General features: G+C 30.6%; 2 protein-coding genes and 1 long non-coding RNA gene across 3 annotated transcripts in view; all 3 read right to left on the bottom strand.

The window, feature by feature from the left end:
- Positions 1-3,322: 3,322 nt before the first annotated feature.
- On the bottom strand, positions 3,323-37,715 carry LOC127714022 (golgin subfamily A member 6-like protein 22). The gene is made up of 26 exons (XM_052219971.1): positions 37,300-37,715; positions 34,968-35,069; positions 31,110-31,211; positions 30,023-30,130; positions 29,055-29,156; positions 26,455-26,562; positions 25,730-25,798; positions 24,683-24,790; positions 23,714-23,815; positions 22,627-22,734; positions 21,658-21,759; positions 20,571-20,678; positions 19,606-19,707; positions 18,556-18,663; positions 17,831-17,899; positions 16,784-16,891; positions 15,815-15,916; positions 14,727-14,834; positions 13,761-13,862; positions 12,711-12,818; positions 11,986-12,054; positions 9,090-9,140; positions 7,921-8,106; positions 6,023-6,061; positions 4,470-4,487; positions 3,323-3,353 (listed from the first exon to the last, which is right to left on the bottom strand). Exons 1-26 carry the CDS (start codon positions 37,488-37,490, stop codon positions 3,323-3,325), a joined length of 2,511 nt encoding a protein of 836 aa, XP_052075931.1. The 5' UTR covers positions 37,491-37,715.
- Positions 37,716-54,133: 16,418 nt separating this feature from the next.
- LOC127715389 (uncharacterized) lies at positions 54,134-58,008 on the bottom strand. Its single transcript, XR_007988375.1, has 2 exons — positions 57,698-58,008; positions 54,134-56,304 (listed from the first exon to the last, which is right to left on the bottom strand). It is a non-coding gene; the product is annotated as an uncharacterized LOC127715389 (long non-coding RNA).
- Positions 58,009-59,582: 1,574 nt separating this feature from the next.
- Positions 59,583-60,948, bottom strand: part of LOC127714021 (uncharacterized) — a 7,158-nt gene continuing 5,792 nt past the window's right edge. The window contains exons 8-9 of the mRNA XM_052219970.1: positions 60,739-60,756; positions 59,583-59,613 (exon numbers count right to left, since the gene is read on the bottom strand). Coding sequence (XP_052075930.1) covers positions 59,583-59,613; positions 60,739-60,756 — 49 coding nt within the window. The remainder of the gene's footprint in view (positions 59,614-60,738; positions 60,757-60,948) is intronic.

Here is a 60,948-nt window from a genome sequence, read left to right as displayed (position 1 = left end):
ACATCAAAGAGTATACGTGAGAATTGTTTCAATAGATTTAAATTAAGAGTCAATTGGATACCAAAACGTCCTAAATACATTTAGTTTCATATTCTTCAACACATTGATTTTAATCGTTTATGTAAAACTCTGTAATAGAAACGTCCGGACCTTCGAATCTAGTTTCATAGTAAACGTTACGTACGTACTGGACATACAACCCTAGAGTATATTGCATTTTAGGTGTCGATGGAAAATTCAGAGGTTTTTAAATTGAGATAGTTCTAGTAAAAGGTATAAAATAGTATTTCAAGTATATTGCAATCCATGAAATGTAACAGCTGATCATTGTTCACGTTCGGATTAACAATTCACAAGTTAGGATTTAATGTCCTTTACTTTCAGCAATGATTTTTTTCCACTTAAAGTTGCTAATATTTGTCATCGTCTTCTATCATTCTATGATTGTACACCACTGTATCTGAATGATCTGTTAAATCTATAGAATAAAAATTGAATAAAAAAAGATTATATATTTCATATATATTTCTCAAATTTTATGCTTTCATTTCGGTATGGATTTAAAACTTTAGGATTGAATTTATTTCAATTCTTAGTACTAAAAAGTCATCAACGATACGAAGATGATACAATAAATTTCCAATTTCGTTGGTAGTGAATATAACATTTCGAATAAAAAGTGAAAATCAAAACGAAATACAAATCGATGTATCAAAAAAGAAAGAAGTATTTCGATTCTATATTAAGAAATTATAAAACTTTTTTTGTTTCAAATTCGCTCAAATGATGAATTATTACACACAAATCAAATTAAACAGCATCCAATATTACACATCTTTGGATTTAAGCAAGTATTTACATCATCTCTTTTTCACAATAACTTTATAACAACATGTTATTGTATTATCTGCCTCTAATGAAACTATTTATCATATTTGAAAGTATTTAAGGTAAACTGTAACCTTTCTATATTTATGGCGACATCAAACGAGTTTATTTTTAAAAGTCCATTCGTGTTAGTGTCAGCTGCATTGCGAACTCACAAAAACAATTTGAACCTGCTGTAGGTATATATGTTTGCACTCAATATGTGGTAAATAACACTCCTTTTGCTTCCATATCTCAATTATTAACGGACACATACTTAGTTTAACGCTCGATTTAGTTAATTGATGGTTAATTAAGATTATCTTCTTTGAAGTTCTTAACTCAGTATTTATAACCTGCTTATGGCTATTTTAACATGTTAAACGTCATGTTGACCTCAACCAAACGTATATTTCTTATCCGGTGTGTGGTGTGGTAGTGAATGTTTAACAGCTGTGTAGTCTCAAAGTGTTAACGCTTGTTTGTCTACTTACCCACACCGACAATGACTAGTGAAAAAAGAAGTAATGTTAAATACAACAACAAAAAATAATTGAAAATTTGACATTTGTATATATTTAAATAGAGGATAGTGGCATAAGACTGTCTAGAAACTGACTTTCGAAAGCCCGTATCTGATTTAAAGTTACGATTCTTTCTCTTCTTCAATAGTATTCTGGTATCAATACTGGTTCACTCCAGTTAAGAGCAACAATAAAAAATAAAATTAAAAATAATGCGTCACTTTAGTTAATAAATATTTCGAGCTTTGTAATTTGTTTTATAGAGTGAATGATGGAAGGCAAATACCAACAATTATTTGTATTTTATATAAACTAAATATATAAATCAACAGGGACTAAAAACTGCAAATCGTTGACTCTTGGGTGATAAGTAACTCCTATTTAATTTGAGAGTAAAATCCGTGATTACCTAAATGAGTTCCCGGAAAGGGCTATATGCCAATGACACAGCAATTCAATGGCACAACAAATGATTTTTGATAGAAATAATTGATTAAAAATAAATTTCGAAAGGAATGATTGTGTAAACAATATCAGCTTAAAACAATAATAAATTGAATTAACGACATATTTAAACTGTTGTCTGAAAAAGACAAATAATACCAAAAAAAAAGTATATAGATAAGAAGATTTGGTATGAGTTATATGTTAACTCAAAGTGATAAATCCTGACACAATTTTTGAAGTGAGCTGATCTATATCGGAAGCTCATTGATTGTGCTTTCCTTTAAAATTGTCGTTTACATAGTTCTAATTTATTCAAAATAATATGTTTTGATAGCCAATGATATCCGTGCGGGAAAAAATATATTTTGGGTGTACAGAAGTCATTAGATAGTTCTCGAGACTAAAAGTTTGAAAACATGAAAAAGTGAAAACGCTTGAGATCATAAATTTAACATGGGTGTCAAAAACTAAATTTTATTGTTGATATCTAATGCCTATCATTGAAATACTTGAGACTGATATTCTAAAAGAATCTATCGCAACCTCAGTGACAAAGATGGCCTTAAATAAATTCAGATCACAGTTTTAAAATTTGTGGTAAAGTGCTCAGCAACTTTGTTTCTCATTTTGCCTTCCAAGTGTTCTGATTCGAACCCATACTGGTGAATCTTTTGATAACAAAAGGCACGTCTGTAAAATTAAAGTATAGACCGTTTAATCTTTACCGAGTTTCTACATCTTACTAGATACTTTACGTGAACATTATCAACAGAAGAGGACATCTTCTTGTATGTTTACAAAATCATATTTTTTTTTACAGACTTCCAATACACTCAAAATGTATTTTAAACGATTAATGAATGTCGAATCGTTGCATATGAATACTTGTTACGTTTTTTATCTATACATACAATCGTTACTTTGGTATGCTACGTGAAATCAAACTTACTCGACGATTTCCCTGAAAAATATATATGAATTAGAAATGCATTGTTGTTCTTTTTAATAACAAATATATCTTAAATGTTAAGCGATTGTGATTATGTTATTGTTGCTGCTTAAAGCAAAAGAAACGACAATTGGATCTGCTATCTTGATTTGAAATACGAAATTGCTGAATTTTAGGTTGAAATGATTTTCGAATCTTTTATGATTTATCGAGTTCAACCACTCTATATCTACTACATGTGGAATACAACACCGTACCTAAATCATTTACAAAACAATTGATTCTTTGTTTACAGTGTAAGAACAGTTTTACAGCATGATCAAAATAATTACATTCGATAAAAATGTAAATTAAATTGACAAAAACGTTTGATTTTGACACAATACAACTCACATTATATTGGTATTGACACTTTTTTGTCATGTTCGTAGCGATTAGTATCATAGTTGTGTAAATTATCGACAGTAGCTACATTTCCGTTAATCACTATTATATTATAGAGAAAAAAGTCATCTTTTCCGCTTATATTTGACACTTACGGAAGAGGTGCTTGTCCTTGTGGAAAGCTGAAATTGCAAAAGAAAGTTTTTTAAACAATGTCTTTACAAATCATTTTGTTCGTGAACTTATATTTTAATAATTAAAAATACATTTATTAACTTTATTATATGTTACGATCTTTATTAAGTATTTTCATTCAACGTCTGGAAGCAAAGTAAGCAATCTATCTAGTCGAAACAGATTCCGAAATGTTATGTATATGTCCATCTCTAATTTGGTTATTTATTAGATGCAACCATTGCTCTCATTTCCTCAGAGTATATTTAATAGTCTCCGACATTGCTTACTTGCATTTGCATTTGTAAACAGGCGTGTACCTTAATTTCATGAACTTTTTTTGTTTACTTCTTATTTTTTTTTTTTTTGTTAAGACCAATTTTTTAGAGTACTTATTAAATACGACATTAATTAAATGTGAAAAAAGACTTTTGAAAGATTTTGAAGCAATTGCAAAATCCATTTACTCCCTTCCATTTAAATTACTTGCTATCATTCGTCCTTTAATCAAGGTCATATATTTAACATTCCGTGTCAATATATTGTAATCAATGAAACCGTTGCATCCCGCAAATCATGTCCCACAATTGGCATCCGTCATGTTATTCATGTCAGTACAAACCCGGTAGTAAGTCTAATTAATTAAGATGAGCAATAAATCATGTTAATTCGGAAAATTTTCTAAACAGATACCCCCAAGGAACAAGCTGTTCACCAACAGCTAAACTGATCCAAACGAAAATGACACTTTATGAATTGGTGCGACCGAAACTCTTAACATTTGTGCATTAACATTCATCAGAAAGGTTAAACACAGTATTATGAAAAGCAAGGATGTGTTACTTCTTCAATGTCATTTTTAGCCTTTCATTCAAATCCGCTACACATATATAGTTGTAGTAAATTTCGGTAATATTCGAATACAGCTGTTTCAGTTAAAGTATGTTTTATAAAACATATATATTTCCATTATATATAGTAGCATTTATTGACAAATGCATTACATAAGATACTTATCTGTCTAAAAAAAAGGATTAACTAACTGCTTAAAGATATCGAGGAATTTATTTTTAAATAAAATACCTATATGCTTGCTTCATTACAGAAATATTAATTACACTCACCTTCTTTTTTCAATATAGCTGAGGAAAACAAAATTACGCAAAATAAGTATTTTCATGGAAATTGAATGCACATAATAACAACGCATCAATGATTTTCATTTAAATACAAAAAAAAGTATTGATTACTGGACTTGTAATATACTCGAAATGACCTCCAGCATTTGCATCGTCCTTTGGGATTTAACTTATCACAGAAAGATGGCTTATACTTTGTTAGGCCATTCGTGAGTATCTTCTCTCTAAGAGTCACTTATGGCGCTCAAATAAATACAATCAGTTTAATTGAGGTCTGGAGCTGGCATGTCAGTAACTGCTAGTAGTCCTTTGATAATTTGAGTATCATTGTCATTTTGCTTAGTTTCTTTTGTTACCTATTCTGACATCGGACTCGGACTTCTTTTAAACTGGGTTTTACTGTGTGTATTGCTGTGTGTTTCTTTATTCTACATTGGCTAGAGGTATAGGGGAGGGTTGAGATCTCACAAAACATGTTTAATCCCGCCGTATTTTTGCGCCTGTCCCAAGTCAGGAACCTCTGGCCTTTGTTAGTCCTGTATGTTTTTTAAATTTTAGTTCATTTACATGATTTGGAGTTTAGTAAGACGTCCATTTTTACAGAACTAGTACACATTTTTGTTTAGGGGCCAGCTGAGGCCCACCTCCGGGTGCGGGATTTATTCGCTGCGTTGAAGAACCATTGGTGTTATCTGCTCTTTGGTCGGGTTGTTGTCTCTTTGACATATTTCCCATTTCCATTTTCAATTTTATAGTTAATAGGCAAATAAAAAACAAATAATTCATCATTTATACACAGTGTTTGTTTTTAGAAAAACATACAAAACCATAGTATACATGTTATAGTCAGGAACATTTTTAACATACTTCTACTTTGCGACGTAGTATTTGTCATCAATGCAAAGTCGTGTTTAGAATTAGATCAACACTATTTTTCGAACAAATTCACATGGTAATTACTTGAATTACTTCTGAAAACATTAAACACAAATTTGGGAATAAGTACAAAAGAAAACGTGTAACTAAAATACAGAACACTAAGGCAAATTCAAAAAGGCAATTCAGAAAAGAAATCTACGAAAACCAAAAAAACAAAACAATGTAGTTAATCAAGAGAAAAACAATTGCCTTATGATTTTAAGAAGGTTTTCCAGAAGGAAATGGTGGGTTAAACCTAGGTTTATAGCTATATTAACCTGCCCACTTGTATAACAGTGGTTTATAGATCCAAAGGTTTAGTTCAGTATCATTCATATTACTAAAAAACGTCCTTATTCATATACATTTTATATTTGTAAATATTATACATGTTATAATTGGTAATATCCAATTATTAAAGATACGTGCTATATTTTTTTTCTTCTACCTGTCAAGCAGCAGAAAAATATTCATGATATTTGTTCAGGCAACCATTGATTTAAACAATCTCATTTAAACCAGATCGTACACTTTGCTCTGTTAGATTTATTTGTGGATGTTGGAATAACGAAACAACACATTGCTATGATTTTAGTATGATTGTGGTTTGTAGAGCCTACCTGGAGCAAGACGTGCATAAGTAGCTGCATTCAATCGGCCTGAAATCAAAATAAACATATTGAAATGGAATTTAGATACAATATTTATAGTTATTTTAAATCATTGTTCATTATAATATCTGGTCATGGAGTTACGTAGACAAATGTGAAATAAATTCATAGTTACCAAGAACTATTAAAGCCAACGTAATAATTTGGGTCGAATGTCCACTCAAGCCAATTGTTATTCATCATCGTTTAGTTCAACATTTTCAAAGAGAACACGAAATATGCAGATAAATTATGATTTTGGCTGTATTTACTCACTGCCTTCGTTTGGTTTAAATCTTAATGAAAAGACGAATCTATTTTTCTGGTAAGACATGATAGATTGTTAACTTGTTATTTTTCTTGAAAAAATCATTAATATTCATGGGATATCAATTTTCGTGGATTTGGGGAGTACAGGCAAAGCACGAATTTAAATGATCAAAAGTACAATCTCACTATAGTATTGAATGACAAAACCTCGAAATCAAATATCAAAGAAAACTTCATTTTGTCTTCAATCCAAGAAAATTGTATCGAAGGAAGTCAATGACTCCTGATGAGGAACGGAAGAGGACAAACGTCACAAATACGTTGTTTCATTGTTGAAAATAGCATGATACATCATCGATGTCAAACTCGAAGGTCAAAGAAATAACGCTACACGTGTGCGAAAAAAAATTTTACAAGATAAAAAATACAAATTTGAATCATATTTCAAACGATTTTATGCAGATTAGGAACATTAACAAAACATTTAATTATTACATACAAGTTTTCCTGAAATAATTTTTGAACTAAATAAGATAATCGAACTTCGCGTTCTGACATTAATCTTTGTACACCTATAAAATTTAGCCGGTAGATTTGTAGCAAAAAAGACTCCTCTTTATTATCGAATTGCGTTAGATGCTAAAATAATTAGCAGTCTATATCAAAATCAATGTGAGGAATAAATAGGGTCGTACAAAAATGAAATGATTTCTTTTAATAATGTCAACTTTTTGAAATAATTACAAAAAAACACATTTATATAGAAACAAAGAAGATGTGGTATCATTGCCAATGAGACAAACCTCCACAAGAGACCAAATGACACATGGAAAGATTGGGCTTCAAACGAAAAACGGATTAATTTTGCCTTTATAAAGCACTGATTTATTAACAGATAAATAGCCCAAAAAAATCCTTAAAAATACTTCGAAAAACTCATTCTGGTTAGTTCAATAATATTTTTGTTATGATGTGCATATAATGGAAACTTCTAATTCCTGCTCAAAACTAATTACACACTATACAATGCATCTCACAAAAATATGCGTGAACACAGGAGCTCCAGAAGGGTAAGCAGTTTCCGGTTCATACATGGCATTCTTGTTTTCATTGCAAGTAAAAACAGGACAAATCTCATTAACGTTATTATAAACATACCCAATAGGTAAATCAAAGCATTAGTGAACAGGAATTAGGTGTCATAGGAAATTGAAAAGCAAACACACACGTGTATATATGATAATTGATAAGATTCGGACTGAATATGAGGTTTTTATGTTTATAAGTACCTGATAAGTGTGAAGATAACATTTGTTGGAGGACAGACAAACGGACGAACGATCGGACAGTTAAATGGAAGAACTTATTGAAAAACAATTAAACTGATTGACAAAGCATATATGCAGTATTGTCCCCGCTTTATATGCGGGAGTAAAATTTGGTAATCAGTCGCAATTGGTCACGAACGATGGAAACAGGCCTTGATTGAGGTTACACTAATTTGTACAATTCCGTTGTCATCCGTAAAGGTTGGCACTATTTTCCATGGATGTAAACAAAATCATGATTGCGTCCATACATATTATGTCGATACTTACTTCCGATAACCTTCAATCTCCTTCTCATACGTTTCTATCTTCTTGTTGGCTGTTAGAATTTTGTTCTCATAATTTTTTGTCTTCCTCTCTAACGTTTCTTTCATCATGTCGACTTTTTTCATTTTTTGCTGATTATCGTCAATCTCTCTTATTTTGTTCTCTAGCGATTGTTCAACTATGGAAATGCTTTGATAGATATGGTTTAAAATGTTTAATTCGTTGTTGATTTTTTATATTTATGAAGAGCAATGATAAATATTAAATAGTAAATGTGTATTTTGTTGAAGTATATATAGGAGTTAGCTAACTACGGCAATAGATTTTAAGAAAGATAAGATATATCATTTTACGGAATTAAATAGGTTTATTTATTTTTGTCCTAATTTCCTAAGCCCCGATACAGCTTACTTTCAAATCATCGTCATCTATAGTTTACATTTTGTTCAATAAAAAATGCTTTTATTTTTATTGAGATATTACGTTTGTTTTGTATTAATTTTTGGGGGAGAGGGGGTGAGAACCTTCACTATGAATTATGTTTTGACACATATAAATTGCATTATCTAGTATGTGTATTTATCTTATCCACGAGGAATAAAACAATGTTTACATCAGCTTTGTAATATAATATCAATATAAACAACATAACTAAACGAAATCGATAAAAACATGAAAGTTAAATGTAGTTGCTTATCAATCTTCACAACCATTCCACATAAAATTTCTCATTTTAGTCAGACTGGATATGTGCTTTTCATCACTTAAAAAGCTAGCCAAATTTTTCGGGTGTTTCGAATATTTTTTTTTATTTGGAAATTTTATTTGATTTGCGACAGCGTTTATACCTGTTCTATATAAATAGTGTGATCCTTTGCGTTAAGCGTTATTGTATAATCTTTACAAAAGACAAAGTGGTGAAAGGAACTGTTTTGAAGTAAACAAAAATCATAAGAACAGTGTTGATTTTATCAATTGGATATTTAGTTGTCTGTGTTGCGTTTCTTGACTGATGTTTGTCTTTTCTTCATTTTTGTTACTTTTTTTACCATGGCGCTGTGTCAGTTTGTCTTTGACTTATCAGTTTGAATATCTTCTGCATCTCGTGACCCAAGACATATATTTTTTTTTTCACGTCACTTAATATGTTACTATAATATTTATCTAAATACCGATGGTTTTGCAAGTCCAGTTTAAAATCACGTTTCTTACAGGAAACAACTCTGAAAAATAAACATTTAAGTTACGAATTACAATCACATAGCTTGAGCTTTTTTCAAAATTAAAATTATATTTGAAAGCATTTCTTTCAATATTTGATTCAAAACAATTTGAATGGTAAGGCTGCTAGTAGACTGCAAGTTATTCAGATACTTGAAATTTGATCAAGATTTTTTCTTTGAATCATCGGCTGTGTATCTACCATTTTAAATAGTCACAGTTCCAAAGTTAAAGTTGACATTGAATTGATTCGGATACTAAACTTTGCGGAAAATTGAGAACACCGCCTCGAATGTTATAAAAGTCGTGTGACAGACTCCGAAAACGTTATCTACAGGGTTTTATGGGAATTGTCTAATGCTCCTATTTCTGTTTTATTTTTAATTTGCAGAGGTTTTTGGAACTATAATCTTATTTTCCGGCATTAATAAAACCATGATGTTCAAGTTAGCTATCACCAATTGAGGTTAATTTCAGATGTCTTTTAATTGGTCATATTCATAACACACAAAGCCAAACGTTCATAGAGGACAAAATTACCCGTAAGTTATACCCGTTTCTGATGAACTTTACTTTGTTTTATGATTGGTGCCTTTTGGCGTTCCAGATCAAGGTAAATATAAAAACATGTCTTTCAAAGCTGGTTCATCTATAATTTCAACAAAGAATAATCCAAGTACGTTATAAATAGGTTGTTACCGAAACACTGACTACTGAGCTGATCAAACCATTAGAAAAGAGTAGATCACCGGCAGTGATATCGACGTAGTGGGAGTAAATGAAGATAATACGTTTTGCGTGGTTACGGTGGAAGGATCTACTCTTAGTGTGAACATATTTAAAAACCTGAATATGTGATAGCCTCATTACAAAAGTCAGAAAGTCTGAAAAGACCAATTTTTGTCTAAATTTGCATGATTTTTACTCGACATTCTCCAAAAGTATGACTTGTGTCTTAATTTTTCTTGACAATTTCTGATTTATATTAAATTTGTATAAAATTTACTCGACAAATTCTCAACATTCTAAATATTGTCTTAAAATTTCTTGACAAATTCTTGACATTTGAATGCTGACTTGAAATTTTTCGACATGTTCTTGACATTCTTTTTTTTTTCGCAGTATGGCTTGACTTTTTCTGAACATTTTGAATTGTATCTTAAATTTACTTGACAACTCTGAGTTTTACAAATCATGACCAATATACATGGTACATCATTATCTTTTTTTCCCTTGATAGAATATACTGTTATTTCAAGTTACACCTATTACAACAAAAACAAAAGTTGGGCATGTAAATATTTTTATAATAAAAAATTTGGGTATATTAATATTTTTAAAAATACGATTATGGGTATGAATAAAAATATGTCAAATATTAACAGATACAAATGTGATTATGTTGATATAAATCAATGTAAATGTGGGTTGGTAAATAATTACAAATGTTGATCTATCTCATAAATAATTGCTAAATGATTTTAACCAAGTATACTATAGACATATTTCATTTTTCATGCATAATATTCAATGTTAATATAGTAAAAAATAACAATTATTGTACCAAAATGTGGCTTTTTATAATTAGCAATGTATTATTGTATCCTAATTCTTCTAAGTTAAGTTTAGCGATAATAAAAATGAGTATAAAACAGCAAAAGAACGTGTTTGAAGTGTCAGTAATGTGTCTTTACACAATTCAGGCGAAATTTATACTGTTGAGATATCTGTAAGACCGTCAAGAATGTGTCGAGAAATATTTAGACAGATTTAAGACAGTCAAGAATGTGTCGTTGTATAATTATTTGTGTTTGTTTAGAAATGTTGAATGATTATGTTTTAACACTATAAAGAGACTTAATTTTAGTATTCTGACAGCCAATACCTAAAAGATTTGAACACTGCAGATGAAATAAATTTCTTGATACGCCTGGGTACATCCCATTGATGGTCAGCTGTGAACTTTCGCAAAATAGTTAACTATTTTTTCAGTGTTAAATTCCTAATTACATGTACCAGAATGTGTCAGTTTCAGCTAGGAAAAGAAAGTGTCGAGAAACTTTTAGACCATGTTAATACTGTCAAGACATGTGTCGAGAAAAATCAAGAACTTGATTAGACAAATTCAGACTTTGTCAAGAATTTTTAAAAATATTTAAGACAAAGAAAGAATGTCGAGAAAAAAATTCATGCAAATTCAGACAAAAATTTGTCTTTTCAGACTTTTTGACTTTTGTAGTGCCTGACAAGACATATATTTTCTTTTACGTCTCAGTCACTAATTTCTTTCGATAATATAAAACAAATGCTGTCTTCTATACTCATGCTAGTTATTTCATTCTCAACTTATACACAAATTGAAAGAATAAGCTGTGGTTATTTTTGTGTATCAAAATTTAAACAACACCTGGCATGGAAATGATATCTCTCAGTTGATATCATATAGAACATGAATAAGAACTGACGATTTATGTCATGAGAAGCTTGAGATAGGGTTATTAGTTCCAAGGAAAACAATTGAACCAAAGGTTGCCAGTTGTATGGTGAGTTAATCTGTGTTGAAACATGATGGACTCGATCATAAGTTGTTTGAACGTTATATAATATAAGTGACACAGATGACGACCGATATGTAAACACGTTACATTGTGGGTATTTTGAACGTTGCGAATAAGGTAATAAAATAGAATACAAAGATGATGGCAGATCGATATATGATGTATGTTTTAATGAAGTATGGTGTATTGTGTATATTGTGTATATTGAAATGATGTATGTGAGTGGGAAGTTAACACAATGCAAGGTATTTAACTTAAGACAGGGTTGGTTTAGCAAAATAATCATTACCGAGTGTTGTCAAGTTCTTGGGTCAGTCTACGCACTACTTGTTGATGCTTTTCTGTTGTACCTAAAAGCCTGACAAGAAATATGTAAGATATAATATCGATGAGAAAGTTTACAATACAATTTATCAAGTGTTATTTTCATTTGCAGTTAGTCTCACTATAGATTATCGACTGCAATAGTATCTGCATATGAACTTTTTTTTTTAGTAAATATCGCTCATCTTTGTTAAGTTTGTAAGAAAAAATGATTAAATAATGTTTTTACTTGCCATTTTAAATTGGAGAAGGGATTGTAAAACAGTATGCTTGCGATTATTCGACTGCTGAAAAGCATGACATGCACAATAAAAGGAGACACATTGATAAGACAGCAAAACATAAAAGGTGAATACTTTATGAGTTTCATGTAAAAAGTCTAAAAAAAATATATGATGCTTTCTCTTAATAACTTTAATAACGTCTTCATGTGTGTTTGTATTGATCTGTGACATAACCAAATATAAATCACTTAAGACATCAGAACATAAAAGGTAAAAAAGTTATGAAATGCATTTAAAAAATCTGAAAAAAGTATCCCACTTCTTTTTATAACTTTAATTGTTCACTCATTTGTGTTCGTATTTATTTATGTCATGTCGAGGACGAGATTTGTCTCATAATTTGATTGATATACTATAAAGCATTGGTTGCAAAAATCTATGCAAAATAGACAAATTATATGTGTACCTGTTTTCGAGTTCATTTACTTTTTCTTCAAGCCGTTGTATTTTCTGTTCCAGGTCTTTCTTTTGTGTTTTCAGTTCTGATTCATGTGCATTATCCTTTGTTCTGTAACTGAAAATAATTTGATTACGTAATAACGATAAATAATATCTTTTTTTAATCATTGTATAATTATTTGTGTTTGTTTAGAAATGTTGAATGATTATGTTTTAACACTATAAAGAGACTTAATTTTAGTATTCTGACAGCCAATACCTAAAAGATTTGAACACTGCAGATGAAATAACTTTCTTGATACGCCTGGGTACATCCCATTGACGGTCAGCTGTGAACTTTCGCAAAATAGTAAACTATTTTTTCAGTGTTAAATTCCTAATTACATGTACCAGAATGTGTCAGTTTCAGCTAGGAAAATATACAAAACATGATTGCTCCTTTATTTCAATTTGTAAACCACTGTTACCTTGATTCTTTAACAACTGTAACAAAATATCGCAGCTTCTCTTAAATAAATGCAGTTTGTGTTATTAATAAGATTGTCGTTTTGTCAAATTATTACAGAATACTGCGTGCCAATATTCAGCAAAATATTTTTGAAACGGACGAAACCAGCATCATAAATCTCGTTCACTTTCAATTCGTCAATCTTTTCTCGCATCAACAATGTACATGATTGAGTTGTTGAAGTTGTAGGAAATCAATGCATTCTTTTTCATTTGTAATTAAGAAAACAGTTGCTCACTTAAACGTAATGAAACTAAACATGTTTTTGACCTGCCAGTGCATCATATGGTAATCTTTAGCTTAGCTGATATAAAGTTAGATCAAATTCAAATGAATGCAAAAGCGAAATTTGTCAATTGTTCACTGTGAAAATAAGTTACGTATCCGCAGATTTCTTGTCCTTGGTGTCTTAAAAGATAATCTACTTTACTTGGTGATGGTGCTCCTTATACGCTCAATGAATGCGAAACTGCTTTAACTGGCCAATATATGGTTAGCGTTGAAATATAATTGGGTAATCAAGCCTGTTTGAAGTAAATACATATTTACATAGTGTTCAGTTCGCTCAAGTGTTGTTGAAGAGCATCATATTCCTCAGTTAATTTATCTATTTTTCTCTGTTTCTCTACCGCTTCTTCTTGATTCGTTAACCTAGAAATACAATGCAGTATACCACATATTACTTTAAATGAAGCGTTTTTTAATATCATTTTGAAATTTGTCGTTTCTTGTCAAATAGTTCAAAGCAGTATCAATTATGACGTTAGAGAAATAATTTTGTTAACATATTCTAAAAATATCACATACAAACTACGATTACATAGGAGAAATCGAACTGATTGGTTGGTCCCCTTTTTATTTGTCGAACTTTTCTTTATTTTTGCAGTTAAAATGCTTGTAGTTTGAGTTCATCGGTGATGATTAATTACGTGTTGTTTGATTAACGTTTAGGGTCAAATAATCAATATTTATTTAGGACGATACCCCAGTGATGAGTTTTGTCACAGATTTAATTGATTTCTTAAGATTATCTGATATAAGATATTGTTGTTTAAGGAACATAAATTGTCAAATGTATACTCACCAATTTAACCAAAATTATCATATTCAATTAATGTCATTCTAATGCCTTTATTCAAATTACAAAAAGTGCATAGGAATCAGTTAACAATGCAAAGACTTTTTATAATGTATCAACATTTCGTACGTTTTTTAGACTAGGAGCCATCTAATCATTAATCGATATCACCTCCGGAGACTTCCTACGGTAATATAACTCGATTTAAACATGAATATGAGTATAAACAGACAACCAAACACGTGCAATCGTATAATGATAATTTTATCCAGGTCTATTTGATTTCATGTTATAGATTAAATATCAATGTTAATTATCGTTTTTCAAAAATATATTTCGAGTGCCTGATCACTCAACCAAATGGTTTACTCCTAAAATAAAATATTATAGAACATTGATTGAGTGATCTATATAAAATAGCCAAATTATATTTGTACCTGTTTTCGAGTTCGTATACTTTTTCTTCAAGCCCATGTATTTTTTGTTCCTGGTCTTCCTTTTGTGCTTTCAGTTCTGATTCGTGCGCATTATCCTTTGTTCTGTAACTGAATATGATTTGATTACTTAATGACGATAACCTATATTTTTATTTAATCTTTACATAATTGTTTGTGTTTGTTTAGGAATGCTGAATGGTTAAATCTTTATACTATAAAGAGCTAGAGTTTTGATATTCTGACAGTCAAATACCTACAAGTTTTGACCACTGCAGATGAGATAACTTTTTGTGATACGCCTGGTTACATTCCATTGATGGTCAGCTTCGAATTTTTCGCAGAACGATATATTTTAATTTTTTTTACTTACAGAGTGTTACAATCCTAATTACATGTACCAGAATGTGTCAGTTTCAGCTAGGAAAATATACAAGACATGATTGCTCTTTTGATTGAACTGGCAAACCACTGTTACCTTAATTCTTAAACTATTGTAACTTAAACATAGCAGGTTCACTTAATTAACTTCAGTGAGTATTACTATTGAGATCGACGTTTTACAAAATTATAACAGACTACTGCATGCAAACATTCAACAAAATAAATTTTAAAACGGAAGAAAACAGAATCATAAATTTCGTTCACTTTGAACTTGTCGTTCTTTTTTCGAATCTATGTTTATGTTGGACTTGTTGGAGTTGTAGGAAATACGTGCATTCTTTTTCATTTGAAATTAACAAAAGCAGTAAAGACACATTTGCTCAATTAAACGTAATAAAACAAAACATGTTCTTGACCTGCCAGTGCGCCATATGATCATTTTTACGTTAGCTGATGATCAGTTAGATGGAATGCAAATGAATGCAAATTAAAGAAAAAGCCAAATCTGTTGAATGTTAACAGTGAAAATAAGTTTAGTATCCGCAGATTTGCTTGTCTGTGGTGTCTTAACAATTAATCTACCTAATTTGGTGATGGTGCTCCTGATAAGCACAATAAAATGCGAAAATGCTTAAACTGGCCAATTTATGGTTAGAGTTGATACATAATTGGGTAATCAAGCCTGTTTGAACCGAATACATATTTACATAGTGTTCAGTTCGCTCAAGTGTTGTTGAAGAGCATCATATTCTTCGGTTAATTTATCTATTCTTCTCTGTTTCTCTACCGCTTCTTCTTGATTCGTTAACCTAGAAATACAATGCAGTATACCACATATTACTTTAAATGAAGCGTTTTTTAATATCATTTTGAAATTTGTCGTTTCTTATCAAATAGTTCAAAGCAGTATCAATTATGACGTTAGAGAAATAATTTTATTAACAGATTCTAAAAATATTTTATACAAACTACGGTTACATAGGAGAAATCGAACTGATTGGTTGGTCCCCTTTTTTATTTGTCGAACTTTTCTTTATTTTTTTACAGTTAAAATGCTTGTAGTTAGAGTTCATCGGTGATGATTAATTACGTGTTGTTTGATTAACGTTTAGGGTCAAATAATCAATATTTATTTAGGACGATACCCCAGTGATGAGTTTTGTCACAGATTTAATTGATTTCTTAAGATTATCTGATATAAGATATTGTTGTTTAAGGAACATAAATTGTCAAATGTAAACTCACCAATTTAACCAAAATTATCATATTCAATTAATGTCATTCTAATGCCTTTATTCAAATTACAAAAAGTGCATAGGAATCAGTTAACAATGCAAAGACTTTTTATAATGTATCAACATTTCGTACGTTTTTTAGACTAGGAGCCATCTAATCATTAATCGATATCACCTCCGGAGACTTCCTACGGTAATATAACTCGATTTAAACATGAATATGAGTATAAACAGACAACCAAACACGTGCAATCGTATAATGATAATTTTATCCAGGTCTATTTGATTTCATGTTATAGATTAAATATCAATGTTAATTATCGTTTTTCAAAAATATATTTCGAGTGCCTGATCACTCAACCAAATGGTTTACTCCTAAAATAAAATATTATAGAACATTGATTGAGTGATCTATATAAAATAGCCAAATTATATTTGTACCTGTTTTCGAGTTCGTATACTTTTTCTTCAAGCCCACGTATTTTTTGTTCCTGGTCTTCCTTTTGTGCTTTCAGTTCTGATTCGTGCGCATTATCCTTTGTTCTGTAACTGAATATGATTTGATTACTTAATGACGATAACCTATATTTTTATTCAATCTTTACATAATTGTTTGTGTTTGTTTAGGAATGCTGAATGGTTAAATCTTTATACTATAAAGAGCTAGTTTTGATATTCTGACAGTCAAATACCTACAAGTTTTGACCACTGCAGATGAGATAACTTTTTGTGATACGCCTGGTTATATTCCATTGATGGTCAGCTTCGAATTTTCGCAGAACGGTATATTTTTATTTTTTTTACTTACAGAGTGTTACAATCCTAATTACATGCAAATTCAGACAAAAATTTGTCTTTTCAGACTTTTTGACTTTTGTAGTGCCTGACAAGACATATATTTTCTTTTACGTCTCAGTCACTAATTTCTTTCGATAATATAAAAAAAATGCTGTCTTCTATACTCATGCTAGTTATTTCATTCTCAACTTATACACAAATTGAAAGAATAAGCTGTGGTTATTTTTGTGTATCAAAATTTAAACAACACCTGGCATGGAAATGATATCTCTCAGTTGATATCATATAGAACATGAATAAGAACTGACGATTTATGTCATGAGAAGCTTGAGATAGGGTTATTAGTTCCAAGGAAAACAATTGAACCAAAGGTTGCCAGTTGTATGGTGAGTTAATCTGTGTTGAAACATGATGGACTCGATCATAAGTTGTTTGAACGTTATATTATATAAGTGACACAGATGACGACCGATATGTAAACACGTTACATTGTGGGTATTTTGAACGTTGCGAATAAGGTAATAAAATAGAATACAAAGATGATGGCAGATCGATATATGATGTATGTTTTAATGACGTATGGTGTATTGTGTATATTGTGTATATTGAAATGATGTATGTGAGTGGGAAGTTAACACAATGCAAGGTATTTAACTTAAGACAGGGTTGGTTTAGCAAAATAATCATTACCGAGTGTTGTCAAGTTCTTTGGTCAGTCTACGCACTACTTGTTGATGCTTTTCTGTTGTACCTAAAAGCCTGACAAGAAATATGTAAGATATAATATCGATGAGAAAGTTTACAATACAATTCATCAAGTGTTATTTTCATTTGCAGTTAGTCTCACTATAGATTATCGACTGCATTAGTATCTGCATATGAACTTATTTTTTTAGTAAATAACGCTCATCTTTGTTAAGTTTGTAAGAAAAAATGATTAGATAATGTTTTTACTTGCCATTTTAAATTGGAGAAGGGATTGTAAAACAGTATGCTTGCGATTATTCGACTGCTGAAAAGCATGACATGCACAATAAAAGGAGACACATTGATAAGACAGCAAAACATAAAAGGTGAATACTTTATGAGATTCATGTAAAAAGTCTAAAAAAAATATATGATGCTTTCTCTTAATAACTTTAATAACGTCTTCATGTGTGTTTGTATTGATCTGTGACATAACCAAATATAAATCACTTAAGACATCAGAACATAAAAGGTAAAAAAGTTATGTAATGCATTTAAAAAATCTGAAAAAAGTATCCCACTTCTTTTTATAACTTTAATTGTTCACTCATTTGTGTTTGTATTTATTTATGTCATGTCGAGGACGAGATTTGTCTCATAATTTGATTGATATACTATAAAGCATTGGTTGCAAAAATCTATGCAAAATAGACAAATTATATGTGTACCTGTTTTCGAGTTCATTTACTTTTTCTTCAAGCCGTTGTATTTTCTGTTCCAGGTCTTTCTTTTGTGTTTTCAGTTCTGATTCATGTGCATTATCCTTTGTTCTGTAACTGAAAATAATTTGATTACGTAATGACGATAAATAATATCTTTTTTTAATCGTTGTATAATTATTTGTGTTTGTTTAGAAATGTTGAATGATTATGTTTTAACACTATAAAGAGACTTAATTTTAGTATTCTGACAGCCAATACCTAAAAGATTTGAACACTGCAGATGAAATAACTTTCTTGATACGCCTGGGTACATCCCATTGACGGTCAGCTGTGAACTTTCGCAAAATAGTAAACTATTTTTTCAGTGTTAAATTCCTAATTACATGTACCAGAATGTGTCAGTTTCAGCTAGGAAAATATACAAAACATGATTGCTCCTTTATTTCAATTTGTAAACCACTGTTACCTTGATTCTTTAACAACTGTAACAAAATATCGCAGCTTCTCTTAAATAAATGCAGTTTGTGTTATTAATAAGATTGTCGTTTTGTCAAATTATTACAGAATACTGCGTGCCAATATTCAGCAAAATATTTTTGAAACGGACGAAACCAGCATCATAAATCTCGTTCACTTTCAATTCGTCAATCTTTTCTCGCATCAACAATGTACATGATTGAGTTGTTGAAGTTGTAGGAAATCAATGCATTCTTTTTCATTTGTAATTAAGAAAACAGTTGCTCACTTAAACGTAATGAAACTAAACATGTTTTTGACCTGCCAGTGCATCATATGGTAATCTTTAGCTTAGCTGATATAAAGTTAGATCAAATTCAAATGAATGCAAAAGCGAAATTTGTCAATTGTTCACTGTGAAAATAAGTTACGTATCCGCAGATTTCTTGTCCTTGGTGTCTTAAAAGATAATCTACTTTACTTGGTGATGGTGCTCCTTATACGCTCAATGAATGCGAAACTGCTTTAACTGACCAATATATGGTTAGCGTTGAAATATAATTGGGTAATCAAGCCTGTTTGAAGTAAATACATATTTACATAGTGTTCAGTTCGCTCAAGTGTTGTTGAAGAGCATCATATTCCTCAGTTAATTTATCTATTTTTCTCTGTTTCTCTACCGCTTCTTCTTGATTCGTTAACCTAGAAATACAATGCAGTATACCACATATTACTTTAAATGAAGCGTTTTTTAATATCATTTTGAAATTTGTCGTTTCTTGTCAAATAGTTCAAAGCAGTATCAATTATGACGTTAGAGAAATAATTTTGTTAACATATTCTAAAAATATCACATACAAACTACGATTACATAGGAGAAATCGAACTGATTGGTTGGTCCCCTTTTTATTTGTCGAACTTTTCTTTATTTTTGCAGTTAAAATGCTTGTAGTTTGAGTTCATCGGTGATGATTAATTACGTGTTGTTTGATTAACGTTTAGGGTCAAATAATCAATATTTATTTAGGACGATACCCCAGTGATGAGTTTTGTCACAGATTTAATTGATTTCTTAAGATTATCTGATATAAGATATTGTTGTTTAAGGAACATAAATTGTCAAATGTATACTCACCAATTTAACCAAAATTATCATATTCAATTAATGTCATTCTAATGCCTTTATTCAAATTACAAAAAGTGCATAGGAATCAGTTAACAATGCAAAGACTTTTTATAATGTATCAACATTTCGTACGTTTTTTAGACTAGGAGCCATCTAATCATTAATCGATATCACCTCCGGAGACTTCCTACGGTAATATAACTCGATTTAAACATGAATATGAGTATAAACGAAAACCAAACACGTGCAATCGTATAATGATAATTTTATCCAGGTCTATTTGATTTCATGTTATAGATTAAATATCAATGTTAATTATCGTTTTTCAAAAATATATTTCGAGTGCCTGATCACTCAACCAAATGGTTTACTCCTAAAATAAAATATTATAGAACATTGATTGAGTGATCTATATAAAATAGCCAAATTATATTTGTACCTGTTTTCGAGTTCGTATACTTTTTCTTCAAGCCCACGTATTTTTTGTTCCTGGTCTTCCTTTTGTGCTTTCAGTTCTGATTCGTGCGCATTATCCTTTGTTCTGTAACTGAATATGATTTGATTACTTAATGACGATAACCTATATTTTTATTTAATCTTTACATAATTGTTTGTGTTTGTTTAGGAATGCTGAATGGTTAAATCTTTATACTATAAAGAGCTAGAGTTTTGATATTCTGACAGTCAAATACCTACAAGTTTTGACCACTGCAGATGAGATAACTTTTTGTGATACGCCTGGTTACATTCCATTGATGGTCAGCTTCGAATTTTCGCAGAACGATATATTTTTATTTTTTTTACTTACAGAGTGTTACAATCCTAATTACATGTACCAGAATGTGTCAGTTTCAGCTAGGAAAATATACAAGACATGATTGCTCTTTTGATTGAACTGGCAAACCACTGTTACCTTAATTCTTAAACTATTGTAACTTAAACATAGCAGGTTCACTTAATTAACTTCAGTGAGTATTACTATTGAGATCGACGTTTTACAAAATTATAACAGACTACTGCATGCAAACATTCAACAAAATAAATTTTAAAACGGAAGAAAACAGAATCATAAATTTCGTTCACTTTGAACTTGTCGTTCTTTTTTCGAATCTATGTTTATGTTGGACTTGTTGGAGTTGTAGGAAATACGTGCATTCTTTTTCATTTGAAATTAACAAAAGCAGTAAAGACACATTTGCTCAATTAAACGTAATAAAACAAAACATGTTCTTGACCTGCCAGTGCGCCATATGATCATTTTTACGTTAGCTGATGATCAGTTAGATGGAATGCAAATGAATGCAAATTAAAGAAAAAGCCAAATCTGTCGAATGTTTACAGTGAAAATAAGTTTAGTATCCGCAGATTTGCTTGTCTGTGGTGTCTTAACAATTAATCTACCTAATTTGGTGATGGTGCTCCTGATAAGCACAATAAAATGCGAAAATGCTTAAACTGGCCAATTTATGGTTAGAGTTGATACATAATTGGGTAATCAAGCCTGTTTGAACCGAATACATATTTACATAGTGTTCAGTTCGCTCAAGTGTTGTTGAAGAGCATCATATTCTTCGGTTAATTTATCTATTCTTCTCTGTTTCTCTACCGCTTCTTCTTGATTCGTTAACCTAGAAATACAATGCAGTATACCACATATTACTTTAAATGAAGCGTTTTTTAATATCATTTTGAAATTTGTCGTTTCTTATCAAATAGTTCAAAGCAGTATCAATTATGACGTTAGAGAAATAATTTTATTAACAGATTCTAAAAATATTTTATACAAACTACGGTTACATAGGAGAAATCGAACTGATTGGTTGGTCCCCTTTTTTTTTTGTCGAACTTTTCTTTATTTTTTTACAGTTAAAATGCTTGTAGTTTGAGTTCATCGGTGATGATTAATTACGTGTTGTTTGATTAACGTTTAGGGTCAAATAATCAATATTTATTTAGGACGATACCCCAGTGATGAGTTTTGTCACAGATTTAATTGATTTCTTAAGATTATCTGATATAAGATATTGTTGTTTAAGGAACATAAATTGTCAAATGTATACTCACCAATTTAACCAAAATTATCATATTCAATTAATGTCATTCTAATGCCTTTATTCAAATTACAAAAAGTGCATAGGAATCAGTTAACAATGCAAAGACTTTTTATAATGTATCAACATTTCGTACGTTTTTTAGACTAGGAGCCATCTAATCATTAATCGATATCACCTCCGGAGACTTCCTACGGTAATATAACTCGATTTAAACATGAATATGAGTATAAACAGACAACCAAACACGTGCAATCGTATAATGATAATTTTATCCAGGTCTATTTGATTTCATGTTATAGATTAAATATCAATGTTAATTATCGTTTTTCAAAAATATATTTCGAGTGCCTGATCACTCAACCAAATGGTTTACTCCTAAAATAAAATATTATAGAACATTGATTGAGTGATCTATATAAAATAGCCAAATTATATTTGTACCTGTTTTCGAGTTCGTATACTTTTTCTTCAAGCCCATGTATTTTTTGTTCCTGGTCTTCCTTTTGTGCTTTCAGTTCTGATTCGTGCGCATTATCCTTTGTTCTGTAACTGAATATGATTTGATTACTTAATGACGATAACCTATATTTTTATTTAATCTTTACATAATTGTTTGTGTTTGTTTAGGAATGCTGAATGGTTAAATCTTTATACTATAAAGAGCTAGAGTTTTGATATTCTGACAGTCAAATACCTACAAGTTTTGACCACTGCAGATGAGATAACTTTTTGTGATACGCCTGGTTACATTCCATTGATGGTCAGCTTCGAATTTTCGCAGAACGATATATTTTTATTTTTTTTACTTACAGAGTGTTACAATCCTAATTACATGTACCAGAATGTGTCAGTTTCAGCTAGGAAAATATACAAGACATGATTGCTCTTTTGATTGAACTGGCAAACCACTGTTACCTTAATTCTTAAACTATTGTAACTTAAACATAGCAGGTTCACTTAATTAACTTCAGTGAGTATTACTATTGAGATCGACGTTTTACAAAATTATAACAGACTACTGCATGCAAACATTCAACAAAATAAATTTTAAAACGGAAGAAAACAGAATCATAAATTTCGTTCACTTTGAACTTGTCGTTCTTTTTTCGAATCTATGTTTATGTTGGACTTGTTGGAGTTGTAGGAAATACGTGCATTCTTTTTCATTTGAAATTAACAAAAGCAGTAAAGACACATTTGCTCAATTAAACGTAATAAAACAAAACATGTTCTTGACCTGCCAGTGCGCCATATGATCATTTTTACGTTAGCTGATGATCAGTTAGATGGAATGCAAATGAATGCAAATTAAAGAAAAAGCCAAATCTGTCGAATGTTTACAGTGAAAATAAGTTTAGTATCCGCAGATTTGCTTGTCTGTGGTGTCTTAACAATTAATCTACCTAATTTGGTGATGGTGCTCCTGATAAGCACAATAAAATGCGAAAATGCTTAAACTGGCCAATTTATGGTTAGAGTTGATACATAATTGGGTAATCAAGCCTGTTTGAACCGAATACATATTTACATAGTGTTCAGTTCGCTCAAGTGTTGTTGAAGAGCATCATATTCTTCGGTTAATTTATCTATTCTTCTCTGTTTCTCTACCGCTTCTTCTTGATTCGTTAACCTAGAAATACAATGCAGTATACCACATATTACTTTAAATGAAGCGTTTTTTAATATCATTTTGAAATTTGTCGTTTCTTATCAAATAGTTCAAAGCAGTATCAATTATGACGTTAGAGAAATAATTTTATTAACAGATTCTAAAAATATTTTATACAAACTACGGTTACATAGGAGAAATCGAACTGATTGGTTGGTCCCCTTTTTTATTTGTCGAACTTTTCTTTATTTTTTTACAGTTAAAATGCTTGTAGTTTGAGTTCATCGGTGATGATTAATTACGTGTTGTTTGATTAACGTTTAGGGTCAAATAATCAATATTTATTTAGGACGATACCCCAGTGATGAGTTTTGTCACAGATTTAATTGATTTCTTAAGATTATCTGATATAAGATATTGTTGTTTAAGGAACATAAATTGTCAAATGTATACTCACCAATTTAACCAAAATTATCATATTCAATTAATGTCATTCTAATGCCTTTATTCAAATTACAAAAAGTGCATAGGAATCAGTTAACAATGCAAAGACTTTTTATAATGTATCAACATTTCGTACGTTTTTTAGACTAGGAGCCATCTAATCATTAATCGATATCACCTCCGGAGACTTCCTACGGTAATATAACTCGATTTAAACATGAATATGAGTATAAACAGACAACCAAACACGTGCAATCGTATAATGATAATTTTATCCAGGTCTATTTGATTTCATGTTATAGATTAAATATCAATGTTAATTATCGTTTTTCAAAAATATATTTCGAGTGCCTGATCACTCAACCAAATGGTTTACTCCTAAAATAAAATATTATAAAACATTGATTGAGTGATCTATATAAAATAGCCAAATTATATTTGTACCTGTTTTCGAGTTCGTATACTTTTTCTTCAAGCCCACGTATTTTTTGTTCCTGGTCTTCCTTTTGTGCTTTCAGTTCTGATTCGTGCGCATTATCCTTTGTTCTGTAACTGAATATGATTTGATTACTTAATGACGATAACCTATATTTTTATTCAATCTTTACATAATTGTTTGTGTTTGTTTAGGAATGCTGAATGGTTAAATCTTTATACTATAAAGAGCTAGTTTTGATATTCTGACAGTCAAATACCTACAAGTTTTGACCACTGCAGATGAGATAACTTTTTGTGATACGCCTGGTTATATTCCATTGATGGTCAGCTTCGAATTTTCGCAGAACGGTATATTTTTATTTTTTTTACTTACAGAGTGTTACAATCCTAATTACATGCAAATTCAGACAAAAATTTGTCTTTTCAGACTTTTTGACTTTTGTAGTGCCTGACAGGACATATATTTTCTTTTACGTCTCAGTCACTAATTTCTTTCGATAATATAAAAAAAATGCTGTCTTCTATACTCATGCTAGTTATTTCATTCTCAACTTATACACAAATTGAAAGAATAAGCTGTGGTTATTTTTGTGTATCAAAATTTAAACAACACCTGGCATGGAAATGATATCTCTCAGTTGATATCATATAGAACATGAATAAGAACTGACGATTTATGTCATGAGAAGCTTGAGATAGGGTTATTAGTTCCAAGGAAAACAATTGAACCAAAGGTTGCCAGTTGTATGGTGAGTTAATCTGTGTTGAAACATGATGGACTCGATCATAAGTTGTTTGAACGTTATATAATATAAGTGACACAGATGACGACCGATATGTAAACACGTTACATTGTGGGTATTTTGAACGTTGCGAATAAGGTAATAAAATAGAATACAAAGATGATGGCAGATCGATATATGATGTATGTTTTAATGACGTATGGTGTATTGTGAATATTGTGTATATTGAAATGATGTATGTGAGTGGGAAGTTAACACAATGCAAGGTATTTAACTTAAGACAGGGTTGGTTTAGCAAAATAATCATTACCGAGTGTTGTCAAGTTCTTTGGTCAGTCTACGCACTACTTGTTGATGCTTTTCTGTTGTACCTAAAAGCCTGACAAGAAATATGTAAGATATAATATCGATGAGAAAGTTTACAATACAATTCATCAAGTGTTATTTTCATTTGCAGTTAGTCTCACTATAGATTATCGACTGCATTAGTATCTGCATATGAACTTATTTTTTTAGTAAATAACGCTCATCTGTGTTAAGTTTGTAAGAAAAAATGATTAGATAATGTTTTTACTTGCCATTTTAAATTGGAGAAGGGATTGTAAAACAGTATGCTTGCGATTATTCGACTGCTGAAAAGCATGACATGCACAATAAATGGAGACACATTGATAAGACAGCAAAACATAAAAGGTGAATACTTTATGAGATTCATGTAAAAAGTCTAAAAAAAATATATGATGCTTTCTCTTAATAACTTTAATAACGTCTTCATGTGTGTTTGTATTGATCTGTGACATAACCAAATATAAATCACTTAAGACATCAGAACATAAAAGGTAAAAAAGTTATGTAATGCATTTAAAAAATCTGAAAAAAGTATCCCACTTCTTTTTATAACTTTAATTGTTCACTCATTTGTGTTTGTATTTATTTATGTCATGTCGAGGACGAGATTTGTCTCATAATTTGATTGATATACTATAAAGCATTGGTTGCAAAAATCTATGCAAAATAGACAAATTATATGTGTACCTGTTTTCGAGTTCATTTACTTTTTCTTCAAGCCGTTGTATTTTCTGTTCCAGGTCTTTCTTTTGTGTTTTCAGTTCTGATTCATGTGCATTATCCTTTGTTCTGTAACTGAAAATAATTTGATTACGTAATGACGATAAATAATATCTTTTTTTAATCGTTGTATAATTATTTGTGTTTGTTTAGAAATGTTGAATGATTATGTTTTAACACTATAAAGAGACTTAATTTTAGTATTCTGACAGCCAATACCTAAAAGATTTGAACACTGCAGATGAAATAACTTTCTTGATACGCCTGGGTACATCCCATTGATGGTCAGCTGTGAACTTTCGCAAAATAGTAAACTATTTTTTCAGTGTTAAATTCCTAATTACATGTACCAGAATGTGTCAGTTTCAGCTAGGAAAATATACAAAACATGATTGCTCCTTTATTTCAATTTGTAAACCACTGTTACCTTGATTCTTTAACAACTGTAACAAAATATCGCAGCTTCTCTTAAATAAATGCAGTTTGTGTTATTAACAAGATTGTCGTTTTGCCAAATTATTACAGAATTCTGCGTGCCAATATTCAGCAAAATATTTTTGAAACGGACGAAACCAGCATCATAAATCTCGTTCACTTTCAATTTGTCAATCTTTTCTCGCATCAACAATGTACATGTTTGAGTTGTTGAAGTTGTAGGAAATCAATGCATTCTTTTTCATTTGTAATTAAGAAAACAGTTGCTCACTTAAACGTAATGAAACAAAACATGTTTTTGACCTGCCAGTGCATCATATGGTAATCTTTAGCTTAGCTGATATAAAGTTAGATCAAATTCAAATGAATGCAAAAGCGAAATTTGTCAATTGTTCACTGTGAAAATAAGTTACGTATCCGCAGATTTCTTGTCCTTGGTGTCTTAAAAGTTAACCCATTTCTCTGACGTCATTCTATTGTTCTTACAGTGGATTATTTTTCAAGAATCCACTGACTACTTCGTTAACTTAAGATAACTTATTTTATAACTTTAAACTTTTAACTTACGATTTTTTATCCTCTCAAAAACGAGTGGCATATGAAGGGTTCGAACTCGCGCGTATTTTCTTCATAATCAGTAGAGTCTTCAGTCTATGCATCATACCACTATACCACGAGTGCTCACATAAATCAAGATTTAAATAACACTCTTAAAGCGCACAACTGTCAATACATGTCAATAAACTGTATTTCTATCTCAGAGATAATTCGCTTTTGTTATCTAACAAAATATATATACTATGTCTGGATTTGTTCATGTTCTTTTCAAATTTATTTATATCACGTCAACATTGAACGGACTCTAATTTGAGTAAAGTGTGATATATAAGCTACGACCGTAAAACTACTTCTTTGACTGTAAAACCAGAAACAAAATCATCGCCTTTACATGAAAATGAAGTATATAATACCTCTAAGATTAAAACTATTTTTATCGAGAAAAAAATTACAATGAAAAAATTTCATTCCGGATACACGGTTCGAACTTTGCACTGTTAATATCACCGTTATGACATTCATTACCAACGAGTAGACGATCACAGCTATGAACAGCTTGATGGTAAGTTTATGAAATCAAGATAATTATTCATTGTACATCCGTAGCAAGAGCAATATGATGGGGATTCAGAATGCGTACCTCAGATAAAACTAGTTTATTTACCGGTGAACGATATATGCCAAATGAAATTATAACGTTAAAATAATCGTAACTTAATGAAACGGGAACAGTTTAAACAGATTTGAATATAATTGTTCAATTTAAATCGTAAGCACAATCGTAATTTTAATACTTTAGGAAAGCAACATGAATTTGAGCATTATGAAATGGCAGATTTATGGCATCTACCTTATCAATATTTTTTTGATTAAGAACGGCTTAACGGTGTTTAGTCTTCAATTAACCAAAATATGTTGCTAAATATTATATATATAAATTTTGAAGGTTCTAAATTTTGGTAATTAAAATTTTTTAACTTTTCAAAACAAGATAAATAAATTCTGTATATTAATATATGTCTTTTTGAATAAATTAAATATACCAAAATCTATTCAATATAAATAATTTGTAATGATTAAACATTAAATGAAATATGTATATACAAAACTAAAATCTGGTGTTAAAAAGGGGAGCTAACACCCCATTTAAGTTATCTTAAACTTATTTTAACTTGTCAAATGTCTAATTATAGATGCGAACCGTGTGGATATAATCATTTCCAGCTATTATAGAATAAAAAAGACAAAATACTAAACTATTTTTATGAAATATCGTTGATTCATTGTCAAAACGTAAAACAGACAGTCGTTTTAATAGAAATGGGTTAAGCTAGAGAATTGATAAGAAGTAGTGGATTCGGAAACGATAATCAACTTGCGACTAAAGTCGCTCGTTGATTATCGTTTACGAATCCACTACTTCTTATCAATTCTCTACTACATAATCTACTTTACTTGGTGATGGTGCTCCTTATACGCTCAATGAATACGAAACTACTTTAACTGGCCAATATATGGATAGCGTTGAAATATAATTGGGTAATTAAGCCTGTTTGAAGTAAATACATATTTACATAGTGTTCAGTTCGCTCAAGTGTTGTTGAAGAGCATCATATTCTTCGGTTAATTTATCTATTCTTCTCTGTTTCTCTACCGCTTCTTCTTGATTCGTTAACCTAGAAATACAATGCAGTATACCACATTTTACTTTAAATGAAGCGTTTTTTGATATCATTTTGAAATTTGTCGTTTCTTATCAAATAGTTCAAAGCAGTATCAATTATGACGTTAGAGAAATAATTTTGTTAACAGATTCTAAAAATATTCTATACAAACTACGGTTACATAGGAGAAATCGAACTGATTGGTTGGTCCATTTTTTATTTGTCGAACTTTTCTTTATTTTTTTGCAGTTAAAATGCTTGTAGTTTGAGTTCATCGGTGATGATTAATTACGTGTTGTTTGATTAACGTTTAGGGTCAAATAATCAATATTTATTTAGGACGATACCCCAGTGATGAGTTTTGTCACAGATTTAATTGATTTCTTAAGATTATCTGATATAAGATATTGTTGTTTAAGGAACATAAATTGTCAAATGTATACTCACCAATTTAATCAAAATTATCATATTCAATTAATGTCATTCTAATGCCTTTATTCAAATTACAAAAAGTGCATAGGAATCAGTTAACAATGCAAAGACTTTTTATAATGTATCAACATTTCGTACGTTTTTTAGACTAGGAGCCATCTAATCATTAATCGATATCACCTCCGGAGACTTCCTACGGTAATATAACTCGATTTAAACATGAATATGAGTATAAACAGACAACCAAACACGTGCAATCGTATAATGATAATTTTATCCAGGTCTATTTGATTTCATGTTATAGATTAAATATCAATGTTAATTATCGTTTTTCAAAAATATATTTCGAGTGCCTGATCACTCAACCAAATGGTTTACTCCTAAAATAAAATATTATAGAACATTGATTGAGTGATCTATATAAAATAGCCAAATTATATGTGTACCTGTTTTCGAGTTCGTATACTTTTTCTTCAAGCCCACGTATTTTTTGTTCCTGGTCTTCCTTTTGTGCTTTCAGTTCTGATTCGTGCGCATTATCCTTTGTTCTGTAACTGAATATGATTTGATTACTTAATGACGATAACCTATATTTTTATTCAATCTTTACATAATTGTTTGTGTTTGTTTAGGAATGCTGAATGGTTAAATATTTATACTATAAAGAGATAGAGTTTTGATATTCTGACAGTCAAATACCTACAAGTTTTGACCACTGCAGATGAGATAACTCTTTGTGACACGCCTGGTTACATTCCATTGATGGTCAGCTTCGAATTTTCGCAGAACAGTATATTTTTATTTTTTTTACTTACAGAGTGTTACAATCCTAATTACATGTACCAGAATGTGTCAGTTTCAGCTAAGAAAATATACAAGACATGATTGCTCTTTTGATTGAACTGGCAAACCACTGTTACCTTAATTCTTAAACTTTTGAAGCTTAAACATAGCAGGTTCACTTAATTAACTACAGTGAGTATTACTATTGAGATTGACGTTTTACAAAATTATAACAGACTATTGCATGCAAACATTCAACAAAATAAATTTTAAAACGGAAGAAAACAGAATCATAAATTTCGTTCACTTTGAACTTGTCGTTCTTTTTTCGAATCTATGTTTATGTTGGACTTGTTGGAGTTGTAGGAAATACGTGCATTCTTTTTCATTTGTAATTAACAAAAGCAGTAAAAACACATTTGCTCAATTAAACATAATAAAACAAAACATGTTCTTGACCTGCCAGTGCGCCATATGATCATTTTTACGTTAGCTGATGTCCAGTTAGATGGAATGCAAATGAATGCAAATGGATGAAAAAGCCACATCTGTCGATTGTTTACAGTGAAAATAAGTTAAGTATCCGCAGATTTGCTTGTCTGTGGTGTCTTTACAATTAATCTACCTAATTTGGTGATGGTGCTCCTGATAAGCACAATAAAATGCGAAAATGCTTAAACTGGCCAATTTATGGTTAGAGTTGATACATAATTGGGTAATCAAGCCTGTTTGAACCGAATACATATTTACATAGTGTTCAGTTCGCTCAAGTGTTGTTGAAGAGCATCATATTCTTCGGTTAATTTATCTATTCTTCTCTGTTTCTCTACCGCTTCTTCTTGATTCGTTAACCTAGAAATACAATGCAGTATCCCAGCTATTACTTAGAATGTAGTTTTTTTAATGTCATTTATATGTTTGTCCTTTCTAAGCAAATATTTCAAAGCAGTATCAATTATGACGTTAGAGAAATAATTTGATTAACAGATCCTAAAAATATCACATACAAACTACGGTTACATAGGAGAAATCGAAATGACTGCTTGGTCCTCTTTTTTTTTGCCTAACTGTTCTTAATTTTATGCAGTTAAAGACACTGCTAGTAGTTTCAGTTCATCTGCAATAATTAATTACGTGTTGTTTGACTAACGTCAACCAAGCATGTGCAATGGTATCATGACAACTTTTCCAGGTCTGTTTGAAATTATTTTATAGATTAAATATATATGTTAATTATCGTGTAACCCGAGTGTATGAAATTCATTTTTTGAGGGCCTGATCAATTAACGAAATAGTTATTCCTTGTGTCTCCCCTGTTTTATTTTTAAATGTTGACGTTCTTTGCTTATAATAAATGAACCACTTGTGTTACTCATCTCCACTAAAGGTCAGATAAAAAGTTACATGAATACGGAGTTAAATGAGATTTAATCATTGCAAGTCAATGATATATCAACGATGTTTTAGCTGATTTTGAGGAAAGTGAACCAAACTGACTGCTTATAGTAAAATATAATTACTATATTCCGCTTTTCTTAATGTTTGAAACACAACAAAATTTTTTTTTTTTTTATTTTTGTCTAATTCGTAGCTAATGCCCCTTTAATATTTAGTTTTTTCTTCTTTGTCATCTTAAATTTATTATTACTCATTTATTACATTTTTTTTTCAAAATATCGTCCTATTTAGTTTTACACGTAAAGTCATATCCTGTTGACACATAACTTTTGGCATTGCACAGAGCGAAACATTTTGTTGCTTTATATTACAATGCTAAATAGAGTCTCCATAAGGATTTTCAATGATTGTGTAAATATTTACAACAAACTTTACAATTGCATTTACTTTCTTTCAATAATTGCAAACTGTAATAGATTAAGGCAACACGTATTTACTGACAATCAAATATCGATTCTTAATCGTCTATCGATTAAGAAGAGACAAATCAGTATAACAAAAAAGACTGAGGGAATCGCATGAACTCCAAAAGGATCGAGACCCGATGATTTTACAGGCCAAGCGTCTAATGCTACATGTATGCATGCATCACCCGCCATGCGAATTTACCCTCGGTCAAAATGTCACAATCAGGTATAGGATACAATTGGTAAATTACAGATCAGACGCCTTTACTGATATCTAAATATCTATGGCCGCGCAAACATGTCGCTACTGAGTTTAGACTCTGATACATCGTATCGGTCAGTCAATTCGTGATGATGACTATAAAACATTTGTAGTGTCGATTTCAGCCGTTCATCCACATAACTCTGTTGGGACATTTTTATTGTAGAGCACGGTCGTGTTAATCAAATCCATATAGTGTAAACATGCACGAGCGCAACGTATTAACTGAGATATTTAAACGTCATACGATGGAGTAGAATGTATACTACTGCTAAGAAATTAGATGTTGAAAATTGGAAAAGTGAAACCCTCACGTTATCATTGATTCTAGTTAAAGTAGTCCATGTCTGTCAATATCTTGGAAATCAGGGTAAGTTCTTCAGAGAATCGTCACTTCTTTTAAATGAAACAGGTTCAAAGGGAGTATTACTCAAAAATAAGCACTGTTTTTTTAACTAAATCTCGATTGATTTGTTATACTTTTCATTATGTTCATAGAAACAGGTCTCAAGTCCAATATAGTAGAAACTATCTGATTTTTACGCAAGTCCATTTCAAATGAAATTTCTTGATTTTTTCGATGGGTTGCTGGTATATATACTGCAGCAAATAAGGGGAAAATTGCTGACAAATATGTGAATTCAACACTTATTGTTTCCTTTTCTACGGGTATTTTTAATATACGTTAATTTCTCGATATTAATATCTTATTTTGCTCTTTAAAATGACCGATTAGATACAACAATAAATCTGGTTAACAATGTGTGCATGGTACATGGATTCAATAAAATGTGGTCAGTTTGATTTCCACTTATCATCATGTTGATTCCTATTTTGTTCAAACTTTCATTAATTGTGTACTTTAATTTCAGTAAAAGTTCGTGAAACACACATTAGATTTGACGTTGCTATTTTTTGTCTCCTTTGTATGTTTTGTGTCACCTTTTTGTTTGCATGTACTAGTATTAGGTGGGTTGAATCGTCTTTCGATTCTTTCTTTTGTACTTAACGAAACTTTTACGAGTCTTTTTAATTTAATTTCTAACATTCAAGGAGGAATTTATTGAATAATTTATTAAGGTCTTAGTTTGGGTTTGAACTGTCTGTCTATGGTTTTCTGTAATATTTGATAGCCTGATAAGACTTTGTCAAAGATAAATTGTCGATTAAATTGTTTACAGTACATAAAGTCCTTATATAGCTTATTGATTACAGTAGTTTTAACATATGCCTTACTTTTTATAACTCATGCTGTTCTATTTTACGTTTGTCAGAAGGAAAAGATAAGGCACTTTACCATTGTGTTCTGTTGGGTGTTAAAAGAAAAAAAAAACAGTAAGATTGTGATAAATAGACTGTAGAAAAAATAAAAGCCAACAGTAGTTTACCGATGTTCAAATCTCATAAATCCTTAAATCCGTAAGAAGATAAAAAGCCAGGTGAAACAAACAAATAAAATTAATGGACTCTAAAGGAGCATACCGAGTGCGTCGAATGTGTGAAGAGTCTCCTGCAAAATCATTAAGAAATCAGGACAAGTAAGGTGAACAAATGGGTCAATATCCCTTATGCTCCTAAGGTTGAGGAACAAAAAAGTTGTGCGTAAACAAAAAATTTCAGTGTAGTGATATTGGACATGTTTATATTTTGAACAAGTAACTGAGCTTTACCATTTGTGTTGATTTGGAAAGTAGAGGACCATAGAATAAATGTGTAAAAACTATGGAATTATTAAATGTATGCAAACTATAAAATTTTCAAAGAACTTATTGTGTGAAAAAAGGGATTTTTTACCACAAGGAGCCGCATCACGAAAGGATTTTCGGGGTGTGCTAATTTACGGAAACATGAATCTCACTTCGTACCCCGAAAATGTAACCACATATGTGAAAATGTCTCAGCTACGAAACTAGCCATCATACATATCCAAGTTTACGATATGGACTGAGCTACAGAAGAAAACGTTACCATTACCGCCTATGTGAAATCAGTTACGTATACTGACCCAAATAATAGATTTAAGGTGGATAGAATATCAGGCTCCTATTAACTACTTACATCACACTCATTTTGATAAGTGTGTGTATTGCATGACACGAAGAGCGACACATTTTGTTGATATCGTGAATATATTAGATAAAAAGGGAAAGAAACACCACTAAGTCAATTTAGTTTTTCATGGTTGTCCTAACACTCTCTCTGTCGCAAATAAATATATATGGTTAGTTTCATATTATATTGATATGTATACAACATTAAACACTAAAAATAGAGTTGTTGTTTTAAAGTGAAGACAAAAATCCCCTCATGATTTTGAATTGTTATATTCATAGTTCAGAAACATAACATAGTCATATTATATTGTATGCTGTGTTTATTTAATTAAATAACCAATTTTCTTTTTGTCAAAATGTGCTTTTCCTTCTTATATGTTTTCATATATGATAATAAAAATATAACCTGTGTGAAGTAAATATTTACATAGTTTCCAATTCACGTATGCGCTGTTTAAGAGCATCATTTTCTTCAGTTAAATTCTCTATTCCCCTTTCCTTCTCATTCGACTCTTCTTGATTGGTTAACCTAGACAAAAAATATATTGTCATTAAGTAAAATTAGTTGTATATCCTGCTTATGCATTATAAATGTGTTTCCAATTCAATAGATATGTTAAACCAGTGCAAAATATATCCTTTGATATTACAACATGGTTTTCATATCCACAATTTATCACAACAAATTTAAGGGAGAAATCGAACTCATTGGAGTTAGACGGAGAATATCAATTTAATATCATGATTTTAAAAATGTTAAATACGTTTGGCCATTCGAGTTTGTTGGTGATAATGTATTAACAGTTACTGATGCTTGCCTAACATCCAGTGGCGAATAATCCATGCTTAATAAGGGCGACTCAAGTGGATATTTACCTTCACCCATTTATTTGATTTTTTAAGTTATCTAATACATAACGGTTGTTAAGATCAATAAACCTGTTCCCTTTTTGTTTCAAAACATGTCTTTCGTCATGGATAATCCAATGCAATAATAGAAACGAATCCTATCTCGTTAAACACATCTGGTCGTATCCTGTATATACATAATCTCAGCTTTGAAAGGATAATACCTTTCCTCGCCTATTTACCATTGCATTTGATAAATTCTTTAAGGAGATGTGTGGTCGACAAACGGGATTTATTTATCAGTTGTTATGATTTTCAATAACTTCAAACGCTTATAGATCAGTGGATTTGTCACAGTTTTCCATAGATTTATAAATAAAGGTGACAGCAATTACTCTTCATTGCTTTGGTATGAGTCAGATTTTACAAAATATTTTAAAAGAAGATTAACAAAAGTCTGACATGTCTGTGTATCCTTTAATTCCGACATCAAGACACAGATGTCCTTTTTCTGAATTATTATTACCAATTAACTTGAAATAACAAATACGACAGAGACAGCCATGTTTGTTTCATGATGACTTTCACCTAGAAACGACATCTACGGCAGCTTAAAAACAAATCTAAGCCCCAAGAAAATGACTAATACTCCAAATTGTAGTCTCTCCATTTGAATATAGAAACATACATAGCAGTATGTACGCATATGTGGACCAGACAGCCCGAGGTAGGTACACTATTTTAGAGCTTGAATTCATATCAAGATGTCCTTGATATGTGTTTGTTTCTTACAGTCATCGCTTGCGGGCATGTTCATGACTATGAATGTTTTACTAGTTAAACTTTTTTGGGGAAAAGAGTCACAAAACTAGAAGCGATATTATTGAAAATCATTACAACTGATAGATCCAGACATCTGTTTTGTTTATAGTAATGATCCTTGTGATCATTTACTTTTGGTACAGATTTCTTATTTGTAGTTATCCAAACTCGTACAAATTATTGGGAATATAAATATAATTTTGTACACTATTTTTGTAGTTAGTGAGACATGTCTTTTTTTCAAACTAAACTATTTGGTTTAAAATTAATTATTGGTTGTTTATCTATTCCTTGTTAGCTATTTATGTACCACAATATTATATTGTTTGGAGTTTAATCCATATCATATAGTATATGCCGTAAAGAAAATTAGTGTGTAATAATTAAAAAAAAATAAGTTAAAACCGTTTATCAAAAGATACAAGTCAGGATCCTATAATTCAATTGTTGTCATTTGTTGATGTATATCATATTTGTTATCGTTTATTATTTTGTACATAAATCAGGCCTTTAGTTTTCTCGTTTGAATTATTTTACATTTGTCATTTCGGGGCCTTTTTATAGCTGACTATGTGGTACCGGTTTTACTCATTGTTGAAGGCCGTATGTTGACCTATAGTTGTTATTTCTGTGTCATTTGGTCTCTTGGGGATAGTTGTCTCATTGGCAATCATAGCACATCTTGTTATTTCTATATTATATTTTTTTACAAAAGAAGCGCGTTTTGTCTACATAAGACTCGTCAGCGGCGAATGAAGAATGAAAATAAGAAGGTTAAATCAAACTGGCAGTTTATGATCTTTGAAAAAAAATTCCGAGAAATTTCACCAATGATTATAATTTTTCAATCTAGAATCGCCTAGACTAAAAATGAATTAGACATTCACATCAAAAGTATTGGTAAAATGAAAAGGCTTTCGCAAGTTGTTAATTCACTAGAAACAAAAATATTCAGCAAAGACTGCATACTTTTGATACGTCATTTGACATAGCTGGTGAATCTAAATAATGTCTATCAGAGCATTACAAGATGAACCAAATAATTCTCACAACAATTTTGTCTGCTGTAGATAGACAAGAATACTTACAAAGACAACAATCCATCGGGTTCATCTCGGCATGGTTTGCCTAACGCAGACGGACATTCTGTACAGAACAACTCTCCTGTATTCTCACATAAGTTGCAATTGACCGCTGATGTCTCGTCGGTTGGAGGTAATACTAGGCTGACAGTTTGTGCCATGGTTTTGTAATGTTTCCTCGAAAATAAGTAAATCATAAATGGTTCAACACAGTATTGCTCCTATCCGTGTCCCAATGCTTATTAGGTTTATTGAAAGATGTGTTCTTATATATTCACAAAAGAGGAGAACTCTTGGAATAAAGTAATGTCTATAAAACCAAAGTATACTTTTTGCAAATTAACTGATTTCTTGGAAGGGAGTGGTTTGAAAATTATTGGATTTCCCAACCTGTAATGAATGTTTGAACGTTTTATATATCCCATAAGATACTCAATTGATATGTTTTACATATGCAAACAATAGGCTGTAATAAAATAACGATATATCGTATGACGTATTTTTTGTGTAAGCATGTATCATATTGAATATACACATATACATATAATTGAACAAAAGTTTAAACTACTTGATTACAAAGATCATATATAGTACTTAATTGTTTCAAACCACGTATTTTTATATGATATTTAAAAATAAATGAATTCGACGAAAATTTGGGATTGTATTTATTGGTAATTACCTTTATTATATTTTCATATAAATTTGTGTCACTCATTTGAAACTATTTCAAACGGTTGTAAATACCTATAAATAGTGAACAGAAAAGAAAAGCCATTGCTTTGGAAATGCTTAAAATATATCTACATTCCTTGCCTTATATAGGACGACATAGTGATTATCGGTCAGTTTACGGAGGTGAGAAAAATATATGACTGAACTTTGAAAAATACATAATATATGATTTCTCAATATTCGGATTTAAAATAAATATATATATAACAATCAATCTTAAACACAACAGTCGCATAACTTTCTGTCAGTTTTGTATTTTTATAAAAAAAAATCTTCAGAGTCAACACGTCTAGATACATAGTAATCATTTCAAATTGAAAACGATTTTAAAATACACATAAAAGATGGAAAAGTTTTATCTTGTTGACTAAAGGCTTTCTGCAGATGAATGTGATCATCCTAACACACACACTGCCAAAATGCGTTTCTGACTTTCTTTCTTGTGTGTCTTAGAGGGGAAAAGGTTTTCCCATTTTAAGAAATCTGTGCGCTATTTCAATTTTATACTTTTTATAAGGATAAAGTTGACATCAGATCTTAACTCCGCCAAAGAGTTTTTTTATTGTAAATATGAATTAAAGGATTGTCTCTTACTGTCCCTTTCCCAAGCTAAAACACTCAAAGTTGAAAATATATATCACTGGAAATGTATAGGTTACAAAGTGCAGTAAATATTTAAAGTAAAGTTTCAAAAGATACATTAATTGTGAATCAGACTATGTGTATGAGACTGTTGTTGAGTTTACAGAAATTGTTCTAAAACATAGTTAATTAAGAAAGATTGCCGATAGCAGCGATTGTGGTTAGAATACTGTAGACAGTACAAATCGAACCTGGTGTCAAGTCATGCCGATGATGAATACAAAACTATTAAAGCCGAGAAAAGTTATTTAGAAGCTCAAGTTTAATTATGTTAATTCTTCATCTAATATTGCTAGTAATTCCATTCAAAATGTACACATTTTTCAAACAAAATGTAACCGGCAGCATTAAAGAATGAAAACAACACGTATAAATTTAATGCGTCCGAAGCGCTTTTCTGGATTTACCTTCATCAGGAACGCTCAAAGCCGAATATTTGAAAGCCAAGGATGTATACAACTGAAACAGTTGAGGAACTATATAATCAAAAATGACCTAAGATAATAGCCAAATCCTTCTAAGGCCAACTTTGTCTGAGGGAGTTGAAACCTTAGTTTCTTTATAATTTCAAAGTTTATAAACAGACAATTTTAGTAAGGTTTGTTATAAATTATGTCAGTACCGAATTGCTGACTACTGAGCTAATGATACCCTCGGGGACTGACAGTCCACCAGCAGAGGTATCGATCCAGTGCTGTAAAAATTCTTAGTCCGGTTAGTGAGACGGTTTTAATGTTATTTATAAACTCCCCCCAATACAAGTGGACATTAGCCTAAATTTCAACAGAGATCCTGTTCTGGTTGCGGATATGTGTAGCAGTGGAAAAGAAGTGTATATTCAGCCCAAAAGCAGTCGACTAAAACGGAATGAGTTTATCTACAAAAGAATATTTAAATTTTCATTTTGAAAGTCAAAAGATCGAAGATTAATTTCACGTTTTAATAGAAAATGCCAGGCAATGACATTGCATTTTTTATGATATTGTTTGTTATTACTTTAGTATTGACAATATCATATTAGGATATAAAAACCTTTTAAACATTAATTATAAAGTTTCATTGCGGTAATTTCGAAAATACTTTACACTGTTAATTGACTTATGAATACAAAATTAAATACATAACAAATAATTTATTAGTTTTTATTTCGAAAATGAAAACCATAGAACTTGTTAACATAAAATATGTTTAACATGAGCCGTTTGAACGCGGCCCATATTATTATGTCATGTATGTGTGAATAATTACTAGTGGTTATCATGCAGCTTCAATGAACATCATAACTTAGTAGATTGGTGCATCAATAATTTCAATGTCAGTTTTGATCAGATTAGATAAAAGTATTTAACCATTTAGTTCCTGAGGTATTTCAATAAATCATGGTTAATGTATGTCAATGCAAAAATAACATAAGCAAGCAATTAGTTTGTTTGTTAGACTCTACAAAATTACTAAGTTGTCAATCAACGCCGTTACATGTAGCAGACTTTTATCCTTGATTTTATTTCTGGATTTCGTTGAATCTTCTTATCATAAAAATATGCATTAACACCCTAGGTTACAAAGAAATTCTTTACTTGTCAGTGTCATTGATACCTTAATATCCTGGATACTTTAGATGTATACTATACACACAAGTAACTGAATATAAAAGTGCAAAAATTATGCCTATAAAAATAAGGAGATGTGGAATGCTGACCAATGAAACAACTATTCACCAAATTTCAAATGAAGAGAATGTAAGCAATTATAGGCAACCGTACGGCTTCAACAATGAGAAAACCCATATTGTATAGTCGGCTATAAAAGGCCACGACATGAAAATGTGAAACAATTCAATAGAAAAAACTACCGGCCTAATATATAACAAAACAATTTTTGAAAAACAAATGTGACAGATATGAATAATCGACAACCACTGCATTTCAGGTTTCTTAATTGGGAGAGGCACATACATATTTATCGGGGTTTAAAACGTTTAGAGGCGTCAACCCTAACCTAACCTAGAATAGTGGTGTAACGGCAAAACATAAGAACAAACTACAAAACATTAAACGAAAAACAAGTATGAGAAAGAGCAATAAACGACAACTTCTCAATGACAGGCTCCTGACTTAGGACAGGCATATATAGAATGTGGCGGGGTTTAACATCTTTGAAGGCATCAAACATCCCCTAACCTATAACAGTGGTGTGATAGTACAACATAAGAACAAACTATAAAAATAAGTTGAAAAGGGATTAATTCATCAGATCGATACAAGCAGAAAAAAAATAAGTTGAAAAGGGATTAATTCATCAGATCAATACAAGCAGAAAAAAAAATCTAACAAAAACACAGATCGGACTTGGCAGGGAATTTATATATCCTATAAAACATAAAAGGACACAAAGCACAGCTTGTTCAAAACCAATAACAACTAGTACTGATCATGTATCTACGACTAAAATATCAACCAGTACACATCCAATGGATTTCATGTAAACGCTTCATTAACAGTCAGAGAAAAAACATGACCTTGCGCAATGCCAAAATATAGGTATCAACAGATTGTTAAACCGTGATTGTGTATATGTGTATAACAATAATATTTAGTATGGTTTAAATTAATTGATAAAAAAATCAATTTGTTTACCAATAAAAACAATATTCAACGATCTAATAACAGTGTTCAATTGGTAACCTTGAAGAATGGTTTATCTAAAGAATTGATCAGTTAAACCGGATCGTATACGTTTTTACAGGTACAGCCAAACTTCCAAACCAAATCTTTGTATCTATGGAAGAATTTAGTAAATGTTTTAGATAATTTGTAGTAACAAAATCCCTGACTTAATAATTAACTAGTAATACATATATTACGCTCATTGAAATGCAAAACGTCACTACAGGGGCATAGCGGACGAGTTTCGTAAGACGGTGCCAAAGGAACATATATATCATATATGTTTTTTATTTCATTGTTTTGTACATAAATCAGGCCTTTAGTTTTCTCGTTTGAGTTGTTTTACATTTTTCATTTCGGGGCCTTTTATAGATGACTGTGCGGTATGCAATTTGCTGTTGAAGGTCGTGTGGTGAACTATAATTGTTAATTTTTATATCATTTTGGTCTCTTGAGGAGAGTAGTCTTATTGGAAGTCATACCACGTCTTCTTATTTCAATATCACAGTCCAAAAAAAGGAAAATTTACAATAAGGAAAGAAGAATCGTGCATTTAGTCGTAAATGTTTGTGCAGACTTACTCGTGAAAAACTGAAATATCTCAAGGATAGTATTTGCTTTACTTAAAGTATGTTCCTTTGGGTAAATTTTGGCAGTATATTTAAAGAATTGTTGATTTATGAACGAGTCTATATCATCAAGATAATGGTCAGTGTTGTTGAATTCATCAATTAAATGGAATTTAGACGAGTTTTTACTGAGTTTGTTTCATATAAGTTTGTTATATATAAGCGTTCCTCTATATGATCCTACTAAAAGAAAAACATTACTGAGAACTGCATTATATCAATTAAATGCAAAACCATAAATAAATAGGATACTGTATTAGAATCAGTGTCATTAGCACAAATGGCTTCAATTGAGCATTTATCTAATAAGAGAAACAGATAGTTAACAATTAATTCTATATAATAGTAGGTTTAGAAGGTTTTCCGCCAAAGGAATAAATTACATTAAATAGCATATTTATTTTTTAAAGTCTACAATGAAGTTGAAAAACAAGTATGAGAAACAGCAATAAATCATACATGTTACTTCAAATACTAAACCTTTAAACTCATTCAAAAGTATGGTAGATAGACGCTGTTTGGCCTAACCTTAAAATGTGCATCTATGAACTATGCTTGACATTTGACCAATCGTATTGTTTTCTGAGAATTATAAACGAATAATCGATATAAAATATTGTTTTATTTTTTAAAACACTGAAATTCAGCCGAAATAAAAGATGTTTACATTTGCCACGAGTGGGTAATATATACAAAAAAGCATTTAAATAAAAAAAGACTTGGTGTAATTGGAAAAAAACACTTTCTAAATACTCGTTGTGAAAATTATTAATTTGTTTGTAGAAAAAACCAAAACAGATTCTACCGATTTTTCTAAAAAAAAAACACCAAACAAATAAATATATAAGATAAGTATGAAAACGTTACAAACCCGTATTTAACAATGTTCAAGATACTTACCAAAAAGCCAAACGTCGACTCTCTGTCTGATCGATTTGGCCAATGATTCTAGGAAGTTTATCAGAGAACTTATATTGTAAGTGCAGTTCAACCTTGATACGAAACAACGTTAAGTGTTTGTGGTGCAGATTATCACAAATTATACGAATGGTCTGTGACAGTTAACTGATAGCTAAAATATATGTTTAAGACTGAGTATACAGGAATGCGTTTAAAACTGTGTCGCATCAATTGTTGATAAAGATTTATTGAAAAAAGAAAACACAGATTTGTATTATAAGTACGGCCTTGTTTGTGTTTGCAAAACATTTTTGTGTGTAAATATACGGCAAGTAAATGAACAAATCCTCCTGTTTTCCAGGATTGGAAATATAAATGGCAAAATTACCATAAGCTATACGAAACTTAGCTTTCAAAAAGGACATTTCATTTATGAGAAAAAAGAAATAAATAATCTCAACAGGTTATATACAAGTTTTCTTTGTGTTGTAACACAGAAATATCTTGAAAGCAGAGATTTAAAAAGGGAATTTTAACATAAGGATATGTGGTATAATTGTCTATAAGGCAACAATCCACCTAAGACCAAAGGACATGCATGTAAATATTCATCAGGTACTGTAGGACATTCAACAATGATAAAAAGTCAAACCGTAAAGGAAGTCCGTAATCACTAACGCCTAAGCCATAGTCACCAATATGTTTGAACTGTTCTTTGAATTCTCAGTTGAAATCATCTTAATTAATTTATAATGATTAATTAAACATAAACACCTCAGATCAGTTTATCATATAGATCGGGAAATATGATCATAGGATATTTTCTTATTTCCCAGAACCCCAACAGGGGAATAGTGCAATGACTTTTCTTACGTTGAAGACTTAATCATCAACGAAACGTGTCTCTTAAGATGCATACATAATTTACTTGCTTATCTGTGTTGTCAACTAATGATAAATAAATCGTGAGTTTTACGTTTGAAATCTATTTCATTTAAATATGGTTAACAATTTTGATAACTGTCATATTCTTTTGTCGGTATAATTATAAAATGTTGACTATATCCCTCTCTTTTTCATTAAATATTTTCCAACATCATACATCATCAAAACATGAGCTATACAATTTCAGATATTTTACTATAATTTCATAATTACATTTATTTTTGTGAATAGACAAATGTTATTTTTACACTTCTTTAATTATAACTATGCTAATATTATATATTATGTAATGTTATGTTTTCAGTTCAACGGGGTTTTACTTTTCTAGTTAAAACATACTAAGCGGTTTAAATCAATAAATGCACTAGACGGAAAGAATATTCAATTAAACAAAAACTAAAATAATAAAAATACCGAACTCCAAGGTAAATTCAAATTGGAAAGTCCCTTGTCAAATGGCACAATCAAAAGCTCAAACACATCAAACGAATGGAAAACAACTGTCATATTCTGACTTGGAACAGGCATTTCCTTATATAGAAAATTGTGTATTAGGCCTGGTTTTATAGCTAGCTAAACCAGAATAGATAGTTATACCGAAGATATGTTATCCAAATTCGCAATCATGACAAAAGAATATGATTATTAACAATGGAAACATTTTTTTCTTCTTCTCATCTTCGTATGGTACTCCGAGCTGTGGGACACTAAGCAGTCAGTAAACTCAACTTCAAAAAAAAAGTCAATAAAATGTTACACTAAATTGTTTAAAATACAATCAGGTATAATATCTAAAATATCCTCATGATGACTTCATAAAAAATGTTAGACGAATCAAGCATCAGGTAAATGATTAAAAAAACAACAGTTATGATACATCAAGATAACAAATTAGTGCATGTAAAGGTAATAATGTATTGTATATAAGTAATACGGAGAAATACTTCAGACCGTGAACGAAATGCACAATAAGAAATGTATTCTATATTAATATCCAGTCATATCGTAATTCATGAATTGGTGACACTTTATAAACAAAGAACGTGGAATATTGTTACAACAATTTTGGTTCTATTTACACCTTAGCTTTAAAAGGCGTTAAATTACTCATATCCTATTAATTTCATTATTGAAATAATCAGAGATTTGCTATGGATGTACATAAAATAATGTTTCAATTACATTTCGATTATTTAAATAGCAAAATGGGTAATGTTGAAATACATTTGAATATATGATCATTTTTTGTCTCAATGTTTGTATCCTGCCTCAAATGTTTTACAATAAATTTAATACATGTTCATGTAGAGAGGCTCCACACTATTACAATTTTCTTTCCGAGCAGTATTATTACGTATATTTAATTAACAAGGTAAAAGCAAAGCCTCAATATAGAGAATGCGCAATAGAAATTGTTGTCGTTAGGTATGAATCGTTCAAAACCTTTGTAATACTGATTTCGTTTTGCTACTACGTTTTCTTTACATCGATGAACCACAATAGATATGGAGACCGACTCTGAAAAAGACAAAACGCTCATTTAACAGACAAAAAACCAAAGACAGAAATATATTTAAAAAATATAAGATAATACTTTTTTTTGTTGCCATAAGTTTTATCCAAATTGAATTTGAACCAGGGAGGTCTTGTACCTACAAATTTGGGTTCAGACGTCCGGCTGGGGATTGAAAAAACACCACCATTCATATATTCATTTTACAAAATCACAACTTATTTATATTTATTTCCATCATTACATTTTATTTCAATGAGATGTTAACCACATGGGGTCCGTGAATCGTATTATAAGATAAAAAGACAAGAACACAATTTTTACAAACATCATAATAAGAGATGACCCATTGACATATAAATCTCTACCAATTGATTTACTTCCGCCGAGAAATTGCACCCCATTGATATATTTGACATTCCAAAAAAGTTATCAATACCAGCGGTACGTCTGTGTATACTTTTATGTGGGAAGAGACCCCCATGAATTTAAACCACTTGATTGTTTGCGTGAAAAAATAGATTGTCTTTCTTTGTCAGCAGCTAAGGACATTTGATACGACTCAGCTAATAAAATTGAGAATGGAAATAGGGAATGAGTCAAAAAGACAACAACCCGACTAAAGAGCAAAAAACAGCCAAAGGCCACCATAGAGTCTTCAACACAGCGAGAAAATCCCGCCCCCGGAGGAGGACTTCAGCTGGCCCCTAAACACAAATGTGTACTAGTAAAGCAAAAGTGGACGTTACACTATACTCCGAAACATATAAATGAACCAGAATTTGAAAAATATACAAGACTGACAAAGGCCAGAGGCTCCTGACTTGGGACAGGCGCATAAATGCGGCGGGGTTAAACATGTGTTGTGAGATCTTAGCCCTCTCCCTAAACCTCTAGCCAATGTAGAATAATCAAACACACAGCAATACGCACAGTAAAACTCAGTTAAAAGAAGTCCGAGTCCGATGTTAGAATAGGTAACAGAAAAAAACAAAGCAACACTTACTTCAGATGTAAGATATTGTGTCTATAGCATGTTATACAGATGAAACGGAGAAAGCTGTCTCAGATATAACGTTCCCACCATAAAAGTCGACTTTGTTTTTGCCTCAAATGCAGCGCATATGAAAAGGAAGAATCTACATTGTATTTCTGATGTTTCTTGGTTTATATTCAACAATGTGTATAATTATATTTGTTATCGCTATTGTGTGTAATTTTTCCTTTGATCTTTTTTTATGATAATTTTTCATCTCATGCTACTGGCTTGAGATAGAAAATTATCGTCAGAAACTAAGGGCCCACGTGCCGTTGTTAATGTTTACATCAACGACGTCATAGGCAAAAAAGCGATAAACAGATTATCAAAGGTCTTTCAAACTCGAGAATGTGTTTCGGTCACATCTCATTTCAAGGCTGTCGCCTTTCGATTAGATTGTAGCTGATAAACACCCTCTCGTTTGAAAAACCATCGATAATCTATGATTATATGATTTAAATCAAGCATTGGTACTCGTTTGAAGCATACACTTTCAAATTTAGTAAGTTAAATCTTCTTCAAATGTACAATACACAATACTAACATTACTGGTATCAATTGCATTGGGCTAGATGCACATTTCGACAGATAATGCCTCATCAGTGTTGCTCGAGGTTAAACTATTTCAAAATCCGAAAATCATGCAAACGTGAAGAGCTCATGAGACCAAAAAGTACCAAACATAAACCCAAACACGGAAAAAAAGTCTTTAGGTGAGGGAGACACATTCCTGAATTTTAAATGATTTCAAAATTTCAAACAGCAAACTTTGGACGTGTTCAATGAACTATCTCCTTTTTGTATTTTGCACCCTAAATGTTTAAATAGTACACATTTTAAATTGATAAAAAATACTGTAGTAACTCACCCACACATACACATCCTGAAATAATAAGTATATGTTGATCCTAACATAAAAAAAATGTGTGTTAACAAATAGTATCGTCATGACCATTTTAACTGACTTCGATTCTTTAGAGTACTTATGTCAATTCTCTTATTTTTATTTGCAAACATGATACATTATTTCGTTTTCATTCTGGACAATCAGTGTATTTACCTAAGGCCATTGATCAAGACCGTTCGAAACATGTATGTAGTTGTTCATGACGTTGATGTACTTATTATACCCAAATGTCGTGTTTGAATATTTGAAGGCCTATCAATTCTTAGTTTTTTTTATATATATAATCTATCTCCAAACAAGTCAAAAGTAGATGTAAATTTTGCAGTTGAAAATTCGCGAACGAAGCGAAAATTAAACACCATATACCACATATGCATTTTATACATTTATACATAGATATCTTTAAAACCATTTTCATTTTTTTTTTTTTTTTTTGCTTTAATTAAGAAATAAAACTTACCCCATAATTTGCCTGAAAACAAACAAGGATAATCTCATTTGTTATCTACCGAATTAACGATGCATTGTGATTGTACTGGTTTTGGTAAAAAAATTGCATTTGGTTTATTGAGGTTTAGATTTATTTTTGCTGATTTTGAACAAAGCATTCGATACATATCTCGAAATTTTTATACTAAGGGAAACATTGTGACTGATAGAAAACAAGCACGTATACATGATACATAGCACTTTACATAATGATTCATTACCTTTATCTTGAATAGGTTAATTTGAAAAGACCTTGTACAAAAATCAAGTATCTTTTTTTAAATGATTTCAAAAATACGTACATCTTCGTTACAACCAGATATTTTCAAATTATTATTGTACCATTTATACCGAGGTGACTCTCGGTAAACTGGCAGTAGAAAAATAAGGAAAGGTTCGTATCATCCAAATCTTGGGTATTCGTGAAACTCAGTTTAAAGTAACATACAAGCTCATTGGTCAGAAAATAAATCATAACGAATACATTCTCATTCAAAATAATCTACCAGAAAACATAGTTTCTTTGGTGAAGACATTAAACTGTACTCTAAACTATTAACATTTAATCAAATATATTATTGTTTTTGTTAAACAAGAAATGTTCATCTACTAGTACTTACGGTGATGGTGGCATTCCTTGAGAAACGCTGAAATTGACAAACAAAAAAATTGTCATGGAACTATTTCGTTAGAAAACCTCACTTCTAATGATCTGAACGGTTTATTATTATGTTTCGTCTGGTATCAACTATTTACATCTACTATCGATATCTATATCCATAGGAATATACATGTTGTGACAAAATGTTAAGTAATTCGAACGAGAAAACTCGTTTACTTATGAGAATTAGCCGTATTAATTTGGAACTCCCGACGCGCGTTTCGTTTAATCAAGACCTATCAGAGGAACTCGAATCAAACAGTTAGCAGGCCAAATCATATACAAAGTTGAAGACCATTAAACACCAAAATTTCCAAAATTGTGTTAAAAACGGCAACGACTAGACATTTTATAAACAGGAAAATGAACGTGATATTCTTTGGTTCACGCTTCCACTAACAGTTGCATCGACCCATTGGTTATAAATCCCATCGAAAATAGTCTGAAATGCTAGCCGAGCGTTTCGTCTAAACAAGACTCTCAAGGAATCTGATGTTCAGAAGTTGTCGTTTGTTGATGTAGTTCATAAGTGTTTCTCGTTTTTTATATAGATTAGACCGTTGGTTTTCCCGTTTGAATGGTTTTACACTAGTAACTTTTGGGGCCCTTTATAGCTTGCTGTTCGGTGTGAGCCTAGGTTCCGTGTTGAAGACCGTTCTTTGACCTATAATGGGTTACTTTATAAATTTTGACTTGGATGGAGAGTTGTCTCATTAGAACTCATACCACATCTTATATCTATCTCAGTTGGGCTCGAATCAAAACAGTTGGGAGGCCATATAAAAAACGATGTTAAAAAGCATTTCATCTTTAATAGGTTGTCATAACTAAAGTTTGTTTTATTTATAACTTAAACATATATTTGACATTTATTTGAATTTGAAGGTTTTTTTAACATCATCTGCCAGGTCCGTAGTTGGTATTTCTTTCATATTTATTATTTATTCGAAACAATGATAAAGGTTCAATTTCACTTAATTGTTTGAACGCAATTTGTTTGTTCTAAAGTTTCAAGCAGTCATTAACAAATATCCTGTTTGGTTTTTTGTTTGTTTTTTGTTGCTGTTGTTTTTTTTTTCATGCTCAACCTGTATTGAATCATTCGTTTTAATTTGTTAAAATTCTTATTTCACTCGAATCAAAATGAAAAATGGGGAACAAAAAAGAATGCGTAATACTGATCATGTTGATATTCACATTTTATCTGTTGTCAATTGCAATGTAAAATAAAAAGTCCTCTTTTTATTTATTTGTTTTTCATACAAAGTAAATCATTGCAGTATTCAATGCAAGAAATGTTATCCGATATCAATTAATGGAGCTAAATTTCCAATTTTAAAGATGCTCTGCTGTGATCTCTCACAAACAGCGTGTGTGCTAAGCAAGTTGATTCTCTAATTAATAATCTTAAAAATCTCCAAATATTTCTTTCCAACAAGCAAACAATAGATTTATGTTGCATATCAGAACAGAATAATTATTTTAAATCATCAACAGCCTTGATTTAAAATATATGTGATAATTTAATTACCGTAAATGGGATAGAGGGTTATCATTTTGATAATGTTAATCATCCTAGTAATAAAAAAAGGCAAGATACCTTGGATTGAACACCTATCCTTGACTTAACAAAGCTGATCTAATGAATGGTTGGAATTTCAAATTAATTAAAATTATTTAAATGTATAATGTGTAATAAGAAACAATGTAATCTTATTTTTTTCATCATTACTGTTACTTTTGGTTTAGTAGAGCCTCCTCCGGTGTTCTTTGGTAGATAGTTGTCTTTCTTGACAATCGTATCTCACCTGCTTATATCGTTATCCATTTCATTTTTTATATTAATATAATTAGATTAAAAAACAATCTGAAAACATTATCAACTCCAGAAAATTACCCTTTTCCAGATGAAAACTTACTTTTGAAATTATATTATATGTATGAAATATTACACAAAATTTCAAAACTGGGAAATTTTCTTAAATTGTTGTGTTAAAGGGAATTTTACATATACAGAAACGTTATTTAATTTAAACATGTTAAACAAGTGTTATAAAAAATACCAAGGTAATTTCAAAAAGGGGGAAATGTATAATCCTGACTAAATTAAACACCCAACTATATCAACCAACGGAACCCTGTCGTATTCCTGATTTGGTTTAAGCATTAAAAGACAATTTTTTAATCAATCAATCTTTAAAAAACTATACAATTGCTTGATGATGTTATGTTTTTCTATTCTTTCAACATATATATTTGTATTTGTCTGGAATAAATTATATGCTGTTCAGAAAGTTATTTGAGTTGTACTTTAACATGCTTAAGATTGCTAAGATATATCTTCAGAATATGTGGTCATGGTTATTTATAACCATGTGCAAAACAACGAATACATCATTGTTTGAAAATTCACCCGAAAGGTTTTGATTTTGTTCTAATTATAAGGCTAAAGAGTGCTGGGTTTTCGAGAAAGAAAATTTGAAAACAACTTAAAGGTTTATTTAATTTATATAATTTTCCTTCATCGTCACGTAAGAAGTGTTTAAGTCTTCTACGATGAAAAGCACAGTGAGTATTAACTTATTTGCCAATAGCCAGCATGATATAAATGAAAACCGTGTTTGTTGGATAATACAAAACTTACTTTGAAGTGATCATTTTGCTAAAATAAGGAAATACATAACTTTAAAACAGTCATCTTTGTTATTACGTTATGAAGTAGGAAGAACAACAATTTTGATTTTGTTTAATTGTATTTGAATTGGGACATTTTGAAATTACATTTGCTTTTATTCTTATTTAATTTGTAATTCTATTATTATCTTTCAAGACTGAACCACACTTTCATAAACAGTAGAATTTCTCCTAAATGTTTATATAGTTCTTATGGTTCTCAAATACGGTCTGAAAATACAAAAACAAATAGAATTAGAATACAGTTTTAGTATTAAAGGACTATTCTCTAACTATTATTTTATGAATCGATGCCTCGAAGGTTTAATGTTGAAGTTCTTAACAAATGTGTTTCCAATTCCAGTGTTTTTAATCTGTATAGGTTTCAGTCTGATTAAGCAAGGGATATTAATGTTTTCATCAGAAAACAATTTGTTTCGGACATTAGAACAGAGGGACGGACGGATAAACGGACGAATGTAAAGACGACAGAGCGGACGAACGGACGAACAAAGCGATTACTCTATGATCCTTTAACTTTTTCCGAGACATAAAAAGAATGTTAGAAGACCATTGCTAAAACAAAGCAAGACCAACATACAAACAAGAGCTAACAAAGGCCTACATTTAAATCAGAAGATTGAGCAACATGTCTTTGGTCATCAGTGACAATGACATTTCTAAACAGTCACGCAAACCATGAACGAGTCCATAAAACTTTCTCTATGTCATTATCCATGTTAACAACGTTTTAAGACCAATAAGTGTCGTGTCAACTGGAAAAAAAATACTCCATAGGACGATGCTGATGAAATGATGCTTCATAGTAATGGGCACTTCATAATGGAAAAAATTAAAATCATGTATTCTCTCAAAAAGATTATTTCTCTATGAATAAAGATATGAAACAGACATAACTACATGTATATCAATATTTGATATCCTTATTTCAAATTACTTGTGATAGAATGACAGTTATCAAACGTGAATTCTTCAGGAAAATAACATCATCCACACAGAGGAATGTATAGATGAATGATGATAATTGCTTATTTTTATTCTTCTTGTGTGACCCTTACAAGACTTATATAAATCCTTATCAGAATAAAGTAACACAATAGCAAAAAGACCACAGTGTGTTCCAAAGGACTATGAACGTGATACACCCTACCTTTGTTTAGATTTCTTTTTAAACAAGTTTCGTAGGAGTAAAAGATTAGTTTCCAGTTGATCATTTAGTTTATCCTATTAGATACGTTTTGTTTTATAAAAGAAAAACATTTATTTACCGAAAAATCATCATTTGTTTTTAAAAATGTGATATTCATCGGTGATTTTCCATCAATGCATCTCGTTAACAAAAGAAAATATCGCTACACTGTTTTCTCGATTCGTATGATCTATAGACTGATAATCAATAGTACGACACTTCAAATATTTCAAAATGTTGTTTATATAATTGATAAATGAAAAAGGCGGTTTTCCGTGAACATTTTAATGCAAAACCATAATTTTGTACTTGATTTTACATATAGTATTTGGCACAACTAGAATTGATCCACAACCTTATTAAAAAGATAATTATCCGTATTAATATCATTGTATTAGACATATCATAGTCAATATAACGTATTTCACAAGAAAGTATGATTTGTAGTCACCAAAATCAAGTAGTCATCATTGATATGGTCATAGTTATTGATTAACTGTTTAAGACTTTGAATTATTCGAAATACTCAGGATTTTCTACCAAAGAAATAAATAACCAAAGCTGTATTTGGCAAAACATTTCGGAAATTCGGGTGTTCAATGCACACCACCTTCGTACTTCTTTTGACTTTGAACTTGTTGCGCCTTATGTAGACGAAAAAGCGCAACTCACGTTCAAAATTATAAGCCTTGTTTTTTTTTAATTTCGTTTCATCTCAACATTGTTTGCATTTTCCCTCAAATCTCCCAAAACATTATTTTTTTGTAAACGTCATACCTAAAACCATGATAGGAATAAAATACATTTACTTTCATTTAAAAATACTGAAATAACGCAGCAGGTTCAGATTTTTTATCCGTACATTTTGACAACATAGAAGTATTTGTACTTTTCTAAGTAAGTTGAAGTACCTTTAAAAAGGGTACGTTCTCATTTTTGTTTTGCAGCACTGACGATCTCATTTGTTTGATCCTTGTCGTCCTAAGTATTACAAAACTCTACTTATATTAAACAAAACTTATTTTATCTGTTTATATTTATTATAAAATTAAACAAATGATACAAATTCTATGCATAGTTGAAAATATTATAAATAAGAAAAATATATGTCTATTATGAAATTGTAAAACAAAACCACGCTGTAAGAATGAGAAGAAAACTAATTGTCTCTTTAGACATGTTAGAGGTATGACAACCATAACGATGTCAAATAGATTAATAAATTAGGTACTGGTGGTCAAAATCCACACAAGAGAACATGGAGAAGCTAAGAAGATATTCCGTATTGATCATGTTAATCAACGGGACGTAGTGGCCAATAACATGTGAACAATGACAAAGTGGAAATGAACAACCAATTATTTTGAAAATAGATGATATCTAAAAGTTTAAGAACCTGTTCCTCTACAACGGATTATTATCGCGATCAAAAATACTTCTACTTCAGGTGTGATTTAATTCAGTTTAATCGTTTTAAAGAACTTTCAGACAGATGTATGATGTCTTAAATACACATGGCTTCGATTTCAATATTTACTTTGCAATATTGTTTGCAGAACTTAATCATGTTACTACTATTCCAATCATGTGGCTCCGATTATTATTTAGTAATATACAAAAGTAATCATTACAAACAAAACATATAATAAAGGTATCTGAATATATATATATATACATGTATATATGATATGTTTGTACATTTACCGTATATAAAGTGTAAAAACAACATAAAAAAATAAGTGAAAACGGGAATATTTAATGTTTAATTGAACAAGCAATTAACTCACGGATAACATACGGTATATCGGGGGAGGGGTTGAGGGGGGGGGGGTTGCAATTTGATGACAATTTGGGTAATGTAAATTTTCACTGTGTATAATTAAGGGAAAATGAACGCAAACAAATCACTAGTGTATTGTTGAACAGCATAAACTTGATTGACTGACAGTTAATCAATTACAAATGCATACGAGTTCTACAAACTCAAATACACATAATCGAGAGATTTTTAAGTACATAATGTCGATTGCGGCATGCTGAACAAAATTGAAGGTTTTGATCATTTTTGTGATGGTATAACAAATTGTATTTAGGCAAATATCCTTGTAAATGTGATTTATTTTATTTTATTTTTACATTACAGTCGAACCTTGTTAAATCAAAGTCGAAGGGACCGGATGAAAGTATTCCAATTATTCGAGGTTCGACTATTCCGCGGTCGAGTGTGTCGTCATAAATTTAAAATTAATTATTTGAAGACAAATATAGCAAATTTACAATAATTGAATACAAAGCAGACGACCCTCATCAGAGATCTTTCAGAACTTGTTTCGTTCTGCGAGTGATTCCATAATTTAAAAAGACAGACCTTTGAAAATATTTTTGTTTTAATTTCAATCGTGAATATTTTGTATCTGTACTTGTGTGTTTAATTAATATGATGGACTGATAATAGGGAGTTTCAATCCACAAATACGAGTTATCATGTCGAAAAAAGGCCCACTGTTCAAAATATTTAGTTTTCACAAATATCATACCGAATTTCATTCATTCCAAATTTATGACGACACACTCGATCTCGGATGAGTCGAACTTCAGATGATTAGAATATTTTAGTCCGATCCCTTCGACTTCGACTTAACGAGTTTCGACTTTACTTTCAATAAATTATAGCACCAATTTATGACCACAACATGTATATTTATTCAATTCCTAGGAATTAAGATAGAAATAATTATTGTTCTGTGATAAATAATTCCTTTATATAAGAAATAATTTGTCAAGCCACTTTTTCAAAAATTGCAACAATCGTGTTTGAAATTTACATATTGTGATGAAAGTAGGAATTCAGCTTAGATTAGCTTACCTTTCAAAAGAAAAAAACAGTAATATAATCAGTTTTAGCTGTGCATTTTTCTATACACAGTTTAATATTAGGACAACATCGAATTAACGAAGGGATCAACATTGCTTTGACCATTAACATGATTAACTGCATAGTCTTTTTAATGCATACATAGCAAACGTTCCTAATCAGGCATTTAACCAAGTCCTCATCTCAAAGCCGAGATGCTATAAAAGTATAGCCAACCGGAACTATATACTATCTTAATTTGAAATATTAATTGATGGATCTTTATTTTTGATTTTTTTTTCTGGAGGGAGGTGGTATATACATACGTCTAAAAAGTATACAACAACACAACAATATGTACAAAAATACACAAATCACAGGCTTTTTCTGAATACATTTATCCTTCATTAATTCCCATTCCCCGATGTAAAATGGCGACTAATGCACCATGCGCTTGTATTGAATACACACATAAATATCTAATGCACCATGCGCTTATATTGAATACACACATAAATATCTATTTTAGACACCAAAACGTGTCAGTTTATATTATATTTAAGACATGACACTTTGGCTAGAATTTTCATTGATTATTAACGGGTTGGCCTTTTATGCTAAAAAATTACAACGTGCGATAGTGCCATGCTTATACAATTAACAATAACATACTGAGACAAATTAGGATGAAGTAAAATGATTATAAAACTGTAATTATTGTATATGTTTCGCTTTCAACAAGTATTTGTGTATTGAAACCCAAAAATAAATACTTTACGCCTACATCGATTTCATTGGCTGAGTCGAACCTCGGATAAGAAGAATACTTTCATGCAATCCCTTTGACTTCGACTCAACGAGGTTCGTTTGATAACCACACAGATGCGTAGATAATTTCGAAACGATGAGTTTGTTCTTGTCTATTTGTATACATGTGTAGGAAAACAACTGAAGAGACTAAATATTTGCACGCGTGTTTTTCAAACTGTTTTTTTTTTTATTATTGTTGTTGTTATACATTTTTTTCAAATAATGTATATATATAGTTGGTTGAACACTTTGGAATTACAGTTTCTGTTTGCTTTAAGTTAGCATTGTCGTCCTCCATCTAACACGCTGAACCACTGTATGCATGCAATGTGTTAGGTCTATAAAACAAATTAGGTCATCAGAAAATACATTATGAATTCAGAGATCAAAAGAAATATAAATGTTATATACAATTGTTTTTTTTTTTTAAATAATCTATGTCTTTATTGAAACTATTTAGCTTTTCATTAAATGCATTTATTTGCTTTCGTAGTACTAACGATTCGATAAAAACAGTAGAACAACCAAACTGCAACGGCTATTTCAAGTAGCCAAAGATTTTTCACAGATAAATTATCATATTATCAATGAGGCATTACTCATTTTATTATGAAAGAATGGTGAGGATTGTGATTTTGAATCTAATCAAAAAACATATGACGTTGGTAACCATAGTAACAGAATGTATTTCTCTAAACAATTAGTTCCTAAATACGATTTTGTAATTAATCCCCCATCCTTCCTTGATGTCCTCAACTATGAAGTGGTTGACAATTAAGATCTCTATCGAATTTCAAAATGGAAAAATAGCAAATTATGCCACTACATCTGTGTTTAACACATTTAAAATTTAACCTGAATTGAAATAAGTCCGTCATAAATATGTATTAACTTCATGCCATTATCCATAAATATATAAACATCGCACTTTATGTGGCCTTTTTGTTTATTTTTTTTTTTTTTCATTTCAAAACTATCTTTGACATTTTTGATAAAAAATATTTTCATAAAATATTCCCAAAATTACGTAGAAATGCAATATATCCCTCCGCGGCACATGTGATTATTTTATTGTGTATTATGTGGGCTATTATATGTCTTAACATGTATGGTACAATAAACAAAGTGATCGCGAAAATACTTGTTTTCCATGCATATAAAAGTATAAAATATACTTGAAAGTATTTAACAATCAATGTGGAATTACACACATCATAAATACCTGGCTTAAAATTGTGTACGCCAGACGCGCGTTTCCTCTACTCAAGACTCATCAGCGAAGCGAGAATTAAAAAACGAAGTTGAAAAGCATCGAGGACCCCAAATTCCGAAAGGTTTTGCTAAATACAGCTAAATTAAGGTAATCTATTCCTGGGGTCGAAAATCCTAAGTATCTCGAAATATTCAAAGGTTTGTAAACAGTTAATTTATAATTAAGACCGTATCGATAATAATTCATATCGACACCTGTGATTTATTATTATTGATTCAATTTCCAAATTGTTACCTTACAAAAATATATACACCAAGCTTTGTTGAATAATAGTATAATGTCGACTGTTTGGAAACTTTAAAGTCACTGTTTTGAATGCTTAAAATTACCACCGCCATTTAAACGTTCTTTAAACTTTTAAAGTGCATTTTATTACTTATACAATAAATGCTTGTTCTCTTTTAAATGTTTGATATCTAAACATTATTTCTTTCATAAACGTTGTTTAAGTTACTTACCCACATTTGTTACAATTCCTAATAAAAAAGAAGATTTATTTACAATGTACACATGACATAGAAAATATTGCATTAAACAATGTTTGAACAGAAATCACGATCTTTATGAAACTGATTTAAGGATACACACAGAAATTTGAATTATGAAACTGATTTAAGGACACACACAGATATTTGAATTATGAAACTGATTTAAGGACACACACAGAAATTTGATTTACATCTTCGTTAGCCGATTGTGTGTCGGTGAATTTCAATGAAACAGCTGCTTTCCATAATTCTGATTTATACAGAGGTCATGATACGATCTTTAACAATAGCAATATGTCTATATCCCATTCGATAATCAAGTTCTGCATCTTCAACACCCTATTCGGATATTGAATAGATTTGACAAATGGTACCAAAATAACTACCATTAACTCTACATTTCATAAAGGGGATATAGTTATATATAATTTAAGACATCCATTAACTGTGGTCCTATTCCCTGATATAAAAATGAAAATATGTTTAACACGACTTTAGTTTCCGAATCTTCTCCTTTAAAATGCCAATAGGTGGAGACTCAAACGGTACAGTAAGGTCATTTGAAAAATACCACTTTACTTTATAAATGTTGATGAAATCGATAGTATTGTCAAACATATACCCTATCTTCCTCCCTAAAAACAAACGTGAACAATTTACTATAACTACATAATACTGATTCGAAAACTCATCATATTTCCTGAAAACAAGTTCAAAATACTTAATCTTCTTAAAATATATCGATGTAAAATCATGTCATTCTTTAGTCTTATATATGCATATATTATTTACATTTATGACATCATATTTAATGCATGGATACACTATCCTGGACAATTTCAAAATAATTGTTTACAGAATTTAAATACATTCAATCAATCGTGTCTCATACACGTCTAATGGCTAATTGATACACATGCAAAACAGAGGACACAATATGAAACTTCAAAGATATAGTAATAGCTTATTACCAAAAACAAAAGACATATATTAAACAAGACTGATACATCTTAAGGACAATTATGATTATTGGTTCTTTAATGAAAATGTATAAATGGTATTACTACAAACAAAATAGATAAAAATGTTTCAATACTTGATAAATTTCTACGGATCCTATTAAACGTCAATACCATATAACAATGTTGAATTTGCAACCCTTGCATCATATTTTTATTTCTGCATCCCTAGTATGTCAGTGTTGTAGTAATGGCAACATTGCGTCACATGAAATCCAATACTTAACTGCAAACAAACTCATATTTAAACATATTCTCCGCACATCAAAGACGTAAACAATGACTGAGTTGTGACCATACTATGGTTATCGAATAATCACACCACATCTCCCTTTTCTACATGCTGTCTTCATTTATATTTTTCTCCATATATTCGAGTGTTTTAGATATAATAAAAATATATACTTACTGAATAAGTTCCCTGGAAAATATGTTACGACGATTAAGTTCCTTTTGTTCGTATTACAAAACGTAGAATAATAAAAACTATTTAGTGTTGTGCTTATATAGTTATTTCTTAGATATGCAACTGTTAGTAAAATTCTTTAGCAATGAGTTAAATACAAAAATGTCACTGAAAACGTTTTCTAAATATAATTATATATGCAGATTCAATTAAATAAATTAGTGTACAATTTAGGTTTTTTATCTAGTGTTTGACATCTCAACGGAAAAAAGATAATGATTAAGGAACAAAGACGAACTACGAGTCCAATTGAAAAAGAAAACAGAATTGTAATTGAAATTATTCAAAAGGTTTATAATAATTGTATCTACTTATTATTCTCAATGTTTGTTTGTTTGTACCTAAATATGTTATATGACAGTGTGAAAACTTACGGTTTCGGTGCTGTTCCCTGAGAAATTCTGAAAAAAGCAAAGGAATATAGGGTTATATAAGTCCTGAACAATCATATTTGTTAACGAACTATTGTTTTCGTTTAATAATGCTATTCAAATTCGTTTTTAATCTAGCCTGTCATTAGATCTGATTGCCAATGATCAGTCTTTTGTTGACGTTACAGCCCTTGGATGGTGTAAACTTTAGAAAAACGTGTATGGTGTAACGGTCTATGGCATATGTTGCAATGGTAGAAGGTGTATGGTGCTATGGTGTATGGTGTAAGGGGAATGGTATAATGGTGTAACGTGCGATCGGGAATGGTGTGAATGAATGGTGTACGACATTAAAAACTATGCAAAATATTGATAAGAACTGATTTTTAAATTTATACATTAATTTACAATATTGCGATCAAAATTCGTTTTTTAAAATAAATAAATAATTTTGTAGTCGCACGCTTTCTTTGAAATTAAATTGCATTGTGGTGTAATGTGTAAGGTGTATGGTGCAAAGGTGCAACGTGTTTGGTGTAATGGCACAGGGTGTATGGTGTAATGGTGTATGGTGAATGGTGTTATTTTGTATGGTGTTAGTGGGAAGTTTACACCACCCAAGGACTGTACTCGCGTCTGGAGTAACAAATTATAAGCTTTGTACTTTTAGGAGATTTTTCTATTAAAAATCTGTATAAACTTCAAATGTAGTATTTCCTCCGATCTATAATCAATATGTTTACCAGTGAGATTATACAGCTGAATGAAGATTGCAATAAAGTCAACACAGATTGAATACTTAGTCCCTATACATTCATGTATTATTAAAAAATGTACATGCTAATCAGTAAAAAAAAGATTAGCTTCTTTTACTATTTCATGTAAATTGAATTTGTAATATCATCTTCAGCATTACTGGCCTATATTTACACTTTCAAATTTATATTCACCTTTACGTCTATTTGTGTTATTGTCATAATTGTCGTTCTCTCTCACATGCCTTAATGTAAACTTCAATATCTGCGTTTGTGAATTAAACTATTTCTAAACAGCTACATATACAATATCTACAATATTAGATTTATGTTTAAATAAAGTTTTGCCTAATTCTTTTTTCTAGACTTTCTTTGTTACAATTCTATAAAAAGCACTTACCTTAAGTTAGTGATATTGCTGAAATAAAGTATCATAAATATAACTTCATCTCGTAGATAAGGTTGTTATTATAATTTCTTATGATTTCATGAAGTACAAAACCATTTTATTTCTAACCGTAACATTTTAAATTGCACCATTCATAACTCTTCGATTGGTTTTGTTTTAAGTGACGACAAACTACTCAAATATGGACCACAAATTGGTTAT

The sequence above is a fragment of the Mytilus californianus genome, unplaced genomic scaffold, assembly GCF_021869535.1.
Source record: "Mytilus californianus isolate M0D057914Y unplaced genomic scaffold, xbMytCali1.0.p SCAF_9, whole genome shotgun sequence".
Taxonomy (NCBI): domain Eukaryota; kingdom Metazoa; phylum Mollusca; class Bivalvia; order Mytilida; family Mytilidae; genus Mytilus; species Mytilus californianus.
This window is presented reverse-complemented; position numbering and strand designations above follow the sequence as displayed.

Excerpts from the sequence above, each read along its gene's own strand:
- LOC127714022 (XM_052219971.1), bottom strand. The coding sequence starts at position 37,490 with ATGATTTACTTATTTTCGAGGAAACATTACAAAACCATGGCACAAACT. Across the intron at positions 12,819-13,760 it reads TTGAGCGAACTGAACACTAT|TTACAGAACAAAGGATAATG; the intron begins GTAAATATGTAT and ends AATTATTTTCAG. Across the intron at positions 8,107-9,089 it reads CTGGACTTGCAAAACCATCG|CATTTCCATAGTTGAACAAT; the intron begins GTATTTAGATAA and ends TATCTATCAAAG.